A 71039-nucleotide genomic window follows, 5' to 3' on the forward strand; every position below is an offset into this window, starting at 1 on the left:
ACAGTGTGTGTTGTGTTCTAAAATGATCCCATTGGATCCCTGGGTGGCGCAGCGGTTTGGCGCCTGCCTTTGGCCCAGGGCGTGATCCTGGAGACCCGGGATCGAATCCCACGTCAGGCTCCCGGTGCATGGAGCCTGCTTCTCCCTCTGCCTGTGTCTCTGCCTCTCTCTCTCTCTCTCTCTCTCTGTGTGTGACTATCATAAAAATAAATAAATAAATAAAAATAAAAAAAATAAAAATAAAATAAAAAATAAATAAAGGACAAAATACTTTAAAAAAAAATAAAATAAAATAAAATGATCCCATTGTACGGGGCAGGACCCGACACCGAGTCCTGAGGGTAGGAACCTGCCCCAGGCAATGGGCCCCAGCTCTGCCTCCACGCTTCATCGTGATGCCATGATCCGGCCATCGCCTTCTCTCGCTGTGACACACCAAGATGTCGCTTTTCACAACGTGTGTGTCTTTCTTTCTGGACGGTGACTTCCTGGGTGGCAGTGGCCATTTGTCTCCCATCCTCGACAGGGAGCCCAGGGCCCAGCATGCAAGAGGCCAAACTGGATTTGATGGAGTGGGGCAGAGCTTACTTGTTCTGTCCCCACCCTCCTCCCTGGGCATCCCTCGGCCCTGCCTGTCTGATCTGGGTGGTCTAATAGTGCCCCATGTGGCCTCTCAGGCCGGGCAGGGGCCCATAGGGCTGGTTAATCTCCCCAGAGAGGTTATAAACTCACAGTGAAAGAACACAAAGTGTATGTTTTCTATTTTAATTGCATCATATTATAGTTTTATGTTATTTTATTATTTTATGTCCTGCTTTTGCTTATTTATTGAGCATTTCCATTCTATCATCCATGGGCTAGGTCCAAGGGAACACGTCCCCCTCCTAACACAGTGTTAATCAGAGCGGACTCGGTGGACAACCCACATTTTTAAAACATGGATTCCTGGACTCCCCCAACCCCCTAGACTCTAATTCTATAGGACCGGGAAGGAGCTCTGGATCGCTCAGCTTTAACGAGACACTTCGGATGCAAATCCATCAGTAGTAACCATGCTGGTGAAGTCCCCAGGTTGGCGTCCTAGCCATCAGCTACGCTGGGAGCTCAGTGATTAACCAGAGGTCTGGTTGTAGGGGAAAGGGGCACATTGGGTGTCCTGGTCCTATTGCTGCCCATGAGGACACCCGGGGCTCCTAATTTCAGCTGTGCCTCCTTCAGACTTGATTAAAATATCTTCTCCCTGGGAAGTTCTCTCTGCTTCCTCGGGCTAGGTTCCAGGCACCCTCACTCCATCCGTACACCTGCCCCACTGTGAAGGCCTGTGTTTGTCTCATACCCATCCTCAACCGTGAGCTCCTTGAGGGGGGGGAGCCTCTTCATAACTGATGCACCACGTCTAGCCCATGATGCATTTTTGCTGAATTAAATAAAACATTTTAACCTGCCAGGTGAAGCCTGGCTTAGAAGCACAGGAGCTGACTATCCATCTGGGTTCCAGGGGCAGGCGGGTCAGAGTGGGGGTCAGAGAGGAGGAGGGGAATCACCTGGTGCCAGCTCCCCAGGGAGGGTGGACGGGATGGGGGGGCCTACCAGAGCCCCGCAGATGGGACAGTGGGATGTGAGTACAGACGTGCTATGGTCTGAAATGCAGCCCCCAGATCTGCCGCAGAGAATCTTGAATTGCTGAGGACAAAAGGGACCTCCAGAAGTCAACACTATGAGACCTGTCATGGTCTTCTCCCGATGAGTTCCAAGTGGTAGCTGCCTTTGCCCACCCAGAGAGGGCTGAATCATCGCTTGGCTCTCCCATGCTTATTACTAAGAGATGATGCCAACTGGTGGTTTAATGAGCAAGCACATCCAGCACTGCCAGCCAGGCCCGGGGCTCCCAGCAGCAGTGGCAGCGAAGCAGGCCCCGGGTCTCGCTACGGACGGTGTGACTTTGGCCGCGTGGTGTGCCTCTCTGGGCTTCAATCCTCTCTCCTGTAACACGGAAGTAACGACACCCATGCCTCACGAGGCCGTGGGGAGAAATAAGTGGTAAAGCACCCCAGAGAGCCTGGGACTTGACTTCTCCTTCCCCACCCTGCTGTGACCCAGGCCCACCTCTGACCCTGGGACCTTCCCCACACTGGCCATCTGCCCACCCGGATGTCCCCTCCAGCAGCGTCTTCCTTGGTCAGGCCACCCTGCCACTGCCAGGCCCTCTCCCAGAGCAGAGGTTCTCTGCTCTCCACACTGCTTAGATGACTCATAATTTCTTCAAGGCTGAAACATGCCTTTTCTAAGTTATGGGAAGCACGTGCTGGGCTCAGTGAACCCTCTGTAATCCGGTCACGTTCCCATTCCCAGTGATGGTCCCACCTGACGGGCCTCGGGAGAAAGGTGTCATCTGTTGGGCAATTCTAGGGGAAGCACAGAAACTTTAGGCCAGGGAGACCCCTCCCCAGGGCAACTGGCACCATGGGGGGCGGGTGCCAGTACCATGGAGGGTGACTCGCACACCTTTGATGAGTAGTGTAGGCTCCTCCCACATGTGGGCAGGCAAAGGCCCCACGGTGGCCAAGGGAGACCCTGTCCCTCCACCGCCAGTGACAGAGCTGCGATGGGCATAGCCGACAACACAGCAAAGTGAGATGCAGGGAACTCAGAGTGTGGCCCTGGAAAGGATTTGTAGGATCTCTCCTAATATGTTGAGAATCCTAAAGGATTCTCTCCAATATGTTGAGAATGCCTCCCAGGCGCCAGGCACTGGGCAAAGGCCCTTTCCAGACACCATTTTGTCTCATTGACCCTCGTGTCCCTCCCAAGGAGTAAAAGCTGCCTTTAGCCCCATTGCACAAATGAGAAAACTGTGGCATAGACGATGTAAGTTCCTTGAACCTGGCATGTGATAAGTTAGAGAACATCCAAGATCCAAACCAGCCCCCCATCCCTACGTTTGACCCCAGAACATTCTCACAAAGCACAGAGGAAGCACTGCGCGTACTTATGGGCCGGAATGTGGTTTTACATCTTCCTAGACGAGCTCCACCCCACCTGCGTCTAAAGTGGTCCCACCCAGACCCAAGTGAGGAGAGCCTGAGTCCCCAGGCGAGCAGGCAAGGATCCAGCATTCTGCAACCCTGACCTCATCCCCCAGACGCTGCCAGCGCTGCTGCTCCCTTAGGAGGCCACGTACATGGTCCTGACAGCTCAGGCCTCCCTGGCTTACGAACTCAGGCTTGAGACCCAGCTCTGCCAGCGTCCAGCCCCGTGCCTTGAGGCAAGTCACTTCACCTCCCTGAACACTGGTCGCCCCATCTGTGCAATGAGGGGAGCCAATCCTTAGCTCACAGGGTGATGGTGCAAACAAAACGAAATCGAGGATAGGTGAAGCCTGTGGCACACGGTCAGTGTTCAATCAACGCTGATTAATCACAAGTTCCCCGGAAAGTAACACCCCCGACACAACAAGTCATCCCCCCCTCCCCACCAGCTGTTTCTGTTTCCTCCAATGCCTTATCTCTGGCCAGGAAGAGATAACTATTTCTGGGTAAGAGAGGAGAACTAACTAGGAAGGACCCGGCTGCCTCTGCACATCAGTTTAAATTTTTATGAAAGGAGGAAATTCTCTCGCCCACGTCTAAGTCCCTGGGCTTAATGAATCCAGTCAGGAGGAAAACACTCACTGCTCCTCTCTGGTGGGTGCACGGGTGGAAAAAGCCGGTGCCCGTCGCTTCCAGGCCAGCGGGAGAAGAGGAGGTCCCTGTTCCTCCCCCATGCCAGGGGAAGAGGTGGGGATATCTTGCATTTTCTTGCACTGGGACTCACAACAGAGCCCCGAAGTACTGGGCTCTAGGAACATCCAGGATTTGAAAAGCCAAACACACAGAGCAATTCTATCAGGAGACAGGGAGGTAATGAGCCCCCAGTACAAGGAGGAGGAGCCAAGAGCATGTGTATAAATGCTCAGAGATGCCCCACACGTCAGAGGCAACAGCAGCCTGCCTCAAATATCCTTGTGACCGGTCATCAGGCCAAACATCTTGACAATGTGCATCAGAGTCCAGACTCTCGCAGACGGTGCCTATGCAGAGGTAGCTTCTGAGGTCCAAACAAACAGCTTCTTATAGGAACTTGTTAGAAATGTTTCCTTGTCTGGGGGCAGCGGATGAATGGAGGCACATGGTGTCTTCAGCAGAGAGCATGAGCGGGTGCTACACGTCAGACCCTCCTTCACCAAGATCCCACCCTGGACAGGCCAGGTGGAGTCATCACGAAGGCTGGGAATGTCTAGGGTTGGGGGCGTGGGCAGGGGCAGGGGCAGGAGGAGGAGCATCACCTGCTGGTACTTCAGAAGCTCCAGGATCTCGCACGGCCCTGTGCCCCCAAACCCTTCCAGTGGGGCGGCTGGGTCTGGCTCTGGGGCCAGTCTGGTTTTAGATCCCAGCTCTGCCACACGGGGCGACCTTGGGCAAAGCCCTCTTCGCTCTGGGCCTGGTTCTCTTTTGGATGAAACAAGGGGGTTGGACCAGAGCTGTGCATTGCAAACTGTGCCGTTCAGGGAGCCCTCCACACCCATCCGCGGGGCCGAGAGGGCAAGGCCGAGGCGGTGCAGCTCTCTCTGCTGTTTTACACCCCGGGGCTCCATGGGTGCTTTCATCAGGGAAAAACCAGCCCTCGCAAACCACGCAGCCAACCGTCCTGGGCGTGCACCCAGGCCCTGGGCTGAGTAAGGAGGAGGCAGCGGGTTAAGTTGCTGAATGGATGAAGGGGAAGAGAGAGCCATGGAGATGGGAAGAGCCAGCCCCGACGGACGGCCAGGGCGCAGGGGGGCCGGGAAGAAAACCTGGTAAGCAAAGAAGCCCCTGTAAGAGGAAGAGGGTTACGGGCCGGGATATAGGTTTTGGGGCGCCCCCACACCAGCCGCAGGAAGCACCGTTCGCCTGGGGCCGGGAGGAGCTCCCCCCCACCCCCCGCCTGGCAGCTGTGCCATCTTCTGCTCTGAATATTTGATGGCCCCGCAGGAAGCCTAGCGCTTCCTGGGTCGGGAGCAGGGAGCGGAGGAGTCAGAGCCAGTAATGAGCCCCCCTGGGTCCCCCCGCGGTAGTCCTGCCTGCATCTGGAAACCAGCTGGGCCCTCCCTCCTCGACACCACCCTCCATCCAAGCACTGCTTGTTTATTCCAATTGAAACCCACGGCACGGGAGCCCCGGGCCCCACACGGCCAGTGACCAAAGCTAGGGTGCCGGGTCGGGTGCCTAGAGCAGGCTGGCCTGGCCTTCATCCCACCCCCCCCCCCCCTTGCACCTGCCAGACCCTCAGCCCGCTACTGGCTCTGCCCAGCAGCTTCTCTGGACCAGAGAACCGGAGGAGAGGTCTCTGACGGGCGTGGGCACCTGCCCCCCCCACCACCCGGGAAAGAGGCAGACCCATGTTACGGATGAGGAAAATCAGGCCCAGCGGGAGCAGTCTGCCCACCTCCACGCAGCTTGAGCCCCAGTCCTCCGACTGTAAAACCAGAGCTTCTTCCAGCAGCAACGACCCCTCCCTACCAGTCACGTCCTAGCAGTGTCCGTCGTTCATTGGCTCAAAAGGTGAAAAGGAAGAAGCCAGAACAAGGGAAAGACTGGGAGGCTTGAGCTATGGATGCTCAGCGTCAAGTCAGAGGAGAGGAGGCACGGGTTATTTGTCATCACTTTGTCCCCTTCGGGGCGGCCCACGTATCCCCTCAGTGTACAGATGATGAACCGGAGGGTCGAGGAGGAAAAGAATTTGTTCCCAGATTGCATCCAGCAGATGAGCTCATTCTGTGCCCCACTGGGCCCCGCAGGCCTTCCCAGAGCACTGCCCTCTGTTAAGGAGACACCAGAGGGATAGAACTTGAGGTTCCTGACCTCAGCTTGCTGGCTCGAAGCGAGTAGAAGAAAGTCCCCTCCCGCAGGAAGGTTCCCTGATTGGCCCAGCCTGTGCTGCGGCTTGGTTCTACCCTCTCCCTGTACCCTGTGCTTTATTTCCCTTCACAGCATGGACCACGGGCCTCATTACGTGTTGGTGGGATTATCCATTTGAAGACTCTGTCCCTCTCCTAGAGCACAGAGGCCGGGTCGGCTTAGTCCAGGATGGAGTCTGGCACCTGGAGGTGCCCACAAGCACTTGTTCAGGGAAGGGGTTGGTGGATGGATGGATGGATGGATGGATGGATGGATGGATGGGCAGATGGATGGATGATGGATGGATGGATAGATGGATGGACAGACGGATGGATGGATGGATTGGTGGACGGATGGATGGATGGATGGATGGGCAGATGGATGGATGATGGATGGATGGATAGATGGATGGACAGACAGATGGATGGATGGATTGGTGGACAGATGAATGGATGGTTGGATGGATGGATGGATGGACGGACAGATGGCTGTTCCAGCAAGCAGTTAAGTGGGAGGTCAGAGAATACAGAGAGAAGAGTACAAACTCAAGCCTGAGAGGGAGTGTAAAAGGAAGTTTCTGTGTGTGTGGGTGGGGGAAAACAGAAAAACAGCAGCTGATATCTAGAGCAGAACATTCTGGAGATAAACCCAGGGCCAAAGGAAAGAACGGTCGGGAGACTAGGCTCAGTTTGCTGGTGACCCTGCCAGGGACCCAGACCCCTCTAGGCCTCAGTCATTTCTGCTGTAAACCGAGGGGAGTGGGGTTGCCCAAAGCCCAGCCCCTGGAGCCCTGAACCCCTGGCGGGGCTGACCGTGACGTGGCCACGTGGCTGCAGAACTGTGTGTGACTTCCCCTAAACCACCTTAAGCTCACTTGGGTCTGCAGGCCCAGCTGTGTCTTGCAGCCACAAGGCCCGGATCTGCTGAACCTGGGCTCTGAGAGTCAGGACAAGTCACCATGATGAGCCTCAGAGCTCCCAACTGTGACGCAGGAGAGGGGCTTTGCTCTGCCTCCCGCTCCCCCGCCACGGAGTTACTGGGAGCTGCAGTAGAATCAGGTTTGTGCAAGAACTTAGTGTCAGTGAAGCTCTGCCTGCAAAGACACTAGGATGGAGAACTTAGCCTTCTAGCTGTCCTTCCCTCCCCGGCCCCCCCGGCTCCCGTAAATGTCCCACATGTGTGCTGGGGGTCCCTCCTCTTAAATAATCCTAGTGTCAGTGACGGCCGCTTAGGTGTCACTTCTTTCGGGGGAGGTGGGCTTGTCCTCATAAAGCCAAATACAGTCTCTCTCGTGAGCAAGTTTCCTGTGAGGAGCCAGGAAGCTGGCAGGCCAAGGAGCTGCTCCTCAGGCCCTAGGCCCAAGTGTCCCTGGGGTCCCCTATGAGCTTCTCCCCAAACGCCACTAGCTTAGCCTGGGTGAGGCTGCACCTGTGGGGAAGGAGAGGCAGAGCTAAGATGTCAGGCTATGCCTGGGGGCACCTGTCTTCCACCCCTCACGGCACAGACGGGGCCTCAAGAGGGGCTGTGCGTGGCCTGCCCGGCGCTACCCGGCTGGACTGCACCTGCTGCCTTCCCAGGGCGCTCGGGGCCACTCCGAGAGCCACGGTGGTGTGGGAAGGGACTGTGGCAGAGCTTGCCCAGCACTCCCCACCCTAGGGCAGCTCAGGGGGTCCCCTGCCTCTGTTGGGAGGGCCCCGATTTGGAAGCCAAAGTCAAGCTTGGCTACCGAAGAATTCCCGAGCCCTCCATCCCTAACGAAGCTTCGGCCCCTTCACTTTCTAGCTCCCAGCCTGCCCCCCAAATCCAGGAGCAGCCCTAGGGTTTGGCCTTCCTGCCAAAGCGGTGACCCCCACTGGTGGCCCCAAGGTGTTGGCGTCACCCGGCTGTGCCGCTGACCTTTAAGGGGAGTCTGGACAGCAAGCTGGCTGGGGGCACAGCCCAGAAGGAGCTGAATGACCACCCCTGCGTCACGCAGGTAGGGAAGGCCCAGAGGAAGACCCCTGCGTTCCTGGCCTTCTGGGCCCCTCCTGGAGGCCCCCAGACCTGCCCTTCTCATCAGGGCGCTGAGGGGGCAAGCCATCTGAGTGTAGTGATTCGCACTCAGCTGTGGCTGACGAACAGCACTCCTGGGGAGGGGAGAGGCAGCGGCGATGACTTCCTGGGTGTCTCGCCAACCCCCTAGAGGGGGAGATCTCAGCCCGCGAAAGCAGACCCCAAGGCTGTGAAGGAGAAGAGCCAGGGGCTTTGTCAGGGAGTCCCCTGACATCCCGGCCCGGGAACAGGCCGCACAGTCCATTCCGCATTCGGGAGGCTCCTCGTAGAACGGCAGCCCCGGGGCAGAAGGGTTTTCCAGGCCCGCTGGACCCGAGGGGCATCAAGTGAACACAGACGGGCATGGGGGGCACTGGCACGTGGGGCCCGTGCGACGGACATGGGGGGTCCGCAAGGCCAGAGCCCAGGCCCAGCCAACGATCGCCTGCTGGAAATGCCCCAAGGGGCCGTGGGGCAACTCCAGGAACACAGAGGGATTGGCCTCGCACACCTGGCCTCGCGGGGCACGTCGTGCGGCCTCAGCCAACCGCGAAGCGCCGGGGACAAGAGGAAGCGCCAGGTCGGGGCGCAGCCTGAGGGGTGCGCACAGTGAAGCAAAAGGTGAACCAGAGAAGCGCAAGTGAAGCCAGGACCGGGGAAGGGCCCCGACACGTCTCCCCACTCTGCCCCCCGGTAATGGTCCTAGAATCCGGACAGAGCCCACGTAGAGGAGGCAAGGCCGGGGGCCAAGGGCAGGCGCTCCGCCCGCGTGCCAACGTCCCCGGCCACCATCCCCTTCGTCTGTGGCCTCTCTGGCCGGGCTCCCGTGGTGGCCTCACGGGGCACAAGCCGTGACTCAGGCAGGGTGTCTCCCCCCGAGTCGGTCAGAGCTCGAACCCCAGCGTTAGAGGCCGAGGACAGGCTCCGGCGTGGGCTGTGTGGGCCGCATGGGCCTGCCCACGGCGTGGCTCTCACGCGGCGGCAGGAACCTGCCGGGCCAGGCTCCGAGAGGCGGATTGGATCAGAGGGCAGGAGGCTTGGTGCTGACTTAGCACGGGGGTGAGTCCCTCCCTCCCTCCAGGGGCCTTAGGAGGAGGTGACGCAGCATCCCCAACGCACTGGTGAAGACCTAAGGTTCAAAAAGGCTAATGACCCGCCGAAGCCACGCGGCTAGAAATTGGTAGGAAGCCTGAGCCTTCTGAAAAGCCAGGGGAAGTGGGGGATGCTGAGGTTAGCGGGCGTGGTTTCGGGGTAGCATGCTACCTACCAGCTGCCTCGCCCCAGCGTCCTTGGGTGGCTCCCACTCAGGCCCACAGGCTCTTGTCTCCTCCCACCCATCCTCCCAACATGCCCAGCCGCGTTCATGGCAGCGCAGAGCACAGCTAGGCCCACGGGGGGGTCAGCGGCAGGTTTGAACCCCGTGCCCCCTCCGGGCTGCAACCCAGGGTCAGGGGAGGGGGAATCAGGTCCTCAGAGGCCCCTCCCCATCCCTCCCTCCCCTCTCGGTCAGAGGCAGCAGCTACCTCCCCAGCGTAGGCATCAAAGATTCATCAAAGCTGAGGCCCTGCAAAGTGTGTGCTTCACATCTCTAAATGTGCTTCTTCCCAATGAAAAATTCAGTGGAAAATGCAGGGAGTAAGAGGGGGAGAAAAACAGGTTCAGGAAGGAAGCAGGGAGGGAAGGAAAAGAAAAGAAAGCCATCTCCAAGTTGTGGCTCTGCTGAGTCCACCCACAGCTATTGAGTGTCTGCCTCACTTGGGGCCCTGAGTCAGGCACAAAGGCAAGGGTGAAGAATACAGTGGCACAGGCTGTGCACTGCACGACTCCAGAGGATCCCTTCCCAGAGACAGCAGACGTGGTTCTACAGAGGAAGCAGGCTGGCTCCTGTCCACATGGTGTGGGAGTCCAAGGCCTGGGTCTCCTCCCCAACTCTTTAATCATCTAACATCTTTGAGTCTTAGATTTCTTATGTCCAAAATGGGGGGTGGGGTGGTTTGCAGTAGTCACCCTTCTCATTCCCAGCGTCCCAAGGAAGGTGTGCTCTTTGTAAAGTTTGTGATAAAGGGACAGAAAGCAGATAAGTGGCCCCACAGAAACGCCCAAACAAAGGGTGCACCAATAAAAAGGAAGGGAGACTGCTGGGGAGTCTCCATTTGGGGACACTAGGGGAGGCTTCCTGGAGGAGGTGATATTTGATCCAGGTCACAAAGAATGTGGAGGAGTTCTATGGGCAAGCCAGTGGGACAGATGAGCAACCACTGCAGAGCCAGGCAAAGGGACAGTGTGGGCCAAGACCTGGCAGTAGGAATGAGCGACTTGGCAGCAAAAGGGAATGGTTTGATGTAGGAGGAGGGGGGAGAGGAGGAGGATGGGTTTAGTCTGCAATAAGATGGGAAAAGCACCGGGGTCGCTGTAGGGAAGGCCTTGCGGGGCCCACAGCTATGGGAGGGCTCAGGAGCCCGTTCACCTCTGCCCTTCACTGGTTTTGCCACTTTAGATGAGTCACTGCTCCCCTCAAACCTCAGTTCCCTCGTCCAGAACGTGGATATCAGACAAAGTGATCTCCAAGTTCCTCTTTTGGCTCATTTCATCTGTACTTCTAGTTCTAAGAAGCTGGTCCTGTTGACCATGGGGCATCACAGGAAGCTTAGACTGACAAGACCTGCCCTGGTTTCCCCATGCCCCAGAGGGCACCCCCTCCCCCGCTCCCTACCCACCCTGGGTCTCCTGCTACTGGGCTCCACGGACAAGGAGCCTCAGGGTAGACGGACGGGGTGATCCTGCACCCTCCTCCTTGCTGGAGACATGACTCAGCATGACCCCCGGCCCACCCTGAAGACGTGTGGGGAGCACCCAGGCCTGGAGACGTCCCTGAGCTGGCAAATAGCCCTCCCAGGCTTGGTGTCACCAGCCCAGACCCGGAAACCCTCAGAGTGAGGAGCCACCCGCCTTCAAGCCCCACGCTATACCTTGCACCCCAGCATCCCCGTCAGATCTAACCTGCAGAGAAGCCTCCACTTCTTGGTCCGGGCCTAGGGCTCTCGGCAGAACCCAGAGCAGCACCTGTAAAATGGCAGGTTCCTGAGCCTGACCCTGGGCAGGGCAAGAGGGCCTCCTGCTGCTGAGGCCTTCCCCTCACCCAGGAGAAGTCAGGCGCTTCCTCAGCCCAGCTCTGGGGCCACACAGGGAAGCGGCTCCTGGCGTGCTGGACTTTGGGGTTAGTGGTATGAGTTGGGGTTCTCAGCTCCTCTCCTTGCCGGCCGGATGATCTGGACCTTGAACGACTTCCGTATCCTTTCTAAGTCTCTGTTTGCTCCCTCCTATAAAATAGGAATTATGATCTCTTTCTTATAGGGCTGTTGTGAGGATTAAATATGATCAAGTTTTTAAGGTGCCCTCCCCAGGTGCCTGAAGGCCCTGCACATAATAAACGTTCAATACTACAGTGGAATTTGCTGGTGAGGCACCCTTGGACCAAGCAGAGGATTTACAACAAACCAGGTCAACCAAGGTGAGTCCTTCTAGGTGTGGCTCGGGGTGGGGGCGGGCAGTGGGGGGCAGAGTTTCAAGTGTTTGGTGCTTGGCTCCACAGCACCCTCTTCCTGCTAAACCAGGCCACTACCACGTCCAGCCACTACCAGGCCCAGGGACTGGAGCGCCCCATGGCCTCCCTTGGTTCTCCTGGCACCAGGGGAAGGGCAGCCACAGCAGAGGCCCCGCAGGGGTGCTCTGAAGACTCTTGGACCCAGCAGCGTGGGGGGGGGGGGGCGCCTCGGTCAGGCCACACAAAGACAAAGCAACACCTAACAAGCTTCTGGAAGTGTCTCTCAAATTAAAAGGGATCAAGTGTCTCCAGTGGGCATATATTAATTAATTAGGTGAGAAAAAGAAGAAACAAGGTAAACTTTGATTTGAAAACAGCAACAAAACGTGTTGGAGGTGGAAGGTGGGGGGCGTTGGGGCAGAAAAGACTAAAAGTCAATTTTCCACCAGCCTCATTGCAGGGGTGAAGTGGAGAACAGGGACGTTAGGGCCCCCAGAACCACTCCTGTATACCTTGCCTAAAAAGTAATGTTGGCAGAGGAGAGTCCAGCTGGGACCAGGAACTGCAAACCATGGAGGGACAGTGGTCTGTAGGCTCTTATATAAGCGGTGGGACCCCAGGCAGGAGGGCCCCTCCCCTGCCCTGCAGGATCGGCACCCACAGCACCCCTGCGCCTGGGATCTTTGTCACCTCTGTCGGTCGCTGCAAGTGGCTCATGGCCCTCCCTTTGGCCACGGCAGGATGTGTCTTCAAATTCAGGATTTCAGAGCAACCCGCAAATGCCAGGTGAGGGGGCAAGGCACCCACTGCGGAATGAGTGCCGACAGATGCACGCCCTTACGCTAACCCCCAGGCCTCCAGGCCTCTGCGTTGCCAAGGTCACCTTTCCTTGAAGAGCCCACCAACTGCCACCCCGGCATCCATCTCACGTGCGGTGGGGCGCTGGTGTTTCCTGGTATCCCCACCCCCAGGGATTTCTGAGCCTCCCCCTGGAGTACAAGCATGTTCATGGGACACCCTGGTTATTTCCCTTGACTCAGCACCCCCAGCTGTTCGGCCACTACCTAGGGATCCCTCCTGCCTTCCCGTAATCTGATTCTCCAGGCTGCTGCACCCGACATCCCCATGTCCCCAGGAGGGCGGCGTCTCAGCCCTGGATGCAAGCCGTTGTCTCCAGCCTCCAGCTCAGCTAAGATGAAGCTGGAATTTCAACACGATTTTATTGAAGGTTTAGGAATAATGTATGTGCACCAGGGAGATTGACAGTTGCTGCTAGAAGCTGCCAGCCTTAAGGTCCGTGGTCCAAAGCCCTGACCTCACAATGTCTGCCCACCTCGAGCAGGACTCCGTGTGGAGGGGAATGGAGCCCCGGGAATCTCTGGGAGTCTTCACACCTCACACTCCGCTCCTTTTGGCCCCAGAGAGAGAGGAGGAGACGCTCCCCTCCCTGGTATAAGGCCTACGTCCTTTCCTGCCCAACACATCCTTTTCCTTTGGGACAGATCCCAGGCCCCACAGGTATGGTCTGAGCAGCAGGGCCCAGACCTAATGATCATACTGCTTCCAGGGTGAGGAAAGGCATATGGGAGCCACCCACGCCTGTCCACACACAGTCACCCTGGTCTGAGGGCAATGGGGTGCAGCTCGCACACCTCATCGGGCCTGGTTCAGCCTTGGCTTGGGGCACGTCAGGAGATGAGAGGACACGAACAACCCAGAGCAAGAGTTTTGTAAATCCAGATGTTGGCTGGGGGAGTAGGATGTAAGAGGGACCCTAAACTCCACGGGACCAGGCTCTCCTACCTTAACAGATGCATTCGAAACTAGACACCGGGCATCTCAGGCTGCAGCCTCTGAGCGGGGTGCTCTTCACTCGTGTGTCAGAGATTCCTCGACAAAAAGGCCCAGGTTCTTGCAGCCCTGCCCGAAGGCCTCAACAAAGCGTTCAATCCCAGAACGTCCAAAGGGGAATTCCAATCTCCCTCCTAGACTGCTTCAAATGTCTACAGGCCCCCAGAGGCAGTGCTTCACCTCCAGCTTTATTTTAAAATCCAATCTCTACCAGACACCCCAATAAATACATGCGGAATTGAGAAACCCTTCGTCCCCTGTAGGGAGGGGAGAAGTGTTCCAATCAAGATTCTTTTGCTCTTCATCATCTGGCTCCCTCCATCCAGGATGCTCCTCTGGATCCCGTCCTATCCATCTATCCATCTGTCATCTAAGCCACCTATCCATCCATTATCCATGCCAACCTTTGCAGAAATAATCACGTCTTACATCAAAGAGTCCCACAGGCTCTGTCTGCAGTTGCTCACAGGTTAGCCTTGGACTCCTGAGCCTCCTGCGGTGGTTCCTACAGCACTAGCCAGCTCCTCTGCGCCTGTCACTTCCATAGACTTAGTCAACATCCAGAACTGGGGTATTCACTTTCCTTCAAAACGTGCCTTTTGCAAAATGCTGTGTCTTTGGTAGCTCAGCCCGTTAAGCATCTGCTTTCAGCTCAGGTCATGATCCCAGGGTCCTGGGATCGAGCCTCGTATAAGGATCCCTGCTCATTGGGGAGTCTGCTTCCCCTTCTCCCTCTGCCCCTAGCCCCCCTCATTCTCTCTTTCCCTCAAATAACTAAATAAAACATTTTTTAAAAAATACCCGTGTCGTCGTCTTTATTTGTGTCACTTTATTCAATGTGGAATTTTTCATTTTGAAACATTTTTTAAATACAGAAAAAAATACTAGCTAGAAAAAAAAAAAGCATCCTAGTCCCAACATGCAGAATTAAAAATGCTCTAAACTCCTTGGCATAATTATTCTTAGGGTTTTCTACTTTACCACGACTAACGGGGGAGGGGAGAAATCACTGTAGAATTGTTTTTTTCAAAAAAAAGTCCACATGTTCATCATAAAGAATTTAAGGAATGCAGAAAAGTCCAAAATCAAGTGAACCATCGCCCGGAAATAACCATTATTAACGTTCGATAGACATCATTGCAGATTACTGTCTCCACATTTTTGAGGAGGACGTCAAATAATCGAGTACACACGCAGAGAGAAAGTCAGAAATACTTTAATAAAAATGGGATAATACCATATATGCTAGTTTCATAAGAAGTATTAAATTTAATTTTACATGAATTTATCAGAAGAAGAAGAAGAAACAGAAGTGAAACAGACGGAATTGTTGAACTTTTAATGTTTCTTTATCACACATACACACACGCAAATTTGTTAACAATTCCCATAAAGTTGGCCCAAGAGATTATGAAAAGCATCATATCTTGTGATCCCTATTTTCTTAAACTACATGTTTGTATGAAAAAGAATATCGATTGACCCACTCTGTAGGAAGGCATCTTTTATTTTTCCATTTTTATTTGTTACCATTTTAATAAGATTCGTAACATTCGTAAGATGAATAATGTTTATTTTGACAACCATAACTCTCACAGTTGTTTGCTGTTCTATATGTGAATGGATTCTGTGATCCCCACCAGTTTTTTTCTAATTCTTTGCTTTTATTCCTAACTTATTTGGCTGTCTGTCCTTACTAACTAGAGCCCCACTTAATAGATTTAAATAAATCTAAAAATTTAAAGATTTACGGCTCACGGGTGACATGCTCACAACCTCTTTTATGTTTGCAAATACACGTCTCCCTGGTCTTTATACCTAAATAATAGCATGCCTGAGATAGGATGTTCTTAAGATTCCCCCAGAGTTTGGAGACATTATTTTATGGTCTTCAGGAATTGACGATTCCTACAGAGAAAGCCCAGGGCCAGCCTGATTTCCAGCCTGCCCCTCCCCTTCCCTGCAGGCAATTTGGTTTTGCTTTCTTCATATTCAAAGATATTGCCCTTTGGTTTTTTTTGTTTGTTTGTTTGTTTGTTTGGGGGTTTTTTGGGTTTTGTTTTGTTTTTTGTTTTCGCTTTTGTTTTTATCCTGGAAGTTCCGTAGCTGCCCTAGGCTACATTCAGCAACGAGTACCAATGATCACATGTTTCTGGAACTCAGTTGCTCTTTTGATCTGCAGGATTATTTCTTCATTTCAGGGAAATCGTCTGGTGTATCTTTGAGTATATCTCCCTTATCCTTTGTTGGGCTCTTGAGTTCCGGCGACACCTATTATGCTCACACGGGCGCATCTGTGTCTCGTTTGGATATCTTGTGCCTCCTGTCATCACTTTGTCCTTTCTACTACCTCTTCCGGTCTCTCCCCTGTGGTAGTAATTTCTGTATCATCTGTGTTTGACTTCGTCAATTCTTTCTTGGCTCTTTTGAATTTGTTTAGCAAATGTGAAGTTTGGGGTCCTCAATGTACTTTATTCCATTCTGTGATTTTTCTCTTGTAACTTAGATCTAGGATTTATGTATTTATGAGGTTGTTCTGTAGATGAGGCAATAGGGAAGGATCTTCTTCTGTTCCCTGAGTATCTTTTCTTGTAGGTTGGGTACTTCTTTTTGGCTGCCGCGCATTTGTGTAGTTACCATTTGTGGGTTCTGTTTATTTTACTCTTGTTTAAATAGTTTTGGACGTCCTCTTTGCACTGATACAGTGAGGGTACTTCTGACTCTTTTGCCACAGCTGTTTTGAGAGCTCTGAACTCCTGACTGAGGCCTGGGGAGAAGCATTTCTTCTTCTGTCTTCCAGCCTGAGGGATGGGGGGTGCAGGGTGGGGAGGAGCTTGACGGAGGCATTAAAAATTCTTGGTTAGAGGGCACCTGGGTGGCTCAGTGGATGAGCAGCTGCCTTCAGTTCAGGGCATGATTCTGAGGTCCTGGGATCAAGTCCCGCATTGGGGTCCCTGCATGGAGCCTGCTTCTCCCTCTACCTGTGTCTCTACCTCTCTCTCTCTCTCTCTCTCTGTGTGTCTCTCATGAATGAATAAATACGAATCTTAAAACAGAACAAAACAAAACAACCTCTTGGTTAGAGTAACTGGGCTGCCTCTACATCCAAAGTCTGTCGGATGGCCTGTGCCAGGGTTTACTCTTTGAGATGTATTTTGTCACCATGGGGACTATCCTGAGCTAGGGATCTTCCCTCTAACTGTGAGGGGAGCCCTGAGACCTTGCTTTTTGTTCAAGGGGGTGGCTTCACTGTCCACAGCCTCCTATTTCCATCTCCCCTGAAGCCTGCCCACTATCAGGAGGAGCAAAAAAAGAAACGGGGACAAGAATTCAGTCATTTTTCATTTCTAAAACCCCAGATGTCTTCTTGGGGGGGGGGGGAAGCTGTTTCATCTACTTAAAAGGATCCTTGCTGGGCTACATCGCTCTAACCCATTCCAGAACCTTCTATTTCTTTTCTTAGCCATCAGTGTTAACGCTTATGGGACCAGGGCATGCCTCTCCTCATGGATCCGCAGTTAATGATGGCTTGCTTATTAGAGTTTACAAATTTTAAATTCATTTTCTTAAGTATTACAGGAGGGGAATTCTGAGATTGGGTTTCCACTTCCTCTATTCCCTAATCCCTTGAACAGCTTTGGTAGCTGTATTAGTTTTAATAATAAGAGTCAACATTTATGGAGTGTTTGTCATATTCTAGGCACCACACTAAGCCCTTTGACATTTACCACCTTGCCAAAATCTTCAAACAGGGCTTTAAAGAGAATATTACTAATGACTCCCATTTCAAAGATGAGAACAGGAAGGCCTACAAAGTTCAAATAATTTACTCAAAGCCACCAGCCAATAGGTGAAGCCTGGACTAGCCACCGACCAGCAGAGAGAGTAAAAGGATAACCTTTACTTTGATGACTCTGTGCCTGTACTGACATGGAAAAAGTTTTTATAGAATGTCCAGGGTTGGGTGGCTCAGAGGTTTAGCACCGACTTCAGCCCAGGGTCTGATCCTGGAGTCCTGGCATCAAGTCCTACGTCAGGCTCCCAGCATGGAGCCTGCTTCTCCCTCTGCCTGTGTCTCTGCCTCTCTCTCTCTCTCTCTCATTAATAAATAAATAAAATCTTAAAAAAAAAAGTCCAGGGTTTTATGGGAGCAAAAGAACAACAGGTACTCTGCTATGCTGGGACTGGCTCCCACTTCCATCCTGAGCAATGAAAGCCAGTGATTTCCAGGCTCCTCCTGTGTCATCTTAATTGGTGTCCCCTGGGGAGGGGAGGCCAGGAGGCATGGCCACCAGTCAACCAGCAAGTGTGTCCTTCTCAGTTTTCTGGGTCAACGTCAGGGCCCTCAGGGCATGGTGATGGCACACCAGGTGACCCTGAGAGTGGCCTCCAGCCACAGAAGAGAGGTTGGAGCCCGAAAGTCTCTACCTGGGGTTCATATCTCAGTGGCCCCACAACTAACCCAGAGTTACCCAGACTTTTCCCACAAAGTAAGTCTTAGGCGGGCCACCATATAACCGAAGGGCCTCTTCTAATTGTGAAAGGCCTCCAGGTTTTCATTTTAAAAATTCATGGGAATTTTGCTTCCTGACATGTTTGATTTAATATTAAAATCTTCCAGGAAAATTAGCTTTCCAGGAAGATACACCGTGGTTCTCCTATGGGTTTGCTTCCCTGGCACACTGCCTTTTGTTGGGAGCGTGAGAGTAAGTCTCCCCCTCCACGACCTTCTAGCGCCATAGGTCATTACCACTTCTCAGTGCAAATAAATGGTTCTTAGGAAACTTATGGGCACAGGAGCAGTCCCTGGCCTGAAAGGTTTGCCCTTTCCTGGCTTACCAGCCCCAGTTCACTGCCTGGACACACCAGCCAGGCCACATGCAGAGGAGGCCGCTTTTTCTTTTTCTTTTAAATATTTTATTTATTCATTTTAGAGGAAGAGAGAGAGCACTCAAATGGGAGGAAAGGTAGGGGTGAGAGGGAGAGAGAGAATCTCAAGCTAACCCCGAGCTGAGTGCAGAGCCCGACCTGGGGCTCCATCTCACGACCCTGAGATCATGACCTGAGCTGAAACCAAAAGTTGGACACTCAACCAACTTTTTCTAGACGCATCTCCAGGCTATCACGTCAGAGTAGACAGTTTTCATGGTGTAGCTGTCTCCTGAGACATGTTCACCATGCCCAAAAGAGCCACCAAAAGCCTGCTGCCAGGCAGGGTGCCAGGGGGGCCCCAATGCAGGAATCCCCAAGGCCTCACTGGTTACTCACAGTCCCCTCCAAACCCCTCCAAACTCCAGAGCCACACCCTCCAGCTCTGTCTTAAAGTCATTTCCATTTACTGAGCAATGAAGTGCTACAGGGTGTGAGGTGCTTGAACCCATTCCCTTTAATCTTCCCTACAGCCCTACAAATTAGGTGTTTTTGTGCCCATTTTGCTGAGTCAAAAACTGAGGTTACTGGGACGCCTGGGTGGCTCAGTGGTTGAGCATCTGCCTTTGGCTCAGGTCGTGATCCTGGGGTCCTGGGATCGAATCCTGCATTGGGCTCCTTGTGGGGAGCCTGCTTCTCCCTCTGCCTGTGTCTCTGCCTCTCTCTCTCTCTCTCTCTCTGTCATGAATAAATAGATAAAATCTTAAAAAAAAAAAAAACCTGTTTAAAAGAAACTAGGTTAAGAGGCTTGCTTTCAGCCACACAGTCAGTAAGGGGCGTGGTAATATTCAAATACAATGGAGTGGCTTCATGGAAGTCTTACCTCCCCAGTGGGAATCCCAAAACCCTGGGTCAGAGGCGGGGCTTTTCCTTCTCTGAATCTGTGCAATGGACAGTATGAGCTACACTTAAAATCACCCCTCGGCTCTGAGCAGGGTCACCTGTGCACTTCCCTCCTCTTTCCCCTAGGGTGGCTGAGATCTTTGCTGGGAGGCTTTTTCAATCTTCTTGCAAACAGACCTCCAAGGGCCTGAGACCTCAGCTCTGCAGGGCAACCCTCTTCATGTGGCCCTGCCCCAGATGGACGGGGACCCACTAGGCAGCAGGGTCCTCTCCCATCAGTAAGGCCTTACCTGTGCCCTATAGGGGATTCCTCTTTCCGCCATCCCCTGCAGTCACCCTGGACTCCTAGCACCCCTTTATAGCACTAAGTGCTATGCTGGTGCTGCAGAGCTACACCTGAAGGAGGCAGCACTGGAGCTCACAGAGCCTGGCGGCAGAACACACACACACACACACACACACACACACACACACAGTGAGAAGTTGAACAACACTAAGGGTATCAATTGGCACTCTGTGCCCAGAACCTTACACGTGATAGAGGGAAAGAAACAGAGGAGGATGCTAACACTCAGTTGGGGTGCAGCTAATCAGGGAAGGCTTCAAGGAGGAGGTAAAATTAGAATGGAGCCTGACTTCTATCAGTCTTACATTATTACAAAAGCCAAAGGAGATCTTGGTAGGCAGAGGGACAGAGAAGTGAAGATGCCTGAAGCTGTATCTCCTGTTAGAGAAGAGGGCAAGGACGTGACGCCAGCCAGGGGGACGTCAGGCTTGTCTCTAGGGATGCTGCTCCTCTTCTCTGCAGGTTTCTCCTTATCCCCTGCCTCGCACCAGCCCCTAGGGGCAGTACAGTGGGCAACAGTGGGGTGACAGCTTCAGGACTCCCATTCATGGCTGTCAGCCCTTAATGGATGCAAGAGTGGGATCCCCAGGGCTATGAGGATCTTCCAAGACCCTTCCTGGGCAAGAATGACCCCCCATCCCAGTCCCCCGAGCTTTCCCAAGCAGACTCTCTCCCCTGGTAGATTAAAAAGGAAATGAGGAGACCCCAGGTGGTCAGGGGACAGTGGGGCAGAGCCAAGGCCTACCTGCTGGCGGCTACAGGGCCCAGGAACAGCCTTCTCCCTGTCCTGCTCAAAGCAGGAGTCTTCCAGTGAAATTTCTTATTTTGCATGAGCCCACTAACATTGCTTTCTGTTGTTTGCAATAAAAATAAATCTGGGCCACCTGAGTGGCTCGTAGGTTGAGCTCCAGCTCTTGATTTTGGCTCAGGTCGTGATCTCAGGGTCATGAGATCAAGCCCCGTGTCAGGCTCCCTGCTCAGCACAGAGTCTGCTTCAGATTCTCTCCCTCTATCCCTCCCCCTGCTCGCCTTCTCTCTCTCTCTCTCTCTCTCTCTATCTCTCTAATAAATAAATAAATCTTTAAAAAATAGCCTTAGTCAATCCAGAAAAGAAGGTGGGTGACTTTCCTATTGAGCTAGGAAAATTCACCCTGTTCTCTCTCTTCATCTTCCCCATCACCACATGGGGATAGGTATTATTATTCCTATTTTATGGATTGGGAAACTGAGACCAGACCCCCAAGGCCATGCCTGCCATGCCCAGTGCACCCAGCTCAGAAGGAGTGAGTTTACAAGCTCACCCTGGTCTGTCTGACTGCAAAAGCTGTTGCATTTCTACTCCTCCACCTTCTTCGCATCTCCTCAGAGCCGATTGTTCTGGACCTGACATTGATTTTATCTTAGAGTCAAAATTTTTTCCCTTTGGAGAAACCAGTAGAGCTGCTTCTTCTTCTTCTTCTTCTTCTTCTTCTTTAATAATATTTAATATTCATTAAATATATTAATATTTAATATTTTTATTATCATTATTATTATTTTCAGGATAAAATGCACATAACAAAATCAATCATTATTGACATCAGCACACTCACCATGTTGAGCATCACAATGAGTGACCATGACCACTATCTAACCAGCTACCCAGAACATTTCCACCACCCCAAAAGGAAAGCCCATACCCATTAAGCAGTCACTTCTCATTTCTCCCTTCTCTCACCACAACCTGGCAACTGCTCACCTGTTTTCAATGTCTATGGATTTGCTGACTCGGGATATTTCAAATATGGAATCAATCATACAATATGTGGCCTTCTGTGCCTGGCTTCGTTCACTTAGAATAATATTTTGGAGGATTATCCATGTTGTACGTATGTCAGTCCTTCATTCCTTTTCATGGCTGAATAATATTCCATTGTATGGATATACCACATTCTGTTTATCCATTCAACTGTTGATGGACTTTTGGGTCGTTCCCACCTTGAGGCTATTGCGAATGATGCTGCTCTGAACATTCCTATACAGGTTTTTGTTTGAATACCTGTTTTCAACTCTTTGGGATCTATACAAGGAGTGAAATTGCCAAGTCAGAGAGTAATACTATGCTTAACATGAGGAAACAATATCCTTTCATGTCCTTCTTTTCTTGGAAATTTCCCTAGCCTTCTCTCCGACATCAGGATACTGTGGCAAAGGACAAAGGAAGAGAGTGTTCAGAGACAAGAAAGAAACCCCTCATAAAATTTCTACAAACAACTATTTCTACAAGGGGCTGAAGGTGAACCATGGACAGGCACAACGTTGAGCACTTTGCACAAGTTTCTCCAGTGCCCAGAACCTACAGGAGCCAAGGAAACTGTGTTCCCCCGAGCAGCCTGGGACTGAGGGCAGCGCCGGGAGGGTGCCCTGGCTGGGAAGGGTGGTGGCAATATTAATCCTGCCACCCTGGCAGAGGGTAAGGGGAGGGGGTTGTATGTGATTACAAATTTGCATTTCAATTCCCAAATACAAATTAAACCCAAAATTGTCATCAAAGGAAAGATGAAGATGAGGATCAAAGTGATTCTACACTCCCGGAAAAGAAGAGACTCAAGAAAGTGAATTGAACATAATCTTAAAGAGGTTTAAAAGGTGTTAATGCAGGCTAATGCAGTTAATGAAGGTTAGAAACCTAAGTGGCTGCTCAATTAGCATTTTCAGCTAGAAGAAGAAGAGCTTTTTGCACCTTCCCTCATATCAAAGCCTGGATTTTTCCTCTTCTGAAAAGACAGCCTCGATTATTTTAAAAGGAAGAAGAGATTAAAAATAGATTGATGATAATTGCTTCATCCATAATAGTAACAATTTATTTCCCTGCTCCCCAAACTGAGCCTCATGATATATGATATATTTGGCTGCCCCCAAGCAGTCCTTGAACCAACACGGGGGGGTTGGGGGTGAGTTTTGTAAAACCAACGATTAAGATCAAGGGCCCGACTTCCTGCCAGATATTCCTGTTCTCCTGACATGGTAGAAAGAAAAGGAGGCCCTGACGGACCCAGAAAGTCCCGGGTTTGGATCTCTGTGCAGTTTCTATTCTTAATATCAATATTATGCAATACACAAGAACCAAGCAATTGGCCCTCCCAGGTGGCTGGTGGTCAGGACTGTGCAGAGGCCGGTTTCCGAGGAAGTAGGGGCGGGTAAGGGCACTGATGGTCTCCCCAGAGCTCCTCCCAAGACACAGACTCTGAGGAAGTAAAAGGTGGCAGATGCACCAGGTGGGTGGTTGTTCTGGAAGGGAGAGGGGAGGAGTGGAAGTGTGGTCACCGCGGAGTGCTGGGTGCTCAGGGCTGGAGCAGATGCTGGTAACAAGGGGCTGTGGGCCTGGCAGGTGGAGCCCAGGGCTGTGCCACTCACCCAGTCGAGTCAGGGAGGTGCCAGGGTGCAAGGACACGGAGGACACTCAAGTCCCAGAAGACAGCTTAGAGGAGGTAAAACAGCAGGTGGCCGGGCCCCACGAGGAGGGTCAGGGCAGTGTCCCAGCAACAGGGGCCCAGGCCTGCTTCAGAGGAACATGGAAACCAAACAGGGAATGCACACAGGCCTGACACAAAGTCCTTTTCTTCATCACTTTCATCATCGTCGTCGCCTCTCACGCTCATTGAACACGTCTTATATGCCAGGCAGTATTCTAAGCACTTTACTAACATCTCATTTAATCCTCACGGCAGGGGCACCTGGGCGGCTCAGTCGGTTAAGGGTCTGCCTTTGGCTCAGGTCATGACCCAGGGTCCTGGGATCTAGTCCTATATCGCTTTCCCCCTGCCCCTGCCCCCTCACGCTCTCTCGCTCCCTTGCTCTCAAATAAATAAATAAATAAATAAATAAATAAATAAATAAAATCTTCTTTTAAAAAAATCCGCACAGCAATCCCCTGAGGCTGCTCCTGTTATTCCCGTCTCACAGAGGAGAAGCTGAGGCTCAGAGAGACGTAGTCTGTACCAGCCCTCAGTCACCCAGGGGGGAGCCATCATCTGTCATCGCTCCAAGTCCCAGGCACGGGTAAGGGCAGGACCCAGTGACCATGGAGGTTCCCATGGAGGTTCCTTCAAGACCCCCTGCTTTCACCCAGGGACAGGTTTAGGGTGCTGGGCCGGGAGGCGGAGTCAGCAAGTGAGACAAAGCTTCCCGGCGGGGATGGGGAAATCGGGAAGATCCTGAATTATGGAAGAGATGCCCTCTTTAGGGTCCTCAGTCTCTGCACATAGAGCCCTCACATGCAGGAGCCACCAGTGGGGGCCCAGGAGGGCGAGAGTGATGCAGGCAGGAAAACATAAGGAGACCATAAGATGGTAACATCTTAGCAGAATTTGCTCAAAAGCTGCTTGGGCATAATGTCAGACGGTTCCACATTCACTCAACAGTCATCAAATGCCAAGAAAACACAGCTCCTACCTTCAAAAACTCTATCGAGTAGCGGGGAGGTGACTCTGACACAGGGAAGGACACCATTCATAAAAGAATGGGATAAGTAAGATGGTAGTGAGATGCACAGGCTCTTGCCAAATCACCGAGAAAGAGCACCAAACCCAGCAGGGGAGGGGTCCTTCAGGTCCTTCAGGGAAGGCTTCCTGAAGGAGGTGGTACTGGGAAACGGTCATGGTGGGGCTCAATGTGGGATGCTGGGCACCCAGGCTGCAGATCTAAATAGCCACCAATGCCCTTTCCAGTTGGTCAAGTGTAAGAAGAGCTTCCAAGGCCTGGGCTCTCTGGTGAGACCCAAGTAAGGGAACCGTAGTAACTCCCACAACACGGTGCCTTTATCAGGCCTCCTCTGGCGTCAGAGATGTGGCAAATGAGAAAACCCTTCTGGCTGGGGCATCTGCCTCTACAGAATTATTCACCTCACTGGATAGAATGTCCTACGCCCCCGAAAGACAAGAGAGAACAGAGGACACCAGCTTCATGGGGCTGACAGCCCAAGAAACCTGGACTACCCCTGACTTATTCCAGAGCAGCCTGGGGGAGCTCAGGAATTTGGTGAGTGATCTTACCTAGAAAAGAGGACACATTTCAGAAGCGACCAAATCCATGTTGGTGAATGGCCGTGGCCTCATCGTGGGAAGAGCCACCTTTGAAAGCCAGCTGAGCCAGCGGGTGAATGATGTTCAGAGTGTAGATTCTTGGTGACACCTGGACAGGGCCCTGGGGGGAGATCTAGGGTGTGGGTTCTCAGGGGGTCATCCTGGCCTCATTGGCGATGCAGACTCCCAGGCCCTACCCTGGACCTGCTCGGCCAGAAATCTGTGGGGGGGCCAGTGGTCTGCGGCTCCTATTGGTCCTGCCCCACACTGCGGCTTGAGGAGCAAAGAGCTAGAGAAAAGCGCGGTTCCAGCTGCGGGGAGTCCAGGAGCCCAGGAGGCCCCGGACGCGGTCCCCTGCAGCCCTGGCCCGCAGGAGTCAAGAATGATGGTGGAGGTGACGGTGGTGGTAGAGGTGCGGGTGCCACACTAACCAGATGCTGCTACTAATAACCGTGTACCGAGCACTTACTATTTGCACTTCGCATCCCTTCCTTTCCCATGAGATTAGCCTCCGCCTTACAGTCATCCTACAAATGAGCAAACTGAGGCATGAAGAGATTATATTTTGGGCCCAAGTTCACACAGCTAGCCAGGTGCAGTCTTTTTTTTTTTTTTTTTTAATGCAAGTCTGCCTCCCTCTGGTCCATAGTGTCATCCAAGTATCCAGTCGAGTGTGTGCAAAGCAAAAGCAATTGCTCGATGCAGCATCATCGGTATTTCCCAAGGATTGGTGATGTGTGAGATTCTAAGGGCAAGAGCCGGATGAAAAGAAAGTCCTCCTCTCCTTCCCGCCCCCACGTCGCTTAAAGCACGATCCCTGAGTCCCAGCAGCACATGCGTCCTTAAGGTAATTGACCCCTGTCATTTGCAGATTTACTATTCTTGAGTTTGGTTGTTTGCTGGCAACCCTCAATACCAAGGTCTGTAATCAGTTGCAGTTTCGTTGAGTCACACGTGGAAACCCCAGGCCCTGCAACGCCGGTGTGGGGGAAGGCAAGTGGGTGTGAGCAAGAGCCTGGCCGGGGGCCCCCCCACTCAGCTCTCATTCCCTGTGGTCTCCTCCTCAGGGGCAAAGATGATAGAGAGTTTGCTTCCTTTTGGAAAAGGACCCCAGAAAAAAGCCAGGATGTTTATGACTCTGCGGCATTGTGCAAATCTCAGGATGCACACCTCCTGTTGGTAGGATCTGCTGCATTCTGCTAGTCTGTGCTTTTGACGATAAGGACGTATTTGGATTTATGCTTCTCTCCAACTGCCCCCAGGCATGGAAAGCTACGGTGCACCTCCTGCATCTCCCTACCTACCCTCCACCCCTCGCCCTACCTTCTCTGAGTCCTTGCTCATCCTACTTTGGTGGACGTCACATACCGCACCAGCCTATCTGCACACTGGACTCCGAGAGGAGGCCACAAGCCACTCAAGGGCAAGCCTGGTCCCCACTGCCTGTTTCTCCAACGTCTAACCCAGCGCCTGGCATCAAGGGGCCATGGGAAAGTGTTTGTTGAATGGATATATGAATCATTTAGTTAATTAACTGATTGATTAATTTATTTCACCTCCGCTTTGCAGAGGTGTAAGTGTAGCTATCTTTTCGGTTTGGTTCCAAAGGAAACTGAAGGCCAGAGAGGGTAAGCGACTTGTCCAAAGTCACACAGTCACAGTGTCCCTAGCTTCTAGTCCGGGGTTGTCATACAAACCACTGAGGCTGACACCTGGAAGGCAGCATAAACTCAGTATGTTCTAATCTCCCCACCTCTGCCCCCTTTGGCAACAGAGCTGGGATCAGTCTCTTCTTCACCAGCTACTCCTCATGTGAATAATTTGAGTTAGGGACCTGTGTCTTAGGGTATCAAGCCTACCTGCAGGGAGAGGCCAGCACTTAGTCCTTCTGTTTTATTATCACAATGGGTGCCCAGTCTGTCCCTAGGGCCTCAGTGAACGGTAGGCGGGTGAAGAAAAATCAGTGAATGAACGAGCATCTTCCTCCCTGGCTCCACGGATAGGAAACTCCATTCCACTTTCAGAAAACACCAACACTGAGGACTTTTGCCCCAACTTGTTCTGCTTATGCTCCCCGCCTCGAGGTCCTAAGGAAGCCACCGAGACCTCAGAGAACCAGCCCAATTCCTCTGCCCACGTGGCCACCCCTAATTTGCAGACAACTACTTTCATCGTGACCATATTCCTACAGAATGCATGTTCTTTCTGTTATTATCACTCGTACCCTGGCTTAATGCTCACGACGGTAGAGGGAAGACGTGTTTATGTTCTTTATTCATCTCCCAGGTGGGACGCAGAGCCCTTAGTTTATGTCAAGGCCATGTCTCCTCTCAGTTTCGGGCTCCCTGGGGTCAAGGTCTCTGCCTTTCCCTTAATGAAGTCCATATAGCATCCAGGTCTCCGTGGGGCCCAGCACTGAACTGGCACCAGGCCCAGGGCACACGCAGGGGAGCAGAAGAGCATCCCGGGGGTGGCGGGGGCGGTCCGCCTCTCCCTGTGCCATCCAGACTTTGCAAATCACCCAAATAACTCTCTATCCAGGAGCCACGTCTTTGCTGGGGGAAGGGAGGTTTAAATTGGTAGCTTCCGAACATAACAAGCTCAAGACCAGACAAAGGCTGCTGAACAGCCCCCGTGGGAACCAGCGGTTTTATGAGCCCGTCATATTTACTATTATCCAATGAGTCATCGGCAGCGTGTTTTCATTTTGAGGCTGCTGGACGAATGGGCTCTCATTGGAGCCACTCTTGATTCATTATTTATGCCCACTCTTTGTCCTCTCAATTGCACCTTTGCAGACGGGAGCCTTGGTCGACATCCACCAGCAGCATTTGCTGGGCTGGTGCACATGCTTCATTTCAAGCAAAGCCTGCAGCGCTTAAAAATAGCAAAGTAGGCAAACACTCTGATTATGACATTTCTAGCTGATATTTCCCTTGCCTTTCATTAGGGAGAAAGCTAGCATTAGGCGAACCCGCAAGTCCAACGGGTAGAAATTAAGAACACCGTGTTTATGACTTCTGCTCAGACCTGTTTCCCAGGAAGCTTATGTGGGTATTGAAACAACTGGGATCAACAATTTGAATATATCCGTTGTGTCTAAAGATCACTTTGCTGATGCCAAGGAAGGAGGAACAATTAGCTAATTATAAATCATCCTTAAGTTTGCGCTTACGCTGTAAGAACTCTAATCACTCGTCGTGAGTGTTCTGAATTGGCCTATACATTTTGTGCCACGAGAAAATTCAGGGCTTGTGAAATTTAAAGTGACTCATCGAATCCAAATTTGCTTTATGTTATTGGCCACTAATGGCCTGTAATCTTGGCTAAACAAGGAAATGGTTTGCTTTCTAAGACGATGGGTCAACAGGAAGACAGTTCCCTTGGTGGCTAATTGTCCTATGGCTGCTTGTGCCACAGCTGGGAGGGCCGCCTGGCACCTTGGGGGAGGCAGGTCTGGAAGCGCCCCCCCCCATGGGGCAGCCTACGCAAGCCTGGGCGGGTGGAGAGGGAGGGGTCGAGCCATGTGGGTGGCCCTGGTAAAAACAGCCAAGAGGCAGGGCAGTGGAGCTCCAAACGGAAATGTGTTCTAGGTTCACTTGAACACTCCGTGGAGTTTGCATCTGGAGCACAGCCACCAAAGACCAAAAGTGATTGGTACTCAACATGCACCGGGCAGTCGTAGCAGCAATCCGGTCGGTCCCTTAAGGACTGTCCTTTCCTTAGTAGCGCCTGTTTCCGAGACCCACACACCGCCTGTATGCTGTCCTGGCTCCAGTCTCCCTGAGCTGGCTCTCCAGCACGGCGAGCTCGGCCACATGGTCCCAGTAAGCTCCCTTAGGCTGACACTGGCCAGAAGGGTCTCTGTTGATGGCGCCCAAAGCGCCCTAGCAGATGAGAGCATAAAAACAAATGCAGGAGAAGGATAGATACCCAGATCCAAGGCCCAGTGGTTGGGGGGGGGAGGCGGGGGCGGTGCTGAATCAGACAGGGAGATGTGGGCCCCATGCTCAGAGCCTGAGGAGTCAGAGGGGCCACTCCGAGGACAGGGCACTGCACGCCTGGAAGGCCAGACACCATTCTCTCAGGCAGCTGAAACTGTAACCAAGGGGTTAGACTCATGGACAGTCAACTGTGGAGTCACTCCCAACCTTGAGTCTTAATGGTGCCAGAAACAACATGACAGCTCGGGCCTTAATCCACAAAGTGCTTATTCTAATTTTGACTAATGGTGGGAGGTAACGTTAGGAAGGTAAACAGGCTCCCTGCCTCGGATGATCTGAGCGTCATCGTCAGAAAGCAGGGCGTTGGATTAGAATTATGTACTTATTCGCTGAACAAACATTTATTGAGCTTCTGTTTCCTGCGAATATCTACTGTGGACACTGGGGAAGCCAAGGTGACCGAGTCACGGGCCCCGCTGATGTGCTTGAGGCTGGATGGTGCACACACAGCACTGCCCGGCGCTGCACGGCGTGTGCCAGGAACTGGAACACACACGGAGTTCAGAAGCAGAGAAATCCTCTGAGCTGCCAGGAGGAGGGAAGACGACAGGGAGGAGCTGGCACCCGAGCTACTTCTTGAAGGAGACGGAAGGTCTCTCTGACAGCAATTCCAGACACAGGGGCAGAAAACAAAAAGGCAAGCGGGCTCCTCTGGCTGTTGTGCCTTCAGTCCCGGGCGGGATGGGGAAGGCGGGTGGACATCAGATTGTAGAAGGCCGGGCTGGGGAGTCTGGATTTTATCTTCACTTGATGGGGAAGCAGTAAGGACTGGGAGCTGGACAGGGGCAGGATCAAAGCAGCAGAGAATTTCTGGGTGACGATGAGCACGGCCAATGGGAGACAGGGAAAGTGTGAGCATAGTTCCGCCAGCTGGGAGAGGTCTGCAAGCAGGACCCTTCTTCGTCATTCAAGGCTAACGCTGGGAATGCAAAGGAAGACAGAGCCAAGAAACCTTGAGGGTGGAAGGGTTGAGAGGTCCATTGGTACCCAGGTGGGTATGAAGAGAGAGGGTGAGCCGAGGGGGCCTACAGGGTTTGGGCCCAGATTGCCGACCAGTTCCATTTAAGTAAAACACGTTTCCTGAACACCTGCTTCGTGCACGGCATGGGACAGGGGTGGAGAGGCAGAAGGGGTGGGGAGGAGGTATTGGTGTGGTAAAGGGAAAGCCAGGAAGGCCCGGGTCCTGGAGGGCCTGCGATGCCACGTTCAGGAGCTGGGGCTGCTTCTTTAGGATGAGGGCCTATCAAAATGTGCTCCATGCACACAAGTGTCCCGTTTAGCACCAGTGAGGGGACACCGTGCCTTTTAATTCCCCCATCACCAATTTCCTTGAGTGGAGGCTGTGGGTAAAAGAAAGGAATCACAACCCCGAGCGGACTATACACCTGTTACTAGAAGTGGCTACTCCTTAAGCCCAGTGCTGCAAACCCAACCCCAAGCCAAGGTCTTCATTGGGGTGCCCCCTGGCCTGGCTTCTCAGCGGCCTTAGACTCCCCTCCCAGCATTCACTTCATCCCAAGACAGTTACGCCCTCCTGTATTTGTTTCAGAGCGAAATGTATCCACTACAGATAAGACACTCCTAAGAGTGCGCAGTACATTGTCCCTCCCGCACCCCCAGACTCCATTCTAGCAAAGAGCGCTGCTTCCCATCTCTAGAACAGTACTTCTCCCAGCGTTGAAGAGTCGACATTCTGTCCCCACTGGATACCATGTGACATGTCCACAGAGAAGATACTGAGGCTCAGAAAACATCAATAACTAGCAAGCAGTCCAGCGGGATTTGAGGGATGCCTGGGTGGCTCACGGTTGAGCATCTGCCTTCGGCTCAGGGTGTGATCCCGGGATCCTGGGATCGAGTCTTGCATCCTATCCTCTGCCTTTGTCTCTGCCTCTCCCTCTGTGTCTCTCTTGAATAAATAAATCTAGAAGAAGAAGAAGAAGAAGAAGAAGAAGAAGAAGAAGAAGAAGAAGAAGAAGAAGAAGAAGAAGAAGAAGAAGAAGAAGAAGAAGAAGAAGAAGAAGAAGAAGAAGAAGAGAAGAAGAAGAAGAAGAAGAAGAAGAAGAAGAAGAAGAAGAAGAAGAAGAAGAAGAAGAAGAAGAAGAAAGAAGAAGAAGAAGGAGATAGAAGGAGGAGGTGGAAGAGGAGGAGGAGGAGGAGGAGGAGGAGGGGAACTAGGATTTGATCTGGGATTTGAACTCTCAGCCAGTGGGTGTGCGGCCTTCCCCGCCAGCCAGCGATTGGCCCATGGTGAGCTTTTGGACGCTGAAGCTGACCTTGACCTTGGGAGAGATGCATCTAATGCGGGAAGCTCAGTCACCACGAAGATAAAACGGGTAGAAATGTTGTGCTTCTATCTTGAACGTGGGACTTGGTATTTCGAAAGTCTTTCGGATTTGGTGTGGGGTCAACACTGGGCCTCGAAGCAGCTGGACTTGGCCCCCTCGACCTTGAATGCTCGGGCCCAGATGAAATGGCCAAGCTCATCCAGGCCTGCCTGCCAGCACCGGCGTGGTAACGGGCATCAAAGACTTATAGCTGCTCCCTCATCTCACGCGTATTTGCCTTTGCCTTTTGTCGGAGGGAAAGGAGGACTGCGATGTGGAGGGGAAATGTAGCTCCTCCTCCCCCTCTCGAAGACAAAAGAGAAGTTGTGAGATAAGCAATCGCTTTTGCTTTTGAATTGCTCTGCTTATGATGAAAGCGGGAAGGATAGAGTCTGGAGGAGAGAGGTGGGTGATTAGCAGGCTGGTTCTGTTTTGAACGTGCCCACGCGCGCGCACACACACAGCCTCTCAGAACAAATTAAGTAAACTCCGGGGCGACTTGTCATAGATCAGTCACAGCATCACAGGTGGGAAGCTCTTGAAAGGTTGTTAGCAAACTAATGAATTCTATAATAGCTGCTCAGTAATTCCCAGGGCTAAAGTAAGCTCCCCAAATGCATATTTTTGCTTAAAGAAGATGGAGTTAAAACCACATGGATGGTGCCTCTGACAATCTGTGAGCACCGCCCTATTTCCTGAGAACATTTGCACAGTGGAGAACCCATGCAGATGGAAGGCCAAGGGCTACTGGGGAGGGAGACCTCAGGAAAACACTGGGCTCAGGAGATTAAAGGGCGAGAGCCAGCTCCACCGCAGCACCACACGCCCACCACCCGTGGGACCGTCACAGTGGTGGCCGGCAATCAGGAGTGAGCTCTGAGCCTCCGGGGTATGTAGGGCTCAGTCCTGTGAACCGTGAGAGGAAACTAAGTGAGAAATAGCATGGTTCCTGGACTCGAGAAGCTCCTGCTGTGGTTGGGAGACACTGTCTGTACTTTGGGAAGACTCCCAGGGAAGACAGCGTACATACCCTCTGCTTGGGAAGCTCTCAAGTTTGTCGAAGATATTTGTCCTTCTGGAGTTTCCGGTTGGTGGAGAAGGCATGGACTATCCCCATGGAAAAGGCCAAGCCATCTGCAGGATGAAGGGAAAGGATAGACTGTGCTTGCCCTCGGGAGCCCTCCAGACTGATGGAGGGGGGTGGTGGAGGCCTGCTTTGATCAGGGAGGGGAATGGCCCTGGGTCTCATGGGGAGGTAACATCCCTCCAACAGGGGCTCAGGTCCTGGAAAGTGGTGCCCATGCATGCATGCTTCTGCTTTGCAGCACCTACCTTGCTAGAATCATCTCTTGTATGGATGGCGTATCTTGATGATTTCCTAAAATATGTATCCCCCAGCTCAGAACATCTCCGTTTGCCTATGTGTCTCCATCTGCCCATGGCCCCTGATTTGACCCAGCCCCCTGGAGACCCCATCCATGGAACCACAGAGAAGCCAGTCCCCGGAGGGCCTCTTCCTCACACCCTGCACAGCTCTGTCATTCCAGGCAGGTGGCCCTAGTGGCTGGCAGGTCCAAGACCAGATGGGCCACAATGGACCACAATCAGTTTCTCTGGTTTCAAGAGGGACAGCAGAGAGAGATAAGGGGATGAATGAAATCTGCTTCTGCTTCTCCCTACTTCTCCCTTGTTATGCAACTCCTACTTCCCAGACCATACCAGCCCTGAGGACGACTGGTGACTTGAACGAGAACCACCAAGTGTTCTAGATTTGAGCCCCAGCCAGTTAGCTGCCTGGGCACCAGGCCCCCGGTCCTGCCTTCCCCATGGTTCCCATGGTCGCTACCCACGACGTGATCGAACTTTCTGTTTCTCACACTCACAGCTCCTCCCACAGCCAGATGTGCCTCTTTCCACCATCCTCGGACATGTTGCTTCTAGACTTTAACCACAGCTTGTTTCCAGGGCCTGTGTTTGGCTTCCCAGTTCACTTTCCCTAGGGACTTCAACGCGGACCCCAAGGGGGGCTCCAAGGGCCATTTGAGAAATGTGCTCACTGGCCAGTATGGATACCAAACCCGGCACCCACCGGGCAGCCGTGGGCCCTGACTGTCTCCTATCAAACTTCAAGTCCCAGCCTTCAGGGAACCTCAAAAGGAGGTAACCTCTTCCCACCTCCCCAGGACATAATGGAACTTCCCTCTTTGGTTTGAAAGTCTCAGTTCTAGTATAGACAGCTTACTGTGTTCCAGCATTTCTGAAAGGTGTTTTCCAGATTATACCCACACAACGACCACACAACTTTCTTTTTTTTTCTTTTTTTTTTTTTTTAAGATTTTGGTTTTGATTCATGAGAGACACAGAGAAAAATGCAGAGACACAGGCAGCGGGAGATGCAGGCTCCCTGCGGGAAGCCCCATGCGAGCCTCGATTCCCGGACCCCAGGATCATGACCTGAGCCAAAGGCAGATGTTCAACCGCTGAGCCACGCAGGCGTCCCCTTTCTTTACTTTATTTAAGAACAACCACCTTGAAAAAAAGTCAATGAACAATTTGACAAGTCAGACAATGTGACCCAAGCATCATGAGTTAGGTTGACTGGGGGAAGAAAGTCACTCTGACTTATTTGATCATCTCTACAGATTTGAAGCTTACGGGAACATGCTAGCACATCCCTGCTGGCCCAGCAACGCACCAGGCCCTCTCACAGAAAGAGGACAGTTTCGAGTTGACCCACATGCATGCGGCTCACCGAGCTGAGCCTGCGTCTCTGAACAGTGGGAGCAGGTTGGCAGGCCTCTGGGTCTCAGAAAGGTGGAAGAGCACCAAGGCTGAACTTGGAATCAGAGAACCTGAGGTCAAGCTGTCCCCCACCCACTGCGCAGGGAGTCCTTTAACCCCTCGGTTTCTGCACCCACAGCAAGAGGGAAATGGTATTTGTCTTGGGGATTATTGCAAAGATCTCAAAAGAGACACAAAAGGACCAAGCCAAGGGCAAGACCCGACCCAGGATAGTCATGTGCTTCTCCTCCTGCCAGCGTCTCTGTGATCACTGAAGTGATGTGTTTTGAAGGAGGAGGAGGGAGGGGGGGTGGGAGGGGGGAGAGGATGAAGAGAAGAAGGAGGAAGGGCAGGAAGAAGAGGAAGAGGAGGGGGAGGAAGAAGAAGAGGAGGAGGAGGAGGGAGAAAGAAGAGGAGGCAGTCTGGGATCGCAGGACAGGAAACTGGAAGGAAGGGAGAGAGAGAGGAAGAAGAGGAGGGAGGAAGGGTGAGTGGTGCCGAGACCAGAAATGTTGAGGAATCCTGGTGCGACAGGCAGCAAAAGGGCCCGAATGGGCAGAGAAACAGATGCAGAGAAAAATCACAATGCGAGCCCGGAGGAGCCCCCACGAGAAACAGGGATGCTCAGGTGCAAACGCGAATACAGGACCAGGAGCCGCCAAGCACGCGCGGAACCCCGACGACGTGGCCGGGAGGCCCCGACCTCCCCAGAGCTAGCGCTGGAGGGAGCAGCGTCGCCAGGAGGAGCAGGAGGCGACTGTAGAGCAATCGCCAAGAAGAGTCGAGACGATGACACTCTACAGAGTAACAAGTCGCAGGGAAAAGCCATGAGTCAACAACGAGTTCGGATTCAAAGGATGATTCTAAACGTGAAAGCCGCCCTCACGGGTGGGATAAGGCTGAGCCGGGTCCGAGAAGCGCCCGGCGTGGAGGGGAGGCCGGAGCCCGCCCGGGGGAGCCGGGTGCCAGGGTGGGGTGGGGAGGCAAGGGACCCCGACCAGGCAGCCAGGTGTCGGGGAAACGGTTTTCCCATCCTGACACCAACAGCCCTCCCGAGCGGAGCAAGCCCTTCGCTGTGTGAATTATGCAACAGCAGCTTTCAGCCGAGCGCGAGTCAGAGTCACACATTCAGGATCAATAAGGTCTGAATTTGCCAACTTGAGTGCACTGAGCTCTCAAAGGACACACACACACATGCACACTCACATGCACACTCACATGGCCAAACTCCTGAGCTGGCTGTGCAGAAGGGTCTCATCTTTGCACAGCCGAGGACGCAGGGGCTCCGAGGACCAGCCCCAGCCCGTGCCCCCAGAACACCCCGACGTATGTGCGCACATCCCCTGGGGTCTGCTCAGCCACAGCCCGTCTCTCCCTTGGGGTTGGGCCAAACCCCGGGGTCCTCGAGTCCGCAATCTGACCTGGGGCAGCCCTGGGGCAGGGAGACGTGCCAGGAGGGTGTCGAGAGCCGCCTCTAGGTTTGTCGGGGGGCAGAGGGAAGAGGAAGCCAGGGTGTGTACCAGCTGCTCCCCCGGGCCCCTGCGCGGCCTGCCTCCCGGGGGGGCACCTCAGCCCCACCTCCCGAGTGTTCAGTAAGCCCACCTCCTCTCAGGTCTCACCCAAGCAGTCAGTTGCCCCTCACTTATTCTTTCAGAGGAAGATATAAAGTTTATAAAAACCCTCCTCTGGGCCAGACCCTCTCGGAGACACTTGACATCCTCGGCCTAGCGGAATCCTTTCAGCATCTGGGTCATATGAGCATCTTTCCCACTTCGACCGATGGGAGCCCTGAGCTCAGAGAGGGAAAGTAGCTGGTGGAAGACCACCCAGCCGGAGGGCGGGGGCGGCGGGAGGCAGGCCTAGACTCGGGCCTCTCTGACTCCTTGCCTCTCCCGGCCCCATGCCACCTTCCTGGGAACTTTAAGGGTCTCCTGAGGTTTCTGGGGAAGGGCGACATAACTGGAGTGACAGTCATGCCAGGTTGGGACTTAGCTAACTCCAGGGAGCAGGTAAGTAGTGGCCGAATGGGGGCCTTGCCACGAGCTTGCGAGCCGCACGTTCTGGGAGCTGCGTGGAGGAGGCATCCCTTCTCAAAGGTCAGGCAGGCAGCCTGTGAAGAGCCAGGGAGAAAGGAAGGAAGACATTCCAGGCTTAGCGGGCAGGATTTTAAATTGCTTTAAAAAGTAAAAGACAGTAACTCCATCTGCCTTTAAAGGGGGTCAGGTGTAGAGAATAATCTCTATCAGGGAAAGATTACATCATGGTCTGGATCCCTTTACTGACCGAGTCTGGAGGGGGTGGGGAGCCACATGGAAAAACCGATCATAGTAAAGATGACAGGTCAGAGCCTCTGCTGGTTCCTGCTCGTGTTTCTGATTTACAGAAATGGGTCCCAGCCCGATTAGCGGGTAGACGGCTGAGAGCCACCCCTCGGATGCGGAGGAGCTGAATTCCTCGGGGGCAGCCCAAGGGCCAGGGGGTGGCAGGGCAGAGAAAGCAAAAAGAGGGAGGGATGCAAGGAAGGTCCCGAGAGCATGAGGAGTCAAGGAACCCAGGGACAGGTGGGGAAGCCTGGAGGAGAAGGTGACGGAGGACAATCTCCCAGGAGGGAGTGGCCTAGGACCTTCACAACGGCCACGAGTGTCGCTCAATTTGAAGTTCACTGGACCACGCTATGCGCGAGCACACACCCCACGATCCGCAGCAGAACACGCATCCGTCTGAAGTTGTGGCTGCGGCAGGGATTCGGTGGCACGAGGGACCAGCCGTGTGCTTCCCATTACTCATGACACATTTATTTTTATTTCAAATAACAAAGGGTGACCCCACACACGACAAAGTCTGGGGACAGACAGCGAAAGGGCCGGCAAGAGGTTACAGAGGCGGAGAGGACGCGGAGACCACGCGTATGAAAGAAGTGGACGGCTCTGGTTCACAGCAAAGAGCCTTCTCCTCAGCGAGCCATGCTGCCTATGTTCATCTAATTTTATTTAATAGGACTGTGGCACCATTCCTGTGGCCTGGCAGCAATTTGAGTCACTTTTTAATAGCAGCTGAAGCTAGTACATTGAGTGCTGACTGTCTGCCAGCACTGTTCTGAGCACTTCACCAGCACGCAGTCGGCTCATCCTCACCGCCACCCCATGACATAGGTTACTGTGCTTATCCCTGCCGTGCAGATGAGAAACTGAGGCACAGACAAGTTAAGGTAGCCGCCGAGCTCATGCAATAAATAAAGGCCACAGTCGAGACTCCACCCCGGGTGGTCTGGCTCCAGAGTCTCACCTTACTCATTACGTTGCGCCCCCCCCCTTGCAATACCACAGCTCCAGCCACTACCTCTCCCAGGGACCAGATGGAGGGTCTCGCCTCTAGGAGAATGGCAGCAGAAAACCCACAGACCTTCATGATTCCGCAAAGATTTAAATTTGTCCTACGTCGCTCCAAAGGATAAACACAGAATCAATACATGGAGACAACTAGGAAAGAGATTCCAGATCAGGAGAAGAAAGACTTGGCTGACATGCTGAGCCATCTGCACAAATATGTGGTCTCGGGATGTAGCGAGCTCCCTGTCATCAGGAGGATGCAAGGAGAGAGTTCCAAACAACTTGGTATGGATGTGCACTCAGCAATGGAAGCTTTCTTTTTTTTTTTTTTTATTTTCTTTATTCATTTGGGAGAGAGAATGCAAGAAGGAGAACACGAGAGAACACAAGCAGGGGGAGGGACTGAGGAAGAAACAGGTTCCTCACTGAACAGGGAGCCCAAGGCGGGGCTCGATCCCAGGACCCCAGGATGACAACCTGAGCCAAAGACAGATGCTCCACCTACTAAGCCACCCAGGTGCCCCCAGCAATGGGAGCTTTTAAGGCTCCCTCCAACTTGAGATCCTATGACTCTGGGAAATTTTCCTGATCTAGAAGGAACTACTCAAAAGGGACGGCCAGGGATTGCAAGGATCACGGACTCCAAGGTACCCTAAGTTTGTTGTATTGGGCCATTCCTGAAATCCCCTTCCTCTCTCTTTGTGCACTTGGTTAACTCCTACTCATCCTTCAGAGCCTAACGAGAACGACACCTCCTCTGGGAAGCCTTCTGTCCTCACTCGATTCCTACCAGGCACAAGGGTCACCCAGGTCCTCCCCACCCTCTTGCTTCTTTCAACGATCAATCTCTCTGATTGCCCGTTAGGTCTCCCCCTAGACAGCGAGCACCAAGCGCAGAAACCAAGCCCTATTTATGTCTCTACATCCGTAGCTCTCAGCATGGGGAAGAAGGTCAGGGAGATCGATTGAACTCAGCAAATGTCTTTACCGTCAGCCTATTATGTGTCCTTCTGATTATCTGCTTAGAGACAAGCCACGTCCCCCCACCCCCCACCCCCGAACACCACGCTCCGCATTCCCCCTCCCGCTGTCTGACCTATGCACGCTCTGTAAAGGATTCGTGGGGGAACAGTGTCAGGGGCTCCCTCTCAGCTTAGCTCTGCAGGACCTACAAGAGGCCATGCGGCCTGATTCCGAGGTGCACATTTCCAACAGCCAAGCTCTCTGGCCCCAGCCACGGAGGGTGCTTTACTCACCTCATGCACGCACCTGCGGCAGATGCTTGGGCGCAGAGGCCCTTGGACGCAGGTCTCGCAGGGAGGGCCGTGGCCGGCAGCCTTTGGTGGTCGGGCCCTTCGGGGACTCCCTCAGCTCGAGCTTACACCTCTTCTCCCGGAGCACCACACTCCAATGGCTGCTCGAGGTGGAGAGCTGGACAGAAAAACATCCCCATAACCACCAGAGACTACATTCCCTTGAAAGGCCTGCTTGCAAGGCTGACCCCTGGGGCAGGGCCTCGGGGACTGGGACCTGGGGGAGAGTCCCACCATTCTCTGGTAGCAATGGTTCGCTGTACCTAAAGCGTCCACATGATATGATTCACGCTGAACACCTGCTTTCCCCCTGGGAGGCAGGCAGAGGGTGCCTAGGTGGTCAGGCCTCCCGCATCTCCCAACAAAAACCAGGGGTGCAGAGTCTCTACCGAGCTTCCCTGGTTGGCAAACACTTCACACTGTGTTGTCGCGATTTGTGGCTGGACGGATTGAGCTGGTCATCTGTGGCTCCTGGACGCCGGAGCCTGGTTTTCTGGACTCCTTCTGCGCACCTTTCCCCGAAGGTTTGGCCTGGCTTCCTTTGGCTGCAACAACCCACTGCTATGAGCAGGACTGTGTGCTGTCCCGGGAGCTCGCCCACTGAGTCCCCCAACCTGATGGCCTCCAGCACGGGGGGTAGAGGACCCCAGAGCTCATCAAGGGGCAGGCAATGCTGCAAGCGGGCCCCTCACTCTATCCGCTCCTACTCCCCTCCCTTCCCTTCCGTGGCTGTTGACCCCAAAAGCGCTCCCTGACCAACATCCTGGGCACTAAACTCTGTCTCAGAGTTTGCTTGTCTGGGGAACCCAGCCTTCAACAGATACAAAGGAGCGTTTCGGGATCCCCAGGTCATGGGGCACTTTGTGGTCACCATGGCCCTCTGAGGGTGTCACAGAGGAGGATGGGCACTGAGAGAAACGGGTGACTTGCCTAAGGCTCCCCCCACCCCCCACGAGTGCATGTGGGGACAGGGAGTGGACCCCAGTCAGGATGCTTCTGAAGTCTGTGGCCTGTCTCCTGAACCAGGCCACCTTTCACCGGTGGTTCTGGAGCTCCAGGGTTCCTTCAGGCCTGAGGACCAGTGGCCATGCAATCCCCCACTAAGATGTTCCAGGAGGCATCTGGGGGCCAGATCTGGCCAGCCCTGAGTGGCAGAGAATTCCAGAACCAGGAAAGCAGGCACAGTTCTCTCTCTCTCTCTCTCTCTCTCTCTCTGAAGGATTCCAAGGAGACGATGATTAAGCACAACGCCTGTAAGGCTCATGGCCACCTTCGCGTTCACCTGTGCCCTCTGGCTTCCCGGAGCTCAGCCCCCAGCCCCGGAGTCTGTGCAGAGGACAGGTGTCACATTAACCCCAAGGCATTGCAGCATGGACCAGGGCTGCAGCTGCAGGAACTGGCCCGAGGACTGACACCACTGGTGGTGACGCGCCTTCAGGCCGCAGAGTTGCTGCCCAGAGGCAGCCAGGCCAGCTGTCAGCGCCACAGAAGATGGGGCTGCTGGAAGATGTGGCAGACAGAGTCCTGGGGAGCTCGTGGACCCCATCTGTCTGCAGGCAGGCAGGGGGAGCGCGGAGAAACCAGCCGCAGGGGAGGCCCTGGCTACAAAGCTGCCCAGCAGAGAGGCCCACAGGGGCCAGGGGTGTCCAACTGCTCCCCAGAAGTTGGAGGACCCGAGGAGGCATGTGATGTGCTGCAGGGCCCCAGGGGCCTGTGGGCCGCCCTCCTCCGTCCCCCCCTGCACACGGGCAGCTCCAGTCGTATGTGCTGGAAGCTGCTGAGAGCCTGCAGGGCCTGAGTCTCTCTCTGTCCATGACCGTTAAATGAGAGAGAGAAGCAAGATAAATCTCTCAAGCGCATTCACGGCTCATCTCCAGCACTCTATCAACCCAGAAGGAAACCGATCTGGCTGGAGAAGGTTCTGAGGCTGGTGCTTCCCCCCTCCCGAAAGGTCCCAAGGTGGCCCCGGGTGCCCCCCACGTCTGAGCCCGTCACACCCCGCTGTTCCTGCTCCCTTGGGCTCTAGCTGCAAATTGGTTCACGTGATGAACACACGCTGCCCGAATCACTCATAGGATGGCTTGAGAAAAAGCAATTAAATGCTTTCTTAATTGTAGGATGGCAAGAGGTTAATGAGTTACTATAAAAACCAGTCCCTGCCATCTGGTGGCTGTCACCAAAGCCCCGCATGCGGGGAGCGATCCCAATTTGTAAGACAAGATGACGGGATCATTCCGAGTTAGGAGAAGTGGTGGGGGCTCCCGGCGCTGAAGCTGGAGGCCCAGAGCTCCAGAGCCCGCACATCCCGGCTGGCCTCCAGACGTCCCGGGCCTGCGAGGGAGGTTCAAGACCAAATGGAGGAAAATCAGACAGGGAGCCAAAATCACACATCGGTTCCAACGCTGTTTTTCTCTGGGATTCAGCTCCAGGGAGAGATGGCCCTGACAGCCACTTTGCTCAACACGAGCCAGGAGGAGAAGAGAGAAAAGTGACAGACTGAGAACTTGGCCAAGGCAGAGCGAGGGACAGACGGAGGGAGGGACAGACAGGGGGCAGGGACTGCAGACCCTGCAAAGGCAAAGAGAAGCAAAGCAGCCTGGACAGACGGAGGGACAAAAGAGAGAGGATGAGAACTGAAATGCCAGGAGATGAAAAAGGGCTGTGACACTGGCGGGCTGTGGATGTGACAAGCAGATGAAAGGGCCGGTAATTTTCTAGAATCAGAGACCAGGAAAGAACCTTTGAGGGTTTTGCTTTGTTCTGGGCAAATGTGTCCTCTGCGATACGCCACAGCTCCCGGGAGTCATCAAGAGAAATGTCCCTCTTCCCTCCCCCCGCAGTGGATGTGAGGAGGAGGCGCAGGGCAGGGCCAGCCCCTGCTCTTCCCTGACCACCACACACGTGCGCACACACGCGCACAGACATGCGTGCACGCACATGGTTCACATATATGCACGCGTTGACACAATGCGTTCACATGTTCACGTGCGTGCAGATGCACACGTATCCACACATGCACGTGTTTGCATATGCACATGCTCACATACATGCATTCACGTACGTGCACGTCCTTACATGTAAATACATGAACACACGTGTGTCCGCACATACATATGTGCATGAACACATGTGTGCGCATGCACGCACATGCTTCAAACATGTACCTGTGTGTATACACGCACATTCACACATGTGCAGACACATGTTCACACATAGACACACTTCACATATGCACACACACAGCCAAGTTCTCATCAACAAAGAGCCAGTTCTCGTCCCGCAGACAAGGCCACAGGTTTCCAGCTGTCTCTCCTCCCAGCTCCCAGGGGTCCTCTTTGCATGGCAGAGGCGGGTCTGGTTTTCTGATACAAAGAAGGGAACCCAGAAAGTCCACACCTTCCAGGGCCGCACGGCCTGTGGTTTCTGTGAGGCTGATCTCGCCGCCGGCCCTCTCGCTCATGTTGTAGGAACTGGCTGGGAAAGACGAAGTGCCCCCACCCCACCCGCCCGTCACCTGCTTTCCAAGGGTCCGACTTTCCCTCTGGAATGAGCCTTTGAGACCCTCACTCACCAGGACCCTGGAAGCTGCCCCTCCCCAAGCAGACTCTCACCGGCCACGCAGCCCCCCTGTGGTGGGGACGGGGCCCCCCACTTCCCACTGGCACCACTGTCCCCACTTTCTACCTGTGAGGACCACGGCGGCTTGCGGCTGTAGGTCAGTCTCTGTGTCGAGAAACAGTCTATGAGAAACACAGGGATCCAGAGCTAGAAAATTCCAGAATCTCCATTTTCCCCATAATCTTGAGTCTCAGAATTAACCTTTCCCTTCTCTCCCTCCAGTGCCATTTGGCCGACACCCTTCTGAGGAGACGCTGCACCAGCAGAACCAGAGCGTCCGGGCGACAGCCCACTGATCCACCCGTCTTACTAGGGGTCAGAGGCGCCCCCTAAAGCTTCTAGGGGGATTCAGGGAAGGGGCAGCTGGTGTTCCAGGGCAAAAGTAGAGTTGGAAATTCCTCATCTGCACTCTGTGCTCAAGCGACACAAGAGCTGACCATAATTGTCCTTTCTATTTCCAGCAAGAAACCAGAATCCCAAGGCCCTATCCAGCTGGCGCCACCCCGCCAGGGGCTCAGGGGGCCTCTACAGCGCCCAGCAGAGTGGCCAGGGCTGTGCAAAGCTTCCCGGGTCCTGGGGTGGGCAGCAGCCAGGTCCGCAGCTTCACGGCCGCAGCACCCGCGGGCATCAGCAGTGGCGTCCCCACGGGCCCGGTTCTGGGCTGTGACTTGGCCTGTGTCTACGCCTCTGGAAGGCCCCTGTTCCTTCTCCTGGTGATTCTGTGAGCCACCCAACAGCTTCTCTGCTTCAAAGGGAAGAGGGTGTGAGAGCGAGACAGAGAGTGACAGACAGAAATAGGCCAAGACGGAGAAAGAATGAAAATGCTCTAGTCCTGGGAACGAGGTCAGTAAGCCACGGGCGCTGGTCACTGTGCCCCGTCGGCTTCCTCGGGACGGAGCCTCCGGTCCTCCAGCCACCTGCTCCAGGCCCCATGAGTTCGGATCCCAAGTTCAGTGCCCTGGCTTTAAACCGTACTTCTCGGCCTGGGACAGAGACCCAGTCCCTCCTCATTGTTAGCCACCCGCCGGCTGCCCGCTGCCCCACACCTCTTCCGACACCGTAAGCACATACGCGTAGGTGCACGCGTCACACCCCCAACGGTTTTGCTCACGTTCCATCCTGCATTTTCCAGAAGTCACGGCGAGGAGTTGGCACAGCCCATCCTCCAGCTCCCGGCCTGCTTGTGTCCTCCTCACCCCCGATCCGCAGGCGTGGGCAGGGAAAAGCCACCGGGGCCGTGAGCGGGGACAGGGGCAGGGGTGGGAGGCGGAGGTGGCCAGCAGTCGGGGTCTGGGCTGTTCCGTGGAGACAAATCAAAAGCCCCAGAAACGTGCTCCGTGATTTTAAACTATGTAAAATCAACAGCCAACCCATGGGCCTCAAGAGTTTGTCCTGAGGAGTGGTTTTCACCCAGGCCTGGCGGGTGGGCAGCGGGACAGCGTGGCCGTGCCACCCGATGCCCCTGAGCTCCTCCTCGGCCACAACCCGCCTCTCTCCTTCAGAGCGAGCTGGGTACTGCTTGGCCGAGAGGGGTACCTCGGATGTCACTCTGAATGAATGCATCCGAGGAAGGTATTCAGCCGAGGGGACCGATGGCGACATTTCAGGGAATCTGAGTAAGCTCAGCTCTGTGAGGACACACGTGGAACGTGGAACGAGCCACCAGAGGATAACTCTAAAGTAAATTGGAGCAAATGCAAGATGCAGGGAACATTCTGTGTGTGCTCGGAGTGTCAGGGAGCTCGGAGTAAAGGACCACCGCTGCTCGGAGGGGACGCTGAAACCCGTGTCCCCCCACCCCACCCCCGTCCAACTGCTGCAGTGATTTGCTTTGAGCACAGCTGTCACCTCCCTCACATTGGTCCCCAAGCCGATGACGTCCTGCGCTGGCTGCCATCGACATGCCACAGGCTCCCTCCCTGTGATGCTCTGGGGCAGTGGCGGAGAACCTGGGCCGCAGAGTAAGAAGCCTTGAGGTGGGATGAGTCCCGGCTCTGCCGCTTGCTCTCTCTGGGCTTCAGCTTAAAAGGGGACAAATCGTAGTGACTCTAACAGTGTTTCTGCAGAGGATGAGGTAAACTGATCCACATGAAGGCACACAAGTCCAGGTTCAAGCATAGAAATAACACCAGCAGGACGTGTGTCTATTGCCGAGAACTGGCTCCCCCGAGGGTGCGACTGGCTGGGCGAGCGTGAAGTCCCTGAGGCGGCCGTCCAAAGGGCAGGCTGGATGCTCGGGCCCAAGTGGAAGCTGCAGCTCACAGGTGCGACGCCTTCTCCTTCAGGGGAAGCTCAGCTCTGCTCTTGGGCCTTGCGCTTCAACTGATTAAACAAGGCCCGCCCAGGTCGTCGAGGCTAACCTAGCTTAAAGCCACCGCTTCAGGACTAAGGAAATCTGCCTCCACAGCAGCACCCAGGTTAGTGTTAGGCTGAAACACAGGAGGCTAGCGCCAAGGCAAGGTGACGAGAAACTGCCCGCCACAGCAAGGTGAGCGCAGTGGCTGTGGTAACCCACCACCCTGGAACACTCGGCTCTTACTGTCTTAGGGCTCTGCAGTTGGCACAAGGGGTCAAACTTCTCCCCTTTCTAGGCTCCCTCTTACAAGGCACAGAGCATCTCCTTCCTCGCTCCCAAATTCCCTTCCAGAGAGGGCTGAGGATTCACCGCAGAGAACCAAATGGAAGGCGACCCTCTTGGATTCATCCCGTAGGCAAGGACACCCTGGAAGCACCCTGTGCCAGCCCCGGGCCGGGGCTGTACATCCAGATGAGGTACGTCCTGACTCAGTGCCCCACTGTCCTCAGGTCTCCTTCTCTGGCCCCAGGCTCCCCGCCCGGCCCCCTGCGGTGCCCAGGGCCCCCTCTACAGCTGTCCTACGTGGGCGCCTTGCCAAGGGGTCAGGAACGCCGCCCACGCTCTGATCTCTGCACCCCCCAGAGAGCAACTTCTCCCAAACCACTCAAAGGAGCCACGAAGCTGCTGGCCCCTGCTGGTACAGTTGACCAGAGACCACCTGCGCGTCCACAGAAGGCGATGCCTCCCGGGAGCCGCGTGCTCTTTCCCACGGGATGTCCTGTTTGTCCAGCTGTGTGCGATGGAGCACACATGCGATGTAGTGAAGAGCACCTCTCAGCCCCTCTGAGCTCCTTCCACCCCCGTTCTGCTCTGAAGGTCCTTCTGAGCACCCACCCTGGCAGCCTCTGTCCCCTCTGGCCCATTCTCAGTCCGCTCACCCTAGCTCCTCCAGTCCCCAGACAAGCAATGCCCGGTCCAGTGGCCACACTCACCCCTTCTTCCTCCCAGCCCAAGGCCGCCTTGCTCGCTGGCACGGCAGCAGCGCCCACTAACCCAGGACTGCCCCGTCCTGAGCCCACGGGTGTCCTGCCAGCCGACCATCATGCAGTTCACACCTGCCCTTGCCAAATTAGTGATGCCACAGGAAGCCCCCAGAAGCACCGCTTTCGAGTTACACCAGCTTGGCCAAGGTAATTAACCTCCCTGAGCTTCAATTCTTCGACGGAAAAAAAAACCAGATTCGATCATAAAACCCACTCCAAGGGGTTGGCATGAGAAACAAGTGAACTAATGGTTCCAAAGGGCTTGACACATAGTAATCAGTCCGCCTCCCACATATCCAGCCGCCCTGGTCAGCCCTTGCTGCCCACCCTCCCTCCAAGCTTATATTTATCAGGTACATGAAACCACACTTGGTCCGTCTGATTTCACGGCATCCCATCCCCAGCCAAGTGCATCGACCTCAGTCCGCCATGGCACTGGGAGAAAGGGTCTCTTCGCCTTGACATCTGCTGGGAAAAGTCTCCCTCCCATAAGTGGAACCTGCAATAACGCACAGGGTTTGAATCACTGGAGTCCTGATCAAAGGGAGAACATGAAGAGTCCTGTGACAAGGAACTGATTTCGTGGGAGAATGAGAAGCAGATGCAGACCTCCCCCCAGCCCGCTCCCCCCACCAGTCCACGACCTGAATAATATGGGGGAGGGGAGGGCAGAGGACCCCAATCTGTACTAAACTCAAGCACAGAGGAAGTACTTTGTCACCTGTCAAGCAGCGTATCGACATTAGTCATTATTATAACTTAATTCTTCCCAGCTCCTCGGAAATACAACCCCTCTCGGGGCGGTGGGCAAGAAGAGGCCTGGGCTGCTTCTCTCCACCTGGCCTTGGACAAACCTGCTTCTCCTCTGGAATATGAGCACTCCAGTCAAGGCACTTCCAGATGTGGGGTCTTTAGCCTTGCAGCTGACCAGAGGGATCTAACCCCAGGCAGGTTTTGAAATTTCAGCACCATAGAGATTTGGGGCTGGATAATTCTTTGGCTGTCGGTGTGTATTGTAGGATGCTCAACAGCATCCCTTGCCTCTATTGACTTGATGCCAGTAGCACCCACTCCCCAAATGTAACAAGTAAAAGTGTCTCCAGACATTGCCAAGTGTCCCCTCGGGAGCAAAACTGCCCCCCGTTGAGCTCCACTGGCCTTAATGAGGCTCATTAAGCCCACGACGGCCCGGCCACCCACTGTTCTTCAGCCTTGGCACTCACCTCTGCTCCACACCTAACCCAGATGGTCCACAGAGCCAGACCCCCTTCTGAGTCAAGCCACTAGAGGTCTTGTGACCCTACAGCTCTGGCTCCCAGCAAATGGGCAGGGTCTCCATCCTGGACCAGGCCCTGCAATGTCACTTAGTTGGCTCAGGGCACTCTAACTGCATGGTGACTCCCGGCCCCTGACCAGGTCTGCTCTGGGTACCGGGGATTGGGGCAGGATGTCATGGAAACGATGCTGGGGGAAAAAACAAACAAACAAACAAACAAAACAGAGAAACAAATACACAGACCACAGCGCAGGAGGCACCAGCTTGCCAGAACCAACTAGAAGGCCATTCATTCCATCGGCTCTGTAATTCCCCATTTTCTGCAATGATGATATGCTACCTTTTCAATCATTTTTAAAGCCTTTATTTAAAATAATTTATCTGCTGCTAAATAGTAACTATTGAAAGCTCTATTTCCAAACTGGGATTGTTCTTTCTGGCATCGAGCTGGGTGTGTTATTTTTCAAGAAATGTATTTTTGTTACCAGACGGGGCCGTTTTTATTTCATTCAAGTGAAGTGGGCATGGGTAATAAAGAAATAAAATAAAAAGGAAAACGGAAGGGAACTGAGCAGCTAGCTCTATTTTTTTTTTAATTTCATCATTTTTGAGGAAGAAAATAAATCAACGTACTCTCACTGCCCCTTTAGTGGCTCCCCCCAAATTAATCTTCCTGTAATTATAGGAATGCAAACATGCATATACACAACACATATATTATATAGGTAGTCACAGGGACTTTGACCAAAATGCAATTATGCTGGATCTTTCTGCAGCTGGCTTTTGTATCACGTAACACTCAACTTTTATCGGTGATCCCCTTCCTCGTCCATGCCTCAGGAGCCCCACTGCCTGGTTCAAATACCAGCTCTGACTTCTTACAGCTGTGTGACCTTGAGAAGGCTAATAACCTCTCTGTGCCTCTCCTGCAACATACGGATGATCACAACACTGTCTACTTGATAAAGGGTCGAGAGGGTTAAGTGAGGTCACATCTATAAAGCACTCAGAGAAGTGCCTACGGTGGCAGATGCTCAGGAAAACATCAGGACTTGTTACACAGACCTCCCTTGTTTCTTAACAGTTGGATAAAAATCCCATCACATAAATATACCATGTTCTGTGATGGGAATCTTAACTTTTACTGATGTTTGTTCTCGTAAGCCGTGGTACAAAGATGTCCTTGTACATACATCTTTACTCATTCATGCTATGATTTTGGGAGGATGAATTCCCAGAAGAGAGGCAGCAGGATTATTTAATAAGCACATTCTAAGTGTATATAGCTCTTGACAAATTACCCTCAAAAAGGTCACAGGGTTTACATTCCTACCAACACTGTGCATGTGCTCATTTCTTCACCCTCCCCAGTTCGGAAGGTTACCAATCTTTTTAATCGGGTGAGCAAAAATAAAAACAGTATCACATTGTTGTTTGCATTTGGATCTCTCCAGTTATTAGTGAGAAGGGATATCTTTTTTACATTCGTTTCCTCTCCAATGGGCCATTTGTATTGTGTGTATGTGTGTACACTTCCTGTTTGTCTGTTTCTGTGGTTTCTGATTGATTTGGAGAAATACTTTCTAAAGCATGGGTATTCACAGTTTTCCTGCTAGTAGATGTACCAAATGCTTTCTCCCTGGCTGCCATGTATGCATTTGTATTTTGCTTTTTTTTTTTTTTTTTTTTTAATGGTGCCTTTCACAGTACAGCTTTTTGGAGGAAGGGTTTATGTCTTGCTTTTTGATTTTTAGGTGGGCCAACTTGCCAAACTTTTTTTTCTTTTGGCTTCTGGGTTTGGTGCCAGATTTAGAAAGCCCTTCCTCACCCTAAGATACAGAGATAGAGACAGAGATGGAATAGAGACATGACATATGCCCCTCCACCTGGTCTTGAGGGATAGATAGGTAGGTACATAGATACATGGATACATAGATAGATACGTAGGTAGATAGAGATAGACTGACCTACTTGTAATCTTACATAAACACAGTCATACACTCTTTTAATTTCTTAATATTTTATATTTAATGCCTGAATCTTTAATCCGTCTGGAATTTATTATTATACACAGCATGAGGTAGGGACCTGATTTTATCCCCTTGCAAATAGATAGCAATTTGTGCCATGGTTCAAAGAGCCTTTGACCTCCAAGTGGCTCACCTGAAGGATAAGGATCTCTGGACTTGAGACTGTCTAGCCTGGGAAGAAAAGTGGGTTGAGAAGGAAGGAGATCCTCTCCCACCCCTGCCCCCCTCCCTTTACATTTGTCATATCCAGCAACAGCAGGTGTCAGAGAGCCTGGGCAAGGCAAGCAGGCTGCCGAGGGGGCCGTGAACACTACATCACTTGAACACAGCATTACGGGAATGGTCAGAGCCTGAGCTATAGTTACCCTGGGACCACAGTAACTTATGTGCCCAGAGAAATCATTTTCCTGGAAGATGCATTTTAGGCAGTGCGGAGGCTCAGGTGACCCTTATATCATCTGGTCCCAGGTTTCTGTGGATTTACACATGCTGGCTTCCCACAATAGAAAGAAATCTAATTACCAGTAGAATAACTTACAGGTAAGGGGACCTCCAGTGTGCACTCAAACTGGCTGTAAATCCTCCAAGCCAGATCCTGAGGAAAGTGAACTGGTGCCCAACCGAGACACCTCACAGCTCAGAGAGCAAGCATCCTTCCTAACCCAGGTGTGGACAGGGGAGCAGATGGGCTTTAGAGGAACCAGGGGATACGGAGCTCAGAAAATGGAAAGAACATCAGATCGGGCACCAGAATGCCCGGGTCTTCATTCTCCTACTGGCCACCGGTGTGACTTTAGCCTCTGGCATAAAGTCCTTCCTCAGTTTCCTTGTCCAAAAACATCAAACACATATTAAGCCGCATGCCAGGGACATGCTATGTGCTTTGGACACAAATCTCCAATTTTCATGACAAAGCTGAAAAGGGAGAGTGAGCATCTTCATTCCGCATATGTGGAAACAACATCAAAGAGGTTAAGGAAATCTGTTCAGAGAGACGTTGCTGGAAAGCAGCAGAGCTAACCATCAACCTCCCCTCCCACCAAGCACAGAGGTTAGTGCTTTCCCCAGCACCCATGTTTCCAGCACTGTGTGCAGAAGCTAAAGGGTGCGTGGAAGAAGTCGTGCTGGGCCTCCCACTGAGGCCGCTGGGGAGGGTCCCGGGGTTTTCTCTCCCTTGGCCCCGGGGACTCACGCACACGAGTCAGGTCAGGTCACGCTCCGCACCAAGGGCTCCTGCCTCGCCAGAAACCACATCCTCCTGCAGCTGTGTGTGAGGAAGGAGGGGAGCAGATGTGCCTGGACACGGGCAGGGCCAGGACCAGAGGCCAGCGGAGCCCGCCCACCACGTGTCCACACAGGCGAGTTCTCAGGCGGCCACCTGTCACATCAGCTATGACGTCCTACGATGCACCGTGACGAAAAGACCTTCGAAACAACAAAACATGAAAAAACTGAAATATCGTATGGTTGCAGCCTTTAAGTGACTGAACGTCTTCCAATAGGGACAACTGAACTTAACTATTATCGTGCATGTCTGAGTGTTCCATTAATGGGCTGGTCACATCTGGATAAGCATTAAAATAAAATAAACAGAGTCGTAGCTCATTTATTTATTTATTTATTTATTCATTCATTTATTATTTTATATTTACTTCTTAACATTTTTGCCTTCACTTCAGCGAAATCTCCGAGTACGGCCATTTTCACAAAACTGGATTCTAGTGACAATAATCATCTAATGGTTGAAATGTAAAACGTGATTGTGGTCAAAGAGGATAAACCATGAATATACTTTCATTTTTAAAGTACCTTAAAATATATGTTAAACTTGGAAAAATTAAGGTTATACTTTGATACAGTTTCAGTAAAAGTTATTTCTCTTCCAAAATATTAAAAATTGCTAAAAAAAAATGAAAAGGCAAAATATAAATCACAATAAATGTAAAATATTCTAATCAAAGGTACTTAAATAAAGCTGGAACTTTTAAATTTAATTTCTTAAACATTTGGATATTAAGTATTTCTATAAAAATAAAACAGCTTGTAGGGGCACCTAGGTGGCTCAAGAGGTTGAGCCTCTGTCTTCAGCTCAAGGGTATGATCCTGGGGTCCTGGGATCGAGCCCCCCATTGGGCTCCCTGCATGGAGCCTGCTTCTCCCTCTGCCTGTGTCTCTTCCTCTTTCTCTGTGTCTCTCCCTCTTTCTTTGTGTCTCTCATGAATAAATAAGCAAAATCTTTAAATGTATATATTTTTTTAAAATTAATTAATTAATTAATTTAAAAAACAGTTTGTGATTCTATGATTCAGTATCCATCCAGGTGCCAGTGGACAGAACCAATGTCCTACATCACACATATTTTGCCTTGAGCTGCATATATGCAAATTTAAGAGTAATACGAATTGCTCGCTATAGTAGGATGTGTCTCAACATCCATTCACAAGTGTTGTGAGTACTATGTTAATTCTTATCTCCAGAACCAGGAATGGGAATATGAAGAGAAGCAAGAGAATGAATGCTTGGCACTGCTGAGAAACAATAATTCGTTATACAAGAATCTACTGCATTCAAGCTGAGAGGAAGGATTTGACAAGTTAATTAATTTGCCTTTTCTCTTATCCAAGCCTTTCCCCTGCTCCGATCCACCCTGCTCTCTGAAGCGCTGTCTACCTCCAACATTGCTAGAACCTTCATGGCATCTGATCCAGGTTTCCAGAACATAAGGCAAGAGATGTGCAGAAGGGTTTCCCCGGGGGTCTGAATGGTGATTGTTATAAAGCTGGCCTTTAGGATTACAGATTGTGCTGGGCCAGCCCTGAGCTCCAGGTCTCAAGTGTCAGAGGCATGCGTACACATGCAGTGTACGTGTGATATTCGGGCCCTCCAAAGTATAAATCTCAGGACAGAGGCTACTCTCTTCAGTCTCCGTGTGGTGCAGGAAACAGAAGGTTTGGAGGAATGCCAAGGACCCCCACACACACAAGAGACCCCCAGGTAGACTCATAGGACCAGGATACGGTCATACTCATGGCTATGATTTATTACAGCAAAAGGATACAGAGCAAAACCAGCAAAGAGAAAGGCGCATGGGACAGAGTCTAGAAGAAACCAGACACATGCTTCCAGAGTCCCCTCCCTTTGGAGTCACACAGGACAAGCTTAATTCCCCAGCAATTAGCTGTGACAGCATGTGTGAAATGCTGTCTCCTAGGGAAGCTCATTACAGACTCGGTGGCAGTGGCTTTTATTAGGGGAAGGGGGTACTGGTCATATAGGCACCCTCTGCCTGCCACATACCAAAATTCCAGACTCCCAGGAGGAAAGCAGGCGTTGAGCATGAATCGTATCATTTCGACAGTTGAGGCACAGTGAATCCCTTCCTAGGGGATGGTGGGGCCCTTCCCCACATCCACACTGCTCTAACCGCTCTCCATAGCAAGTAGCTGGGCTGTGGAAGGCGGAGGAAGGAGCGCCTTTTTCATTCCAATCACCCTTGAATCCCATTTAAGGTGAAAGCGGGAACTTCCTGAGTAGAATAGGAGTCAGTGACCAGCTCACTGCCTTACACAGATTAACCTGAGTGGTCGTGTGCAGTCTGAGTGGGTTTTTTCTCCTGGAATAGCATCCCGTTGCATAGACACACCGTAGCTGGCTACCCCGTCTCCTAGAAGATGCTAACAGGATGACAGCATTTTTATAAAGCTCATATTCAAGCAAATCTACATAAGATACCATTCAAGAGTGTCCTAGATGGCTAAACTATTTTTAAATGGGGAGGAATTCAGGACAATATTTACTGGAGGAGAGGTGGGGATGGAGGCAGGGACTGGAGGCTTCTCTGGAGAGGAGTAGTTTATCAGCAATGCTCCTAAGATGGGGATGGGTTGACCGGCTCATTATATAATTACGGTTCATAACTCCACATGAAATAAGTTATAAATGCAAATATCCTTTGACCTGGACCAAAAGATATACATTCTAAAACATCTTCATTGCTCAACATTTGCCTACCCCCTGTGCCATAGTAAGGCACCTTTCTGATTGTGAACACGTGTGAGATGGGATTCTCAGTGCTGGTCACCCTCAGAGCTAAAACACAGTATAATTTAATTGACGTAGAAACCCGTGGTCACCTCAACTCAAATGACATCAAGCTTAATATTCTTTTATTAGTGGCTGGTCATAAGCCATCCCACTTTTCTCCCCGGAGATCTCATTCTTGTGAATCAATTAGATCTTGTGAATCAATTCGATTTTTTGTTACCCTGCGTTCGGTGGTTTATTTCAACCTGTAGGTGAATAATATTACTTTGTTTTCAGTATATTTATTTGTAGTTAACATTGTATTCATGACAAGTGACTGTAAGGGAGGAAAAGGTTTTCCCTTCTTCCCTTCTAGGTCCTTTGGCTGGTCTAATCATTGAATTGACACAAGGCAGACTAACAGAAGAATGACGAATTGAATTTTGTATGTATGGGAGCCACCACAAAGACATGAGACCGTCTCAGATGGTCAGGTACCTGAGGCTTATACTCCATCCTAAGCTAAGCAGAAGGGGGCAAGGCTCTCGGGCGTGCAAGGGAAAGAAGACAAGTTAGAGGAAAATGAGAAGAGAATAGCTCTCTTCCTGGTGCAGGCTCTCCATCTGAAGTCTTTTAGGCCATGTAGGAGCAGGTAGAAAGCTCTCCCGACTCTGTTGGGCCTTGAGTGTCCTTAGCTTAAAATAGTCCACATGCCACAGTGGCACCCTCTGGGGCAGCCTGCCCTGAACCCATGCATCATGATGCTGGTCTTCTATTTATGGTACAGATGTAATGCTCCCTTTTAAAATAACTATATACTTGGGGCGCCTGGGTGCCTCAGTCAGTCGAGTGTTTGCCTTTGGCTCAGGTCATGATCCTTGGGTCCTGGCATGGAGCCCTGGTCCTGGGATGGAGCCCTGGTGACCTAGAGGCTCCCTGCTCTGCAGGGAGTCTGCTTCTCCCTCTCCCTCTGCTCCTCCCGCTCCCCACCCCCCCCCCGCCCCGTCATGCTTGCTCTCTCGCTCTCTCTCTCTCAAATAAATAAGACCATTAAAAAATGAAATAAGTTTATACTCATCTAAGCTGAAATTGGAGTCAAGTTCAACACAAACATTAAACAATAGTCCAAATGTTGCAGGGTTGTGGCCAAAGTCATCTGAGCAGTGAGTGAGAGGCTCAGCTTGGAAAGCACTGTCCAACATCCGAATATCTGGCACCCGAGTTCACCTGGTGAGGCTCTGGGGGAGGCCACAGAGGGGCAGGTGTTGTCTGTGTGGGACGTGATGTCTCCTCCTGGTGAGTTTCCATCTGGATGAGCAAGCAGCACAGGCTGTTGTAATAGGCCAGGAAACAGTTCCCACCCCACTCTCCGCGCCAGTGCCAGCAGGGGGCACACAGTGAGCTGAAGTCCCAGAAGGACCCAGCTCCTAAGGCAAGGGTGGCATTTCCAGTTGCACTGTCCTTTTAAAAGCACTTCCTGGACATCAGGCTACATCCGAGCCTGGTGCTTCCAAGAGCTGTGAGCAATCCAGGGGGTTCCAGCTGGCGCCACTGGTTTATTGCACTATTTGTGCTTTCCTGAGGCAGGATCACAGGTATCAGGTTTAAAATAACAAAACCAATAACACAAAGCAGTGGATAATAGGGTCTGCCCCGCTTCTGCACTGTGCACGTCAGGACTTGCAGGGAAAGGCCCTACCGCGAATCCTCGTCCTGTGGAAACAAAGCACTGTTTTACCAGCTCTGAGCTGATCGTGTTGGCATCGCAGCCGTGGGGATGTGGACGGGCCATGCTAGGAAAAGCCCTCATAACTGTGACCCAGGAGTCACGGCAGAAGCAATCCTCTGATGTTACAGCTTCCCCTCTCCTGCATTCCCCTCGATGCCAATGGGCAGTAGAAACAGGCAATGAAAAGCATTAAATAAATAATCATTTATGAGACTATTGGAGACCAGGCAAAGCAGGGTGGCTTCTTCAGTCTTCCTGACTCCTATTGCACAGCACAGAGCCTAGCACAGAGTGGGTGCCCAGCAGATATGTGTTGAAGGGGTGTATGGGTAAGAAGCCTGGGATAGGCTGCGGGATGGTCCCCAAAGTCATCGGTGTCCTAATCCCCAGAACCTGTGACGATCATGTTACATAGCAAAAGGGACTTTGCAGACATGATAAAGTTCGGACCTGAGATACAGAGATGATCCTGGATAATCCAGCTGCGCCCTCAATGCAATCCCAAGTGGCTTGTTAGAGGGAGATTTGACATACAGAGAGGAGAAGGCATCGTGACCACAGACTCGGAAAGACCGGCCACCGAGGCAGAGGAGTGAAGTGACGACAAGCCGAGCAACATCAGCAGGTACCAGAAGCTGGAAGAGGCAAGAAAACCATTCTCCCTGGAGTGTCTGGAGGAAGCACAGTCCTGCCCGCACCTTAGTTTGGGCCCCTAAGACTCAGTTCAGGTTTCTGGACTCCAGAACTGTAAGAAAACCAGTCTCTGTTGCTTTTAAGCCACCGGGTTCATGGGATTTGTTACAGCAGCCACAGGTAATTAATACAGCCACCGCTCTGGGGAGAAAGTATAGGCAGAGGGAGCTCCCAAAGCTGCCTGGGCAGTGCCAAATAGTTTGGAGAGCCTAGGGGTCCCGAGCTGAGGCACCCCTAGGATGCAAACGCCTCGAGAAACGGGAGTCTGGCTTGGCTGCGCAGGATGGATCGAAGACGCAGAGGCCAGAGGCAGGGAACTCTGCCAAGAGGTTCTTGAGGCAGCTTGGGCGTGCAAAGGGGATGAGAGCGAGGCCTCAGGGATTAGCAGTGGGAACGAGAGAAGGGGCCGGTACAAAAGAAATTTCAAAGGCAAAATTGATGGAGCTTAGTGAAAGATTGAATATAGCAGATGAAGGAGAAATTTCTTCCAGCTGTTGGAGCTGAGGCTGGCAGAGAGGGAGAGATGGGAGGGGAGACATTTCTCAATGTTGCTAACGATAGCCAGTCGGTCACGGAACCATCCCAGGGCCATGATTTGAGCTGCTCTGAGAGTCAGAGAAACAGCTAGTGCATCAACACTCTCTGTGGCTGGCCACCGGTGGCTGGAGGAAAATGTGATTACCAGAGCTCCTTGTTAGGAAGGATGGAAGAGTCCCTTGCAGTCTACCTCCCGACTCCCTTCAGCTAAAAACTCCCGTGGCCTCGATTTTCAGAGTTAGGGGTGGGGAGGAGAATGGGGGGTGGGGAGCAGACAATGCAAAGAGAAGAGAAACAGGGGTAGAGGGTTGGAGGAAGCAGAGCACAGGTCAAGCACACACAGACATATTCCAGCTGTCATTGTGCCGGGGGCTTGACCAGGATCCCAACCAGCCCGTCAGAGTGAGATTTAAACCTTCACAGCTCCATCCCCTGGATTCCTCACTTGCTGCTCCTTCCTTCCCCAAGGACCCCAGGGGTGAACAACCTTTCTCATCAGAAAACACATTCGGAGACTGCAGAGTGTGGAGAAGCCAGTGGCCTGAGCGGGACCACATCTCGAGGCAAATGCTAAATGAGAATGTATTCTCAAACCCAGGAGCATGGAGCAGGGCCCGGGGTAAGACAGTGGTTGATCCCAGAAGCACATCTCAAGAGCTGTTGGCTGTGGCTCCGGAGCGTATAAATAATAACAGAGCCCTGCCCCTGAGCCTTCAGTCCCCACCCTCACCCCACGGTCATCCAGCGCCCCCTGGGGAATCCTGCAGGTGTGTCAACTCACAGCACCGAGCAATCCTCTCACCCCCCACCACCACCACCCCGAGAAGGCCATAACTCCCAGGGCCCCCCTTGGACCGAGGCTGCCAAGCCTCCGTGTCGTCTTGGCTTGGGGATGGGAAGGAGAGAAAACAAAGATTCCTGCATTTGCTTATTAGTTATTTATTGAGCATCTCCTGTGTGTCAGGCACCTGTTAGATGCTTAGAATACTCAGTGAATAAGACAGGCCCAGGCCCTGTCCCCACGATGCTTATAAATATTACCAAAAATAGCTTTTAAAAAAGCCCGAGCAGAAGCTTGAATCAGAACCAAATCTCCCTGTTTTCCAAAAGCACTGAACTGGCAAACGTGCAAACGTTCTCTGGACCAAACCGAGATCTCATTGCATTTGAGTCTCTCTACTTTTGAGGCCTTCAGCAACCTGCTGAGCAACAGGGAGTCCCGTGGCCTGTCTCCATGGACAAAGTCCCCAGAGGAATGTGCCACAGCCACTGAGAAATCAACTGAATCATCCCACTCTCCAGCAGCGGTACGTCCTCTCTTCACACAAGCCCCTTCACACGTCCATCCACTCATTCGACGATGATTTATTGAGTGCCCAGCACGTGCCAGGTGTGCACGAAGGGCCGGCGGTCCAGCAGATGCACACCTGCACCATTCGTCTGTTCTTCCTCTCAGCCTTGGCCAGTGGGCAGGGACACATGGCAGCCCTGGTCACACAGGCAGGAGGCCGAGGGCAGCCCGCAGAAGGAACTGGCCCCCAAACCAAGGGCTGGCAAGTGGAGAAGCCGGGAAACATGCCCAAGAGCCTCGTTCCTATTCTAACACCTTCCCTCTACGCTCTGTCCAGTTCCATCCCTGAGAACCATCAGCCCACGGAGCCATGGCTGGGCCTTTGGCATTACCCAGCGTGTTCACATCCATCACTTGGCTCGAGTCCCCTGGCAACCCCGTATGGTAAGCTTTTTCACCCCCATTTTACAGACAGGGAAATGGAGGCACAAGAAATGTCAGAGTTCCTCCCAAGTTACACAGCTGGTAGGTTGCCACATTGAGGCATGAGCCCAAATCTTAGGACTTCAATGTCTTTCTTTCTTAGTATTGAACTGCTCCTCTTTGTTCCTGGTATCTTGTCCTCCCCTCCACTGCCACTGCCCCCCCTCACCACCACCCCCACCCCCGCGGGGCAAAAAAAAAAAATCACAACCCAACCAAAAAAATAATAATCATAATTAAGTTAAATTAAAAACAGAAATGTCTTCTCCTCTCTAGAATCTGGCAGCAGGCAGCCGCCAAGCCTCCCGAGAACACTTAGTGATTTCCAGGGGAAATCTGACCATCGCTAACGTCCAAAGACACTGCAGTGTTTTCAATTAGGGAGCTGAGAGCTCTGGCTTCAGAGCAAGGGAACAGTGGAGAGTGCTCCAGGAGAGGAGGACTGACCTCTCTCAGAACCCCCTCTGTTCCCGGCTAATATGTCAATAGCCTCTTAAATGGAACGTTATGTGTCTGGGATTTTACTGTCAGACTCATCCTTTTGGGGTAGGGTTTAGGGTTTTTTTTTTTTTTTTAATCTAAAGTTGATTGCCTCTCTCATTATCAAAGCCACCATCCATCTGGTTCCACTTTCTTAGGGGCTGCAGCAAGGAATCGAGCTGGAAATGTGTTTTTACTTGAGGTTTTAGGATTCCCTCCTCCCGCCTTGTTGAGGGTTGTTCGAGTTTTAATGTTGTCACTGCAATATGATCTTCCAGTAGTGGGTGGCCCGGCTGCGCCATTTGAAACTAATTTACAGCTTCATCTGGGACTATCGTCACTTTAAATTAATTAGCCAAAAGCACCAAAAATTATATGAGGGAGGGGGGGATGTGAGGAAGGAGATGGGGGGGGAGCGTTTTTAAGCAGTAAGAAAGGACTCCTCAAGCTTTAGGTTAGACACTGCCTTGGGGTACAAAGGGTAATCTTTCCTTTCCTTCCCACCCACTTTTTGAAACCAAAACACATACATACGCCATAAAAAATTCAGTGTGTTGTTCTCTGAAAGGTTTCTTTGGGAAGATAAGAACTCTGTGTTGGTTTCCACGAAGCCAGGCCAAAGCTCTAACTAGGGAAAGAAGGTTCATAGCATCGGGTGATGGGAACTTCCTTCCATGACACACAATGGGCTAGAGAAGGACTACATGGTGCAGGAATTGGGGGGGGGGGGCAGGGGGAAGGTCTTGGAGGGATGGGGAGAGGGGATTTGTCTCACCCCCATCATCAGAAGCGGTTCCTTCCCAGGCTGTAGGAGATCTTTCATTCCTCGCACATTCAGTAAGTACGTATTAACCCCTTCTTATGCGGTCAGCACTGTGGGGGAAAGAAGAGCCCTAAGAGGCTTACAGGTTTCATCAAAATGACAACCAACATGTGTACCACTCTTGGCAGTCTCCCACGTTCTCACTTAATCCTCGCCCCAACCCCATGAGGCACGCAGCACTATCAGTCCATGTGACAAGGCTCAGAGAGGTCAAGAGGCTTGCCCCAGACCACACAGCTCTGAAATGACAGAGCAAGAACCCAAACCAAGGTCTGTCACTGAAACGCACACTTGGGGATTAGAAACACAAAAGCAACAGGGGCAGAAGGGGCACGGAATCTTCGGGGACGGGGCCTCTACACAAACAGGATTGGGAGCCAGCAGGCAATTTATTTTCCTGCAGTAAAGCGTTCTGAACCGCCCCCCCCGCCCCTTCTTGAGACCCAGAGAGGCAGCTCTGTGACGAGCCCTAAGGAGTTCAGTGCTCTCACTCCACCTAAATCTGTCGGTGACAAAACCACGCACAGCATCTTCGGCTCGACTGGACTTTCTCAGGCTGAAACTTGCAGATTATAATCGATCTGCTCATACACACCAGCAAGGATCTGAAAGTAATCTGAGAGCCATTAACTGATGCTTGCATAATGTCTGGCTCATACTAAATACTCAAAAAACCCTGGCTATGGTTGTTATTTCCCAAATCCTCCCCCGCCCTCTCAGAGCTGGAATTTCGGAGTTGGAAGGAAGGGATGTAAAGGTCCTTAATCCAGCCCAAAAGACCAAGATCTGTTCTAGAATGATGTACTCTATATGAGAGCTAACACGGAGCACTTAACACGTGGGAAGCGCTATTACACTGCTTTAAGGGCATTAATTCCTAGCACAACCCTATGAAGTCTTTGATTCCCCTACCTGACGGATGCAGAGTCTGAAACAAGAGTGAGTGAAACATCTTCTTGCCCACCTGGGGTTCGAGCCAGGCAGCTTGCCTCTCAGCTAGGAACCTTAGCCAGGATGCCATTTAACCTGCCCCCGTCCTCCCGATCATCCTGAACAAGAGGTTGTCCAGCCTGAGCTCCATCCTCTCAGTGCAAGTCGCTCACACCTGCATTTGAGGGCAGCCGTCTTTGCTAGAAAGTTCATCTCCACGCTGAGCTGAAATTTCACTTCCTGCCATTTCTACCCATTGCTCCTCATAACGCCTGGAGCCCCCCAGGACAACTAAACTCTTTTTCCCAAACTTCCATAGATAGGCACAGGGCATCTCCTGAAGTGCAAATCTGTTTCTACAGCTCTAGGGTAGGGCCCAAAGTCCCGCATTTCTCATAAACCCCTATGAGGCTGGACCAGGCTGACGCTCCTGGTCCACGCAACACACTTTGTGGGTTGAGGTTCCAGATCAAGAGTAGGGTCAAATCCAACCTGCCACCTGTCTCCATGAACAACATTCTATTGGAACCCATCCACAGCCCACCTGTTTACACACTGTCTATGCAGCTTCTGTGCCATAGCAGGATTGAGTAGTTGTGACAAAATCCACAAGGCCTACAAAGCCAAAAATAGTTGGCCCTTTCCATGAAAGGTTTGCCAACCCTTGCTTTAGATTAAATGATTGTCCTTCAGATTTCTAAAAGCCCCGTTGTGCCCTCCACCCACGTCCTCTGAGCATTCTCATCTCAGGACTCGCCACCTTCCCCATCAGGCTGAGACTCAAGTCCCCTCAGCATCCTGGGGTCTCCTTCCCAAACACACTCAGGTTTGCTAGAAGCCCTCTTAAAGGACCATCACCCCCAAACACACAGTGATCATTCTCTCCTGATCCTGAGGCTCTGTTCTCTGCATGGGAGGGTCAGCACCTGAAGCTCTGCCCCTGTCTCCCATCATCACCCTCATCTTCCCCACCCCCCATCCTCAGCTCCTCCCCAACGCGCTCGCTCTCTCTCTCCTCCTCTCCTCCCACACTCTCCACTGGCCCACAGACCTTCCTTCAGCTTTCTGCTTAATAATTGATACCAACTGCAGAATGCAGAATGTCAATTTGCAGGAGCATTAGGACTTCTACACCTAGGTTCTTAAGCTGGTTCCCCCTCCTGAGGCTGTGGGGAGCAGCTCTGCTCAGTTCTACCTGTCGTGGGCATCTCTGGCCATCTGGCGATGGTGTCCCAGAGCCAGAGGGTGGGGACCCAGGCCTGGGAGATGATCTAGAGTCTGTTCATACCCCCCAGGACCACTGCTTCCATGATATCAAGGCCTGTGCTCACTTGGATATCGTTAGTGGCTGCCTGTGGCTCAGTGAGGAAGCCTTAGACCTGGCTCTTCTCTTAGGCAGGGCAAGAACCTCTTAACTAGGGTGATTCAGGGCTGAAGGAAGTTCTGGGTACACCTCACCACCTGCTTTTTTAAAAATGCCTTTCCTTATCTCAGCACTGTTCAGTAGAGCTTTCTCTGATGATGGAAACGTACCTGTGCAGGCCAATATGGTAGCCATTGGCCACACAAGGCTACTGAGCATTTGAAATGTGGCTACTGTAACTGGGGAACTATATTTTTAATTTCAATTAAATAGCCGCACACACCTGGAGGCTACTGTATTTGGGTAGTAAAAAAAGTCTAGTCTAGTTCATGGGTGGAACTTACTAGAATTTGATCTTTCCACTCGTTGGGACCTAGTCAAAGAGTCCCTTGGGAGAGGTCACAGTTAGGGCTACTTAGCGACGCTGGTTCCTCAGTATGAATCCAGGCACTGAGAATAGGGATTAATTTGGGGAGGCCAGAGAAGGGGGTTCTGGGGGTCACTGGGACCCAGGGATGGATGAGAGAGGGCAAGATCAGGCCAGTTGGAGACCAACACAAATGAACAAAATTATAATTTTGCTAACTTAGGACCCAGGCGGGACCTTGGAGGCAACCAGTCAGTATGGAAGAAAGTCCTATACATTACTACTGAAGAGCCTGACTCTTGATAAATGGCAGGAAGGGTGGAAGAGAAGGAAAGGAGAGATGGTGGAGAGGAAACCGAGTCATCCTGTCCTGACCCTCAAAGAATTGCAAGCGAGTTTAAGAAACACAATCACAACAGCTGAAACAACTGGAGAACAATGAGGTGCTAGACTGTGGCAATGCTCCTGTGTAAAGCAGAAATTCCAGGAGTGGGGATGTCAGTGGGAGCTGAAGAAATCCTGGAAGAAGTGGGAGTCGGCGTGGGCCAGACCCTGGGCGGGTTTCATTTTGATGACAGAAAAAAAAAAAAAAAAAAAAAAAAAAGAAGGCACTCTGGGCAGGAGGAAGCCTTGAGCAGGTGTGCAAAGGCGGGGCCCAGGACGCAGGCTGGCTATGCAGGCACCTGACCCCATCCAGTGATGGGGTGACGGGCCAGTGGGCAAGGAAGCACCTTCCAAGTTGGCATAGCTCTCTTGCCCTTGGGGGTCGGAGGGCTGCATGGCAGGAGTTTGGGCTTCGGTACTCTTCTCATGGTCTCAGAAGGTGAGAAGTTGAACAGGGTTCCTGCTAGAGACATTGCTAGAGAAGCAGTGCCTAAGGTCAAGGCTCCGGAGGGGCCAGGGGCTGAGACGGCGGAGATGAGCACCACTCGTGGGGGACGCAGGCTCCTCTACCTGGGTGAAGAGGTCTCAGAACCCCCCGCCCTCCTTTCCCGGGTGTCAGACTCCTGCTTGCTCCTTGCCCTTTATCCCTGATGGGACACCCCCCCCCCCCGCCCCATCACTGCTGTGCACGCCTAACTCTATCTTGGGCTCTGCTGTTTTGTAGGACCCGAAATAACACAGTAGGAGATAGAGAATTCTATTAGGTCCTAAGAGATTGTTGTTCCTCGAAGGCTGAGGCATCCCCTTGACCAAAGCAGCGCCTGATAACGTCTCTGGAGTCTAGGAAGTACTCCGGACACGTACACAGTACGACTCTGCATCCGCCACAAAGGAGGACTCAGGCCACCAGGAGCAGGGGCAAGAGAAAGGCAGTTTTCTAGTCTTCCTGGGCAAATCCTGCTGATGGCCCCCAGCAGCTTCCCCATCCCATTCCAACCCCGCCCGCCTCTGGCCCTGACCACCTGGGTCGTAAGCGGTGTGGATGCCTCCGCGTCAGTGTCCCCAAGCCAGCTCACATCTGAGACCCACCTGCTCGTCTTTTCTCAAATATGAGCACCAAATGTTCCAAACTTTTGATCCTGCAGTGATAACAGAAGTATGAGGGATGGAGCGGGGGAGGGGAGGACCACAGAGACCCAGAGTCCCTGGTCACGTGTGCCTGGTGGGGGATGGAGCGGGGGAGTAGAGAGGGCGCCTATCATTCCAGTCCTTCCCCGTTGCAGTCCTCACTGTCAAAGTAAGGCAAAGGCCACCAGAGGAGACACTTCCACAAACCTCACCTACTCACTAGGCTCACTCATTCCATTGCTTAAATTGGATTTTGCAGCCTCAGCACCCAGGCCATCTGGGGCCTGACAATGCTGTTTTGGGGTTGCGGGAGGGGGGGCCATCCTGTGCATTGTAGGATCAGCTCTCTCCCCATCAGATGCCAGCAGCACTTCCCACCCACGGTTGTGACAACCAAAACTGTCCCCTGATAATATCAAAGCCCCATGAGGATCAAGAGCACCCTAGTTGAGAAGAACCGCTGATGTAAATCACCAGGAGCAATCCCACCTTGGACAGAATAAAATAAATTCGAGTCCCGTGGATTGTTTCTCCCCCATCAGTCTCCCTACAGTAAGAGCCGTTCTCGGGTCCCAACGGGTCTCTGGCTACCCTGAAACTCCCCAGATGGCTCTTCCAGACCTGGTCCTGGAGGGCCCCAGTGTCTCCCCAGACTCCAGAACCTTTCCTGTGTGGCCAGGCCCATCTTATCAGATCCCATTGGCCAGGCAGCCCAGCCGAGCCAAGTGAACGGCCACAGCGAGGCTGCCCAGCTAGAGAGCTTCCAGATCATCTTACTTACCGATGCCAGCGGTTTCTGGTGTGGATCAATAACGTAGCTCTGCTTCCCCTCACCGCATTGAAAAGGAACTAATCCAAGCAGGGATTATATTTGCTGCCCATCAGCGAACATCTCGTGATTTATTTATTCATTCAACAAATAGTCACTGAGTTCCTTCTAGATGCCAGGCACTGTGTTAGGAGCCGGGGATGTAGTCGTGAATCAGACAGACACGACCCTGCCCTTCCCAGTGGACGAAGGGGTGGGCTCCGAAGTCAGGCTGCTGGGGCTTGAATCCTGGATCCGTGGTCGACTAGCCCCATGACTTTGTCAGCTTTCCCTCTGTGAGGCTCATCTGGAAGGTGGAGATCGCGGTGGCTCCCACCTCACAGGGAGGTGGGAATGAGATGGTGGAAAGCGAACAAAACGCTTAGCGGGTACCTGACCCATGTTATGGCAACAAAACCTCACCCTGCAGTGGGGGGTTGTCATTATTATAATTCAAGATGCTGCATTCACGACTTCATAGCCTGGTGGGAGAGACAGACAAATGTAACATGCAATTATATGAAGTGTGATAAGTGACCTGAGAACGAGACACCCAGAACTCATTTGGGTGCAGGTGTGGGAGGACAGGGCTCAGAGATGCTTCTGCCAGGAAGAAGGGCTGCCTAAGACCGGAGGCTGAAGTTGGAATTAGCCAGAAATAAATGAGGTAATGGGGAGAGTGTTGCAGGCAGAGGGGAGGGCATGTGTTAAGGCTCAGAGACCAGAGCGTGCGGCCAGGGGACCCGACGGTGTTCGGTGTAGGCAGAGCACAGATGCAGCAGATTTAAGCTGGGGTCACACCAAGCAGTCCCGTGGGCCGTTCGAGGTTGCTAACTGGACCCTAGGGCAATGGGAAGCCATGGAGAGTTTTCAGCAAAGGAGGGGTGTGATCAGATTTGATTTAGAAATCCCACTCTGGCTGGGAAGAGGATCGGAGGGACGGACGAAAAGGGGACAGTGGCCTGGCTAAGGAGTGACAACAGGAACGGGAAGAGGTGGACAGGCTCCAAGGCCACAGAGCAGCAGGCTCTGATGACGATGGCCCTGAGCTCATGGTAGATGATCCCTAAATATCTGAAGAACCAGCCAGGGAATGGGGTACGACCTGCACCGACAGAGAGAGAGAGAGAGAAGGAATGAGAAAGAGGGGATGAAAGCCAGGCAGCCAGGGAAGTGAGGCTAAAGAAATTACGTCCAGAGTCTGGAGGGGCAGGAGCTCAGAGGGACCAGATCAAAGGCTCTGAAGTCATGCTACAGGCACCTGGCAAATGAGTTCATGCAGGTAAAGCACCCGGTACGCGGGGTGCTCCGCACATGCTTGGGGTTTCGGCACGGATGGAGCGCGCTCTCCATGGCGCAGAACACCAACGTGGAGCTTAAAGCAGGTAGTCTGGGGCAACTGCAAGAAAGGGCAAACTTTTTTTTAAATTTTAATTTTTAATTAGACGACTAATTCTCATAAAAAATTAAACCATTACAGATTAGCTGAGGTCCCTCTGTACCTAGCTCGGCTCCAGACCCTTCCTCCCCTCCCCTGGAGGGAGGCGGAGGGGGCGAGCGTTCCCCAGGTCCCTGAGAATGCTTCCTTGCCTTCTATTTATTCATTTACGTGCACATACGGTGCCCAAGGAAAGTGCATTATATCGTTTTGTGGGGAGTCTTGTTTGCTTATGGTCATGGCTGTGAATAGCTGTGTTCTCCATCCGCAATTTGCTTTTGAGATTCACCTCCTGTCTAGAGAACCTCAACTCTCCACACGGTAGCACAGTTATATATATCACACCTGGGGGACCTCAGCCAATCCCCCCACGAACACTTTATACAATAGGTAGGAAATCCAAAACACCTTACCCTGACTTAAGGATAGTATGGGTCAAAGAACCAAAGCATCTTCCAAAAGCTCAGGGTAAGTCCCAGAATGGTAGAGTCTACAGGGCCCCTGAAGCTCAGCTGGAGCTGTAGGGAAATCTCCAGTCTCAACAGTGAGGACATTTGGGCAATAACCAATCAAATGTATGATTGAAAAGAGTTGCAACGGGGGAGAAGCTGGGCAGAGAAACCGCTTCCAGCCATGTTCATGCTCGGCTTACCCCGTAGCACACACAGCTGAGGTGGTAAAAGAAGGTTCTCTTCACCCTCCCTTGGGGTGTATGTGCAGCCCTGCATTGGAGCCCAAGAGGATTTCTGAGCTCGAGCAGGGAGAGCTCCTACCATGGTGGTAGATGGGAAGAAGGAGGGGAACGAGAGGAGTTCCTGGTTGCTGTAAATACCTTCATTGGCCATGGCGACCTGCTTCCTGGGCCATAAGCACACATGCCCACCCTTCTCGGAGAGTATGGGGCTTGTCTGATTGTTGTGGCTTCTATATTGGGTCCCTTCAGATCACATCTGAGTTTGGATGACTCAGGCCAGGCTAGATTCTATCACACATGTCAGGTCAGAGGGTAAAAACCAAAGCAAGGCCAAGGATGCTGGGGTGGGGCGGCAGGGACTCTTGAATGGCCCTCTTCAAGGTCACCACGCCTCACCCCTGCTGATGCCTGAAGTTCCACACAACAGTTCTAGGGCTTCTCAAGGCCCCTCTACTTCATCCTCTTTTCAAGATGAAACTACCCTCCAAGCCCACCAGCCTGAAATTCTAACCACCTGGTAAGAGTAGGCCACGCAGCACCTAACCCCCATGCGGATGAGCTGGACATTACTAGGGTTACTGCAGGGTGGGGTGAGGACCCACCAAGGGACCCAAGGACATACGGGGTGTAGGCTGCCACTTTGTCTCCAGGTCAAGTCCTGGCTTGCATCCTTACAGTGTGTCCCAAGCAAGTGACCCACCCTCTCAGAAGCACCCTTTCCCAGTCACATAAATGGGAGCCACACTGGGCCCTGTCTACCTCCCAGGGCTGCTGGCAGCTCACATGAGCTCTGGGTGTGCTGTCCAGACGGCCATGGAGCAGGGGACCCGGGAAGGGACCCCAAACCTCAGTTTGTTACCCGTAAGATGGAATAACAACAGCCCCTACTTCATAGATTGTTATGAAGATTGATGTAGACGCTGCAGGAAGCAGCCAATAAAAGGGAGGTGCCAAGAATCATCATTGAAACAACAATCATGGGGGTGCAGGGTGGCTCCAGCGTCTGCCTTCAGCTCAGGTCATCCTCTGGGGTTCTGGGATCCAGCCCCCAGTCGGGCTCCCTGCCCAGTGGAGAGTCAGCTTCTCCCTCTGCGCCTCCCTCCCCACTCCTTCTCTCTCAAATAAATAAATCAAATCTTTAAAAAATAATAATAATGACGTATGATGAAGCTCGCCCGCAGTAGTCTGGGATATGCTCTGGTGTCTCAGAGAGGACTCCGTGTCCAGCAGATCCCCAAAGATTCCAGGTTCTTGGCGGCTTTTCCCATGGGGGGTGCACCCATGCGGCTGCTGCCTCTCCAAGCCCCCACCCAACTTTCTCCATCCTCCCACGGTCTCCTGCCCTCGTGTGACCTGGGCACAGCGGTCACTCAGTGCTCTCTGCCCTGGACCACAGCCTTGGGGAGGGTGTGAGTGACAGTCCAGCCTCATCTTAGGGATCACGGGACAGGTTCCTGCCCAACATCTGCTACAAGGATGGGGGGGCAGGGTGCCAGGCCTGGAGGTGGCCCAGCGCTTGCAGCCGGGGCCTTCCAGAGAAAACTCAGGCTGGCGGGCCGCGCGGGAGGGTAGAGCTGCGCGGCCCTTCCTTGGGTTGTTTGTCGCTGGTCTTGGGCCAGCGCCCAGGGCCCCATCCACATTGCCTCTCCCCCCAGGAGGCCTCACGCCATAGGATGGCGGGGTCCTGTGCGCCCTCCTGCCCCCAACGCCCAGTCGCAGCCTCCTGCGCCTCCCTTACGTGAGACCGACAACCCGGAGAAGCTCCGCAGCGAGCGCATCTCCCGAAAGCTCAGGCCCCAGCCCCAGCCCCAGCCCTGCCCGCAACCAGTAAGGAAACTGAGTCTCAAGCAAGGGGCGGTGCGCCCAAGGTCGCAAGCTAGCGCGGGGGGGGGGAGGGGCAGGAGCCCCTCAGACTCTCGCCCCGGTCCCCCTGCAAAGTAAATAAACTGCACCTGGAGCCCTGCCTCCGGCTTTTCAGCAAAACAGGGTTAGAAGCCGGTTCGCAATTCTTTCCCACGTGCGGTCCTCGGCGCGGGCGCTGCGGCCTTTAATAAGAATCACGTGCGCGGGTTCCGATTGCGTGTGAAATGGGGCGGCGGGGATGAGGGGGGCTGGCCCGGACCCGCGGAGAGCCAGGGTGCCCCGCAGGTGTCCCCGCCCCCCTCCCGCAGGTGTCCTCGACCCCAGCAGGTGTCCCGCCTCCCCGCCCCCGCAGGTGTCCCCTCCCCTGCAGGTGTCCCCGCCCCCGCAGGTGTCCCCGCCCCTGCAGCTGTCCCCGCCCCCGCAGGTGTCCCCGCCCTCCCCTCCCACAGGTGTCCCCTCCCCCGCAGGTGTCCCCGCCCCCCGTGTCCCCGCCCCCCTCCCGAAGGTGTCCCCGCCCTCCCCTCCCACAGGTGTCCCCTCCCCCGCAGGTGTCCCCGCCCCCCGCAGGTGTCCCCGGCACTGCAGGTGTCCCCGCCCTCCCCTCCCGAAGGTGTCCCCTCCCCCGCAGGTGTCCCCGCCCCCCCGGTGTCCCCGCCCCCCTCCCGAAGGTGTCCCCGCCCTCCCCTCCCACAGGTGTCCCCTCCCCTGCAGCTGTCCCCGCCCCCGCAGGTGTCCCCGCCCTCCCCTCCCACAGGTGTCCCCTCCCCCGCAGGTGTCCCCGCCCCCCCGGTGTCCCCGCCCCCGCAGGTGTCCCCGCCCTCCCCTCCCACAGGTGTCCCCTCCCCCGCAGGTGTCCCCGCCCCCCCGGTGTCCCCGCCCCCCTCCCACAGGTGTCCCCTCCCCTGCAGGTGTCCCCGCCCCCGCAGGTGTCCCCGCCCCCCGCAGGTGTCCCCGGCACTGCAGGTGTCCCCGCCCCCCACCCCCCGCAGGTGTCCCCGCGCCCGCAGGTGTCCCCGGGTCCCCCCGCCCCGCGCCCCCCGCGCCCCCAGTGCCTGCCCCGCCGGCGCCCTGGGCTCGGCCCCTGCTGTGACGGCTCGCGCTCCCGCTCCTCGCCGCTCCCCAAAGCCTGGGCATCCCCTCTGAAGTCTGGAGGGCCTTCCCCTCGCCGCCTTCCCTCCAGGGTGGAGGCCCCCGCCCCGCCCGGCCCCGCCGCGCCTTTGCCCGGGTGCGCAGCGCCACCTGCGGACGGCTCGCGGGCCCCTCTCCAGCCCTCGGGGGAGGCCGCCCGGCGGGGGACCCCGACCCACCGCGGCAGGTGCACAGAGCACGGGGTGGGGGCGGGGGTCAGCCTCGAGAAGCTCTGGGTCCGGGGCCGGCCGCGACAAGGTGAGCGAGGGTCGCCCCTGAGACCCCGGGGTCCACAGGTGGGGGCGCCGCGGTGAGGCTCAGAGCGGCTGATGGAGCAGGGCCCTGGGCGGCGCCTGCACCCCACCTGCCCACAGCCTGGCGCCCGTCCGCGCGGCCGCCCTCCCGCCCCTACTGTCCCCCAGCCCCCAGGCCTGACCCGCGCGGCAGCCGAGCTGCTGCGGAGCCTCGAAGCCTCCCTCCCGCACCCCCCGGAGGCTGCTTCTTCCTTTGAAGCCCACAAGACGGCCAGAAAGGCACAAGCACCCATCCCGGGCTCAGGCCGCTGGACTCCAGGCAGCTCAGCCAACAGTCCTCTGACCCTGACCTTGGATGCTTCCTTTGCCCCTCTCAGGGCAATCCCCTCGACCTTAAAAGAGGAGAGAAACCGCTTAGATCTCCACTCCTCCGCTAAAATTCTGTTTCCAAAATCTCTACCTAATGAGAAGGGCTCTCCTTGTCTTCCCCCACCCTGATGGCCCCTCCCACTCCCTCCCTGCCCCTCCTGGGTGGAATCGGTGAGGAGCACCACCCCAAACTCGTCACCCACCTGCAGACCTGGGGAGGGGCTAGCATAGACTCTGCTCCCCATCCGAGAGTCTTCAGAGACAACCTCTTGTCTATGCACCTCCTGTCCTGCCTCTGCCTCTTGCTAGAGCAAAGCCCCCCCACCCCCCACCCCCCACCCCCCACCCACATCCTTTAGGATGCAGGCCAGGGTCCTTACCCTAGCAGAGTGAGCCCTTGGCAGTCTGCCCCTGCTGACAGTTCCAACATCATGTCCCGTCCCTTCCCACCTTAGACTTGAGAGCCCCATGTATGAACCTGCTGGTGATTCCACACACACCACGCTCACTCACACCCCTGTGCTCACTTACAGGGTCTCTTTTGTGGGAGGTCCCCTCCCTCCCCACGCACACAGACACGGTGTCAGGTGCCCCCTGCTCCGGGGCCTCTCCCCTCCCCAGCCAGGCTGTCCCGCCTCTGTGCTGCAAAGCCCTCTGTGCAGACTTCTACTGCCTCCCCCGACGACCACCATATATTAAAATGCAATCCAGTGCTCTCGTTGTTCCAATTAGGTGTCTGTCTTTCCCTCTACGTCGCGAGCTCCTTGAGGGCTTATTCATCTCCAAATAACCCAGATGGCTTCTGGGACCTCCCAGCCCACTTAGCTCTAGTTTAGATGAGCTTGGTGGCAGACATGGCTAATTGCCTCCCCAATAGCCGTTTCCAAGTCTTCCTTAATGACGGAACCCAGATCTTGTTCCGGGTGGCGATATGCCCAGCTAAGATAGTCTCCTTCCCGGACTCTCTTGCAGCTAAGTGTGACCGTGTGACTGACACCTGGCAGAAATCACTGGATGGGCCTTCGGAGAAAACTTTTCAAAAGAGGACAGAGCAGGGAGCCTGCTTCTCCCTCTCCCTCTGCCTGCCACATCCCTGCTTGTGCACGCTCACTCTCACTCACTCTCTCTCGCAAATAAATAAATAAAATCTTCCAAAGAGAACAGATTCGTGCATCCGGCTTTTTTTTTTTTTTTCCTCCCCTTTTTCCTTTCCTGGAACATGGGCAAGATCTCTGCAGGAGCAGCAGCCACCATGCAATCATGAGCACAGAAACCACACACTGAGTTGGAGTTCTACAATTTTACAGCAAGATGCAAGGAACCTCTGTCCCCTGTCACAAACTTGAGACACCACACCAGTTACCTGCTTGCTTTAACCCCTCTTTGGTGGTAGTGATGGTTGGCGGCCCACTTGCAGCCAAATGCAACCATCACCGATACAAACACCATTTCCTCGCCCGGGAGTTCAAAGTCGTCCCCTACAAGATTTCTGCTAATTTCCAGGGGGCTTACATTCTCATGGTCACCACGGGCATTAAGATCCTGCTCATTGTTCTCTTTCACCGTGGAGCCTGACATGACAGGCCACCAGCCTTCCATTTTTACAATTTTACAGTAGGAAGTAGGTTAGCTGAAAATATTTTACAATAAAGATGCATCGCAGCATCTCACATTTACTCAGGCTGAAGATCAGTAGGCCTCATTCCTAGCAGCCC

The 71039-nt window shown here is 53.1% G+C and overlaps 1 long non-coding RNA gene across 2 annotated transcripts; it reads left to right on the forward strand.

The window, feature by feature from the left end:
* The first annotated feature begins 4525 nt into the window (after positions 1–4525).
* LOC119866932 lies at positions 4526–14094 on the forward strand. 2 transcript variants are annotated; one of them, XR_005381836.1, is made up of 3 exons: positions 4526–4834; positions 11301–11457; positions 11539–14094. It is a non-coding gene; the product is annotated as an uncharacterized LOC119866932 (long non-coding RNA). The 2 variants fall into 2 exon arrangements; XR_005381837.1 differs by lacking the exon at positions 4526–4834 and adding an exon at positions 5302–5579.
* The last annotated feature ends 56945 nt before the right edge of the window (positions 14095–71039 follow it).

Source organism: Canis lupus, chromosome 30 (genome assembly GCF_011100685.1).
Source record: "Canis lupus familiaris isolate Mischka breed German Shepherd chromosome 30, alternate assembly UU_Cfam_GSD_1.0, whole genome shotgun sequence".
NCBI classification, from domain to species: domain Eukaryota; kingdom Metazoa; phylum Chordata; class Mammalia; order Carnivora; family Canidae; genus Canis; species Canis lupus.